The 72,089-nt window shown below is 37.2% G+C and overlaps 1 protein-coding gene, 1 long non-coding RNA gene and 1 other non-coding gene across 3 annotated transcripts; all 3 read right to left on the bottom strand.

Annotated features, from left to right (window-relative positions):
• Positions 1 to 280: 280 nt before the first annotated feature.
• On the bottom strand, positions 281 to 436 carry LOC111445683. Its single transcript, XR_002710900.1, has one exon. It is a non-coding gene; the product is annotated as a 5.8S ribosomal RNA (ribosomal RNA).
• A 25,840-nt stretch (positions 437 to 26,276) lies between these two features.
• LOC111444840 lies at positions 26,277 to 48,502 on the bottom strand. Its single transcript, XR_002710750.1, has 3 exons — positions 48,492 to 48,502; positions 30,318 to 30,425; positions 26,277 to 26,291 (listed from the first exon to the last, which is right to left on the bottom strand). It is a non-coding gene; the product is annotated as an uncharacterized LOC111444840 (long non-coding RNA).
• Positions 48,503 to 63,970: 15,468 nt separating this feature from the next.
• LOC111445173 (S-protein homolog 1-like) lies at positions 63,971 to 64,420 on the bottom strand. Its single transcript, XM_023083410.1, has one exon. The coding sequence runs from the start codon at positions 64,418 to 64,420 to the stop codon at positions 63,971 to 63,973; it is 450 nt and encodes a 149-aa protein (XP_022939178.1).
• Positions 64,421 to 72,089: the final 7,669 nt, after the last annotated feature.

Here is a 72,089-nt window from a genome sequence, read left to right as displayed (position 1 = left end):
AGGTAGTCCTGCCTGACATGGGGTCGCTTCGAGAGCATCGTCCTTGGGGAGAATGTTCAAAGGGTCAACATAAAATTCCTCCCTCTCTCACAAAGTGGAGGCATGCAAGCTGAGGTTGAGACACGGTACCGAGGTTGAATCAACCACCGTAGTGTCACGACAATAGATGTCGAGGACTCAATTTTAAGCCATCTGTTCGATGGTGCGCACGGGAGGCCAACATGTGCCCCCGCTAGTGCAACAAACCTAAGTGGGTGTTGCATGTGGAGTCAGCGATGCGTGACGCCCAGGCAGACGTGCCCTCGGCCAAAAGGCTCTAGGTGCAACTTGCGTTCAAAGACTTAGTGGTTCGTGGGATCCTGCAATTCACACAAAGTATCACATTTTGCTAAATTCTTTATCGATGCGAGAGACGAGATATCCATTGCCGAGAGTCATTGTGAATAGTACAACAAGAATGCTTTGTCCCTCACACACTAAGACCAGGGCAGGGGGCAAGCTTATTCGTTTGAGCTCCTTGGCATGACTTGCAGCGGGTTTAGTTTAGACATCAGAGGGGGCACGAAAGCTCCCTCTGACACAAAAAATTTGTAAACACGTTCATGGGTCGTTTGATGTTTAGGCATCGACAATGATCCTTCAGCAGGTTCACGTATGGAAACCTTGTTATGACTTCTCCTTCCTCTCAATGATAAGGTTCAATGGACTTCTCGCGATGTCGCAGGCAGCAAACCGCTCACGTCTCCACGATCCGTACACTTCATCGGACCATTCAATCAGTAGGAGCGACGATCCATGTGTACAAAGGGCTGGGACATAGTCAATGTGAGCTAATGACTTGCGCTTACTAAGAATTATGCATTAAGGACCAACAATTGCAATGATCTATCCCGATCACAATGAAATTTCAAAGATTACTCGGGCCTATCGGCCAAGGCTATAGACTCGTTAAATACATCAGTGTAGCGCGCGTGCGGCCCAGAACATCTAGGACCATCACAGACCTATTATTGCCTCAAACTTCCTTGGCCTAAGCGGCCATAGTCCTTCTAAGAAGCTAGTCACAGAGGGATTCCTCCACATAGCTAGTTAGTAGGTTGAGGTCTCGGTCGTTAACGAAATTAACCAGACAAATTGCACCACCAACTAAGAACGACCACGCACCACCACCCATAAAATCAAGAAAGAGCTCTTAGTTTGTCAATCCTTACTATGTCTGGACCTGGTAAGTTTCTCCGTGTTGAGTAAAATTAAGCCGTAGGCTCCCTTCCTGGTGGTGACCTTCCGTCAATTTCTTTAAGTTTCAGCCTTTCAACCATACTCCCCCTGGAACCCGAAGACTTTGATATCTCATAAGCTGCTGGTGGAGTCCTTAAAGCAACATCCGTCAATCCCTGGTCGGCATCGTTTATGGTTGAGACTAGGACAGTATCTGATCGTCTTCGAGCCCCCAACTTTCGTTCTTGGTTAATGAAAACATCCTTGGCAAATGTTTTTGCAGTTGTTCATCTTTCATAAATCCAAGAATTTCACCTCTGACTATGAAATACGAATACTCCTGACTGTCCCTGTTAATCATTAATCTGATCCTGAAGGTCAACAGAATAGGATCGAAATCATATGATGTTATACCATGCTAATGTATACAGAGCTTAGGCTTGCTTTGAGCACTCTAATTTCTTCAAAGTAACAGCGCCAGAGGAACGACCCAACCAATTAAGGCCAGGAGTGCATCACAGACAGAAGGGAAGAACCAAACGGTGCTCACACCATAGGCAGACCGATTCACCCAACCCAAGGTCCAACTATGAGCTTTTTAACTGCAACAACTTAAATATACGCTATTGGAGCTGGAATGACCGCGGCTGCTGACACAAGACTTGCCCTCTAATTGATCCTCGTTAAGGGATTTAGATTGTACTCATTCCAATTACCAAACTCGAAGAGCCTGGTATTGTTATTTATTGTCACTACCTCCCCGTGTCAGGATTAGGTAATTTACGTGCATGTTGCCTTCCTTGGATGTGGTAGCTGTTTCTCAAGCTCCCTCTCCGGAATCGTACCCTAATTCTCCGTCAGCCGTCACCACCATAGTAGGCCACTATCCTACCATCGAAAGTTGATAGGGTAGAAGTTTGAATGATGCGTCGCCGGCACGATGGTCGTGTGATCCGTCAAGTTATCATGAATCATCAGAGCAATGGGCAGAGCCTGCGTCGACCTTTTATCTAATAAACCATCCCTTCCAGAAGTTGAGGTTTGTTGCATGTATTAGCTCTAGAATTACTACGGTTATCAGAGTAGCAAATACCATCAAACAAACTACAACTGATTTAATGAGACTTTTGCAGTTTCACAGTCTGAATTAGTTCATAATACACATGCATGGCTTAATCTTTGAGACAAGCATATGACTACTGGCAGGATCAACCAAATAGCATTCCGACACAATGTTGCCGACCACTTGCCACCACATTTTACAGTCACCACCTCCCAACAGAGTGTGAGAGAGGCAACAATGGGTGAAATGTGGGAGCAAGCGTCATTCATTCATGCTTCATTTAGCAATACATAGGCAACATGTTCGAGGGGTTTTCCAAGCACATCATGCCACCAAATATATGACATCCAAGAGTGCAAGCAACCGAGAAGCATTTCGCGACAAGCCATGCAAAGGTTGAAGCAATATGCAAAGCAGGCTTCTAAGCTCATCATGCACCCAACAAGGGGTGCTGATAGAAACGGACTAACAAGACTCAATGCTACCAATGCATGAGGTAATCTATGTAAGAACCAATGGACTACGGTCACTCAAAATACTTTGGGACACACCAATGAGGAGGACATGACGCCTACAATTTGATGCCCAAGCATTAAGCCTATAGACCCAAGCAACCAAATCACCACTCATGCGACGTACGCTAAAACGAGCTTGGACGATGATCGACTATTCACACTCACCGCAAGCAGGGGTGCAAAATCATTGTGCAAAGCCAAGCCCAAAACGTCGTGTGCGGTCAAGCCATCAACCATCCAAAAGTCACCCCAAGTTAGAAGGCAACATCGCAACAATCGGTGCTCAATGAGGCTCATGTCGCACACCCAAAGGCACTTGACACCGCCCCACCGTGCATGTTCTGCCACCGCACAACCTTCAAAATAAAGGGCTGGCCCAAGGAAGGGAGGAATACCACCACAACGTCCCACATTCAACAAGGTTCATGTCGCACGCCTAAAGGCACCCGGCTCAACCCACCTTGCATGTTTCATCGTCATACCAACCATCTAAAATCCTCACACTAGAGATTCCCAGTTAGAAGGAAACATTGCAACATTCCATGCTCAATGAGGCTCATGTCGCACACCCAAAGACACTTGATTCCAATCAGCCATACATTTCTGGCACCACGCTACCTTCAAAACACAGGGTTGGCCCAAGGTTGGCTTGCATCACCACAACGTCACACACTCAATGAGGTTCATGCCACATGTTCGAAGGCAGTTGACTCCACCACACCTTGCATGTTTCATCATCGTTCCAGCCATCAACCATCCTCATGCCAGCCCAAGTTAGAACATAACATCGCAACATTTCATGCTCAACGAGGCTCATGTCGCACGCCCAAAGGCACCTGACACCACCCGACCGTGAGCGTTCTGCCATCGCGTCGCCATCGTCAACCGCCCTCGACCTCTAACCACCTCCCCCACGCCCCAAGCATATGCCAATGTGTGGATCATAATGCTTGTGGCACGGGTCTGGCGCAAGATAGAAGGGTACCCTCGTGCCCAGCCTGCCCAGCCCATGTAGACTAGTCACCCCCCTATATAATACATTTTTGAGACATTTTTAGTCTATCAGACCTAGATACGATTTTTTCGAACAGTCATACGGTTAAATATCTAAAGTTTTAGATTAAATTTTTTTCCATGAACTTGATTGATTCATTAATGGGACATTCTAATGAGTCTAGAAATCAAGTTTCATAATTTTTCAACCAACCAATATTTTTTAATGAATAATATAAGTTGTTTTCTAGTTTTGCAGAACAAATATGAATACCTTTTTTGAAAATGAACACTTCATTGATTTCAAAAGATACTTTATACAATTGTTCTAATAAACAAGAGATAGATATTAGATTTCTTTTCATTCCAAGAACAAAAAGTACATTATTTAATATAATGAATCTATCTCCGAAAAACAACTTTAAATTTTCTACTGATCTTGCTGAGACAACTTTTCCTGTTCCAACCTTGAGTGTTATCTCGCCTTCCGCAAACATTCTCCAGGAACTAGTTTCTTGACAAAAAGAACAAATATGATTAGTGGCCCCTGAATCCAGTATCCAGGTTAAGTTATCATACTCTACTAAACATATTTCTACCACTAGTAAATCATATTTACCTTGTGCCTTTTCGACTTTCTTGTTTACAAGGTATTTTGGACAGTGATTTTCCCATGCCCATTTTCAAAATACTATTAACAAAATAGAAAAGAAAAATAAAAGAAAAATACATTATGAAAAGAAAGAAAATGGAGATGTTGTAAAGCGAAACCGTGGAAAAGAATAGAATAGAAAAGAAAAAAAAAGAAAGAAATACTGTAAGAAAATTTGAGGTAAGATGTGGGAGCAAAAATTGATTAAAAGAAAAAGGGGAAATTTAAAGAATTAAAATAAGTATGGTTAATTTTAAAAATACATAGAGGAAATTTAATAGAGTAAATGGTGAACATAATTAAAATTAATAAAAAGGGAAGTAGATGAAAAATAAGAAATTTAATAGAGAAAAAAATTAAGGATTTGGTGAACATTAAAAGATAAAACGAAAGAAATATCATGTCAAGAAACTCCATCAAATTCTTTCTAGTAATAATATTTTCCGTAAAACAGTAATAATAAAAAATAACATATTTAATGAAAATGGAAATATATATATATATATATATATATATATATATATATAACCCTCCAAGACTCTGCTCATGGAGTCTCTAATGCTCACATGAAGTCTAACACATGGACCATTCTAAAATTTAGAGAATTGAAATTTAAATTGATGTCATGGTTCATATAGGTTGACTTGAATATAAAGGACAAAATTGAACTTTCTCAATGATAAATTGGTGACACCAGCCTAAGCTAATCAGGTAAGTGGCCTTACTATCGGCATAGTTATATTTGATGTTGACACGTGACCTGTGATTCTACACGTGTCATATATATTGATGTGTGAATTGTTTATTGATCGATATGCTTATGATATGGTATTCATATGTCATTATAACGACCCTAAATTTTACCTATTTAATCTATGATCATTACTATACCTTGAAATGCAGAATATACATTAAATGGACCCTGTTCATAAATGCGACTTACACTCGCCTTTTACTACCTCGTGGAAGAGAGGATGATTACAAGGGAAAGAAGGGAAAAGAACATTATTCAAATAAAGAAAAAAGGAACAAAACCGAAATGAATGTCTTATACTACCCTATGGTTTATTATGCAAATACAATTCAACTTATACTAACCTATACTAATGATGCAAACCGAATTCAACCTAGACTACAAAATGGAAAAACAACTACCCTATGCATGTGCCACGGTCTCAGGGTGTACGATACCGCCGTCGATGTCACATGGGTGCCTTGCCCTTATTTGAAAAAGTAAAGTAGCACAAGGCTTGAGTATTTCTAGAATACTTAGTAAGTGACCCCTATCGGGGTTATGCAACAATCACATGCAATGAAATGATGGGACCTATTTTTCGTTTCGTTTCGTTTCGTTTTCCCTACGGTGCTATCCTAACGAGTAATCGTGGACGTGTACCATATACTCTACACACAGTCCATACGTGCGAGTATGGGCTCACCAGCTAGTTCGCACACCGCTGGGCCACTTTCCTTATCCAGTGGGCATACTCTGGGAGCCCCTTATACTGGGGCCCGTTAAAACTAGTAACCGTCACGGCAGCGCTATGCAAAACATAACGATTGTTGTCCTGCCATTGGATGTACGCGTCCGTACCCTCGTGATGAGATAGGGGTACCCCCTAGATGCATGAACACACATAATGCATGAGGTCCCCCCTACTTCTACATTTATTATTAATGAACATAACCCCCATGTCAGGTTCCATGCTTCATGTCATTCTCGTTTTCAATTTACATTTCATACATATTCCTATCGGGATTATGATTCCAGACAGTTTACCATGTTTCATGTCATACAATTCATGCTGTTTACATTCATATATTCCATACAATCATGCCATAATCATTCAGGAACTACATATCGTCACATGCATAACATATCACATCAAACTAAGCAGCATACATAACATACATTCACGTTCACATGAGTTCGTACTTAAGCACATTAAACTAGCATACAATTTAATGACACGTGCAAATCCACGGGCACGTGCCAACATACAACAAATAACGCGTTACCTACGACGGGTGAGTCATTAAACTAGCATACAATTTAAGGTTAGGTTAGGTTACGTATAGAAGTGCTATGGATATAAGAGATTGATAAAAACGATATGGTCACAATCGATTGATAAAAGTATATGGTTAGGTTATGGGTAGAAAGGGATGTGATTATGATAGATTGATAGAACGATAGCGTTAGGATACGTTCCTGTAACGATATGACTAAGGTACGTTCATGAAACAATATCACTATGATAGGTATAAGAACGTTAAGGCTGTGATAAATTAGGGAACAATATGACCATGAAGTGTTTACGATACGATATGATTATGATACAACACGTGAATGACATATATATATATATATATACACACACACATTGTGATATGATGTGAAATATGTTATGGTACGAGACAAGTGATAAGTGACATGTTTATGATATGATATATTGTGATGGTATATGTTATGGTATGATAGGTATGAAATGTTACATCTTTTCATGTAAAGTTATGTGATGGATTATGTGATGTTTATCCATGTATGCATGATACATACATGAAATATGTTATGAAATATGTTATGGAGGAAAGGAGAAAGGAAATGAAATAAATTTTCTTATAAATAAAAATCATGGGACCTCGTGCATGTATGTATGTCATGTGTATCGAGATACTTCCCCGTTATGTTATGCTAGTACGGATGCATACCTTCGATATTTGTGTTCAACAGGTTATCATGAAGACCTTTTCTATTATGAGGTCAAATGACGTGTATTGTGTTGTGCCCGACAAAGTCCGGCCTAAGGGGCACGTATACCAATCCGTCTGATGGGTCCATGTATGCGTACGTGGGCCGTGTGTAGAAAAGTACCATGCATCAAACTCTGCCAAGAATTGAAAAAAGCCTAAGGTCATGGTATGGTTTAAACGATAGGTCACAATCATATATTGTATGTGATTGCACTACTACCAGAATAATATAACTTTACACGATATAAGGTGTTTGCCTCACTAGTTGTGTTTGTATATCCCAACACCATTTTTGCCTTTATAAAAAAATTTAATAGCACCCTCTTGTAATTAAATATTATTTTGTATTTAATTTTGGTGTTGTTTATCTTCATTTAAATTTATATTTTATCGAGTTTTCATGTTTTATTTTATTTTAGTTTTCATTTTTTTGTTTGAATTTTCATATTTTTAGTATTGGTGGGAGATCCAAATTCTTGAAAATCGGACATCAAGGATATTATGGAAATACAATATAATATGTGAAACTTTTAATAAGATATATGGAAATTTCAAGAATGACAGAAAGATGAGGGTTTAATACCTATTTTAGATTTTATTATTCTAAATTTTTTCAAAGATTGGTCAGTAAAAATTATTATTTTTTTTAGTTTTAATATAAAAACGATTTTACAATTTTGAAAACTTGTATTCATATACAAATTAAATTTTTTTTTTTCCTTTCATAATTTAAAATTTTGGAGAACAATACACTTCATTATCAAATACATTTCATACAAAAAAATAAAAGTAAAAAAAAAAAAAAAAACCCTTTTTGTGTTATCTCATTATTTTTCATTTGTTCCTTAAGGATAATTCCACCAATAGGAGATAAGAAAGTTTCTCTATCTTTTATAGATACACTTGTGAATCAATTCATCAACATTAGCAAGAAAGTTTCTCAAGTAAATTCCATCATCTTTAGCCGTCCAAATACAAGTTCCTACAGTTCCATGTTTGCACCTATCACGGAGCCATAAGTGTTGTGTTTCAGGCCAAAAGCTTTCAAAAGAGACATATGCATGTGGCGTCTCCAATTTGCACCAATAGAGGGTTGTTCCCCAAAAGTTAACCTTGAAGTTCCATTGGTAATCATCTCCATGATTAAGCAAATGATGATACCCCAAGTCATCGTCTTTAGACTGACAATGCACAAACAACCCAAGTTTGCTTAGCCCGTTAACCACATGAATGTAATATCTAGAAGGTCCTGGTGGTGGTAACGCGACCCTTGGAACCTGAGCCCCAACTAAAGCCACCGTGAAAAGAAAGAAAACGACAATATTCTTTATCATTTCCTAATCAACCTTTAGCTTAACTACCAATTTGTGTTGGACATGTGAATAAATATACATACTTATATAGTACACGCAAAAAACTATGTAAACGCCTGCTATGGTTGTAAAAAACTTAATCATTTAACTAATTTAGGTTATGTGTGTTAATTTTTGGATAATTTTAGAGATTTATTAGATTTTCAATAACAAAATTCCTTGAATAGATAATATTTATTAGCCAAAGAATAATAAATATTTCATTGATTTTTAAAACACTTTCATAAAATGGATAACAAAATATGAATACTTTCCCTAGAAAATATAAAATAGAGAAAGCAATTCATAGATTACATATGGTATAGTACCCAAGTCCAATAAGGTATTAAATTTCCGATTTATTTTTTTAGGTTGAACTTTCAAACTTTTTATGAGGGCCTTAGAAATTTTAAAGTGAGGTATAATAGATAAGTTCAAAAAATTCTAGAACTATAGTCTTAAATAGGAATTGCGCAAGACTTCTTTCGCAAGAATTACTCAATGTCCGTTGAAAGAACCATGGTGGGGTTTTGATTTCATCATGTCACACCATAAATTTCTAGGAAAAATTCATGTAAGGAGGGAAATAAAAATGTGTATTAATATATGCCAAATTCATGTAACAAGGGAAGGGGGAACGAGATACATGATTCCCTAGGTCCATAATTCCTGTATTACTTCTAAACTCTAGAGTACCCCCTCGTCACGAGTAAGCAACCTACTTGTAGTCTCTCATCACATCCTTAACCTAGCAGTGAACCAATTGTTTACTTTTGTCCCTACAGTTTCCACACTCTTGATACAAAGACCTGGGCAGAAAACTTAACTTCGCTATGGTACAAGGTGGGGAAGAACATGGTGAGTGTTGGTCTGCTTGCATCCATGGGAGTGTTAACTAGTGAACTTGTCCCACAAGCTATGAAGTAACCTATGGTGAGGGGGTGCTACCCCTCGGTACATGCCACCTAAACAAGTTACTCACATGATCAACGGCCACTCATAGGACGGATCCTACGTTCAGGGTAACTACTACCTAGCCTCATGATTAATGTCCTAAAACACGATGTGTCTATAATGCAATGTAGTCGATCTACCACTGAGTAACAAGCCTTGGACAAAAGGTTGTCAGGTGTATGGCTAGTGCCGTAAATCCTAGGAGGAGTGTTTTGGAGAATAAATTGATAACAGAATAAATACCTAGAAAGTACCATGAACAAGAGAAAGATCTAGGTCTAGAACATGGATCAAGACCCTAGTTCTAAGTACAAGAACCATGGTTCTAAGGCCCTTAAAGGATGACCAAGGTTTTAGAATCCAAGGACCAAGGTCCTTAGAATAAATCCCAATAAGAAGCCCAGTCAAGAACAAGTGGGCCTAAGTACTTACAATAAGAAACAAGAACAAGACAAGAAAGAGTGTGGTATCCTAGCATATCAACGACACGATTTAGAGCCTACAAGCAGGCTGCATCCTAAGTCTTTGTACTCATTCCTTATTCTCCATTTTTTTTCAGGTAAGGAGCTGGTCGAAGTCGAGAGTGGACTCTTGGGCAAGTGCCATAGAATAACCTCACTCGTCGTCCTCAACTCTTTTGTTTTAAAATGTTTTGAGTTCGTTTCTTATTTTGTGTTTTAAATAGTGTCGTGCTGTAAAGTACTTATGTGCGCACACTATTTTGTTATAATATTGTCTCACCCTCTGATCGCCCTTCAAGATTCCATTGGTCTTATACCTCTAAAGGTGTTCAATCAAGTCTCGACCCACCAATCTATCTGCTTACCCTAGACTTAACTCGATTCTGTTGCTCATTCTCAAAAGGGAGGGATCACACAATCATTCACAAGGAGTCACACATGCTCAATGGGGCGATAACATCCATCCATTACCCATACTGCTGATAAATAAACATCTCATCCACTGTCATAACAAGATTACTTATAGTAGTAGTAAAGTATATCAAAACAGTATACTGGGTAAGACAAGAAATTTCAACAACTAGCAAGTCTGTTTTCGCTCTTAGTAAGTTTTCTAGGTAGTTGTTAATCAAGACTAGCTACCTAAGATTAATTTTACTAGCATGCGTTCATAAGCAAGCGAATTGTACAAGTACTGCTTCATAGATTTTCATGTTGTTACTTACAGATTTGTCGTGTGCCTTCTCAAGCAGGATTACAGACAAAAATAAAGAACATACACGCAGTCACGTGCTTTTCTAGCACCAAAGAAGTTTTCTACGTGCGCATACCATTGGGATATTCAAGCACAAAAGATGTTCTCTACGTGCGTTTACCACACGTCTGGCGGAGGTACAGTCGCGGGATGCGTGTCGTTGGTTAGAGAATAGGTCGTGTAGAATTTTGAGCACGCGGATCGAACTAAAGTTCTTTGGTACTGTTTGAGTTACAGAGGGTAGACTCGGTCGTTTGCAGTTTAGCGAGTAAAATGGTGTCTCACAATGTGGCAAGATCCTACAACAAAAACTGACACTCATCGATCCTCTTACTAGGACTAGAGATAAATCTTTTGCCAAATTTTTCATTAAAGTGTCAGATTGGCGTCCTCTTTACTTTCTTCTTTTTCCTCCTACCACAAAAACAGAAATTCTCCCTTCCTCTCTCTTCTTTGTTTTCTATACATGCCATCCGAGACCCCTCCAATTATAAGGTAGAAAAAATTACCTTTTTGTCCCCATAGATTTTTATCTAAATTTTTCTTAATTTGATAAATATTGAATTTTTTTCCCAAGGTTCCGTAAGGCTTCTCAAGCATTTTTTTTCCTTCTACACTTGAGATTCACCCTCTTTGTCAATAATAAAATCCAAAAATTTCCAAATTTAAGGTATTAAAGTAAGAGTTACCATTCAAATCCGTCAAGAATGAATGAAGCGTAGGCAAGCATTTCACTTTTTCTAATTTCGTTTCTTGAAATTAAGTTCTAAACTTTTAGTAGGTTGATATTGGGGGAATTTCACCCAAGATTCATATAGGAAGCTAGAGTTCATTAAGTTCTTAACTTTTTTATGAGGGTCCAGTGACATGTATTGTGTTGTGCCCGACAAAGTCTGGCCTAAGGAGGACGTATATCAATCTGTCTGATGGGTCCATGTATACGTACATGGGCCGTGTGTAGAAAAGTACCATGCATCCAACTCTGCCAAGAATTGAAAAAAGACACTAATGGTGGTTTGAAACCGGTTCGTGAGGAAAAAGGAATTTGAACTACAAAAGGTTAGTACTTAAAGACCTTTAGTTTTAATACCTATGAACATGCTAGTTATTTACTATAATTGATGTTCTAAGAGTGCCTAAGATCCAAATTGATTCCGCATGTGTTATATAAACTCCATCAGTTGGTATCAGAGCAAGTTTTAGGCCCTTTATTTACATTAATTTGAGCATGGTGGGTACCATTTCATGAATGAAATTTTGTGGTTGCTAAAGTGGATGTTTTTGGTTTTGACATTTTTTTTATGCTTCCATTTGATACAATTATTGTAATTGGCCTAATGTGTATAGGCTTTAATGAGTGAAGAAAGGTCTGTAATTTTTATGGAATCATTAGAGTCCATTTTAGGTTGTAATTGATCGAAAATGGAAGAGAAAGCAAGCTGAACCGAAGAAGAAGATGGAAGAGGCGGTTCGAGTGTTTTTTCTGCTTTTGAGGTACGGTTCAACGTTTTTAGGAGTTGGTTCGCCGAGTTCGTGATCCTCGGGAGCGGTTCAAGTTATTTTTAATTATTAATGTAATAATTTAGTTAATTTCTTGTTTTAAAATGCCAAAACCAATCCTCTTTAGTGTGTTTAATTAATTATGTATTATGAATGTATGTTTTAATTAAATAGAAAATGTATATTCATAAAGTATGTCATATAGATTTAAAATCCCACCATAGGCTAAGCATGTTTCATGCATTCCAAGTATGTTATAAGTGTTATAATGTATAGTATGCATGTTGAGGGTTCCATGAGTGATAGATATAAATTGTTATATTATTGCATGGAATGGATGATTATATAATTGTTATATAAAGCATGTTAAATGCATGTTATAGGTTATTTTCAACGTCATAAAACGAGATAGACGTTAAAATCTATAATAAAGATAAGTGCATGCTCACTTAGGGTAAAGAACCAAGCAGGATCAATTTTAATAGTTAAAATAGGTCGATGTCTTATAAAATCGCGGTTACAAGAAAGCTCACCTGACACGATCTTGTCTAAGGCGGTAGGTACTTAAGTTGACAGTTTACGGAACACCTACTACCTGGAGATCGGACCAGTACTTGAGCTTAGTTAGCCCAGTTTTATGAGCATGCTTGAGTGATATAAGTTTTAGAAATCACATAGACTTAAGTTATATTTAATTAGCCGGAATATACCTAAGTAATGAGTATACCCAACCGTAAAAAATACTTAGTGTGAGAAAAAAGGTATATGAGATACATCGTTTTCCTTTCACGCTCTTTGAAAAAAATCACATCGTGAGATTCATGCTCGACCTCGTGTCGCCCTGGGAGCGTTCTCCAGTCGGAAGGTATTTGCATGAGTCAATAATGAGGTGAATAGAGAAAGTATTTATAGTAAGTGGGAGAAGGAAGTATATCAACATGTCCTATGGTCTCCAGCACTAGGTTGCACCGTGAGATTCCCATGTTCCGCCTACATGTTACCCTAGAGCAACTACCCATTCGAAGGGTTGTAACATGGGAGTCAAAACAACGCAAACTCAAGAAATGGATAGGATTTCTTAGGTCCATTCCCAACTTTGGCATTTTTATTCGATAGCGTTGTTGGGACTGATCTCTGAGGTCTGAAATTGATGGGTCACATTTACGAAGAATTACTAAGAGTTAGTATATTCTTGACCAAAATAGCGATAAGTAAAACACTATAAGAACAAGAGTTATTCTGGGATTAGTGTTTAAGTCAAGAATGTCTTGGTTTAGTGAAGAAGTGATCGACTGCCCCTCGGTAGAGTTGCTCTAACTCACTAAAATATCGTTGCAAATTAATAATTTTTGGGTACATTATTACATTTGCTAAACCTGATTGGATTAAACAGGATTAAATCAAATCACTAATAGAATTTTCTTTATATCACAACACGACAAACTCAATAGTACAATTACTCACTTCTGAGAAATTAAACGGCGACAATTACGCAACTTGGAAATCAAACCTAAACACAATACTTGTATGAGGGTCCAGTGACGTGTATTGTGTTGTGCCCGACAAAGTCCGGCCTAAGGGGCAGGTATACCATTTTGTCTGATGGGTTCATGTATGCGTACGTGGGCCGTGTGTAGAAAAGTACCATGCATCCAACTCTGCCAAGAATTGAAAAAAGCCTAAGGTCATGGTATGGTTTAAACGATAGGTCATAGTCATATGTTGTGTGTGATTGCATTACTAACCAAATAATATAACTTTACACCATATAAGGTGTTTGCCTCACTAGTTGTGTTTGTATATCCCAACACCATATTCGCCTTTATAAAATTTTTTTTACAGCACCATCTTGTAATTAAATATTATTTTGTATTTAATTTTGGTGTTGTTTATCTTCGTTTAAATTTATATTTTATCGAATTTTCATGTTTTATTATATTTTAGTTTTCATTTTTTGTTTACTTTTTCATATTTTTAGTTTTGGTCCGAGATCCAAATTCTAGAAAATCGGATATCAAAAAAGATTTTGGAACTACAATATAATATGTGAAACTTTTAATAAGATATATGGAAATTCAAGGATTGTGCCTACCATCCTATTTTAAAATCCATATGAAGATGGCAGAAACATGAGCGTTTAATACCTATTTTAGATTTTATTATTCCAAACTTTCTTTAAGATTGGTGAGTAAAAATCATTATTTCTTTTAGTTTTAATATAAAAACGATATTACAATTTTGAAAACTTGTATTCATATACAAATTTAATTTTTTTTTTCCTTTCATAATTTAAAATTTTGGAGAACAACAATACACTTCATTATCAAATACATTTCATACAAAATAATAATAATAATAATAAAAAATAAATAAATAAACCCAACAACCATTTTGTGTTATCCCATTATTTTTCATTTGTTCCTTAAGGATAATATCACAAATAGGAGATAAGAAAGCTTCTCTATCTTTTATAGATCCACTTGTGAATCAATTCATCAACATTAGCAAGAAAGTTTCTCAAGTAAATTCCATCATCTTTAGCCGTCCAAATACAAGTTCCTACAGTTCCATGTTTGCACCTATCACGGAGCCATAAGTGCTACGTTTCAGGCCAAAAGCTTTCAAAAGAGACATATGCATGTGACGTCTCCAATTTGCACCAATAGAGGGTTGTTCCCCAAAAGTTAACCTTGAAGTTCCATTGGTAATCATTTCCATGATTAAGCAAACGATGATACCCCAAGTCATCGTCTTTAGAATGACAATGCACAAGCAACCCAAGTTTGCTTAGCCCCTTAACCTGAGCCCCAACTAGAAGGTCCTGGTGGTGGTAACGCGACCCTTGGAACCTGAGCCCCAACTAAAGCTACCGTGAAAAGAAAGAAAACGACAATATTCTTTATTATTTCCTAATCAACCTTTAGCTTAACTACCAATTTGTGTTGAACATGTGAATAAATATACATACTTATAGTACATGCAAGAAACTATGTAAATGCATGCTATGGTTGTAAAAAACTTAATCATTTAACTATTTCGGATATGCAACACAATTTAAGGGCAATACATAGATTACATATGGTATAGCACCCAAGTCCAACAAGGTATTAAATTCCCGATTTTTTTAGAGGACCTTAGAAATTTTAAAGTGAGGTAGAACACATAAGTTCAAAAAATTCTAGTGCTATAGTTTCAAATAGGTATTGCGCAAGACTTCTTTCGCAAGAATTACTCAATGCCGGTTGGGAGAACCATTATGGAGTTTTGATTTCATCATGTCACACCCTGAATCTCTAGGAAAATTTTTGCCAATCAATGTGTATAAAATAAGAGGGAAATCAAAATGTGTATTAGTATATGCCAAATTCATCTAACGAGGGAAGGGGGAACGAGATACATGATTCCCTAGGTCCATAATTCCTCTATTACTTCTAAACTCTAGAGTATCCTCTCGTCACGATTAAGCAACCTACTTGTAGTCTCTCATCACATCCTTAACCTAGCAGGGAACCAATTGTTTTCTTTTGTCCCTAGAGTTTCCACACTCTTGATACAAAGACCTGGGCAGAAAACTTAGCCTTCGCAATGGTACAAGGTGGGGAAGAACATGGTGAGTGTTGGTCTGCTTGCATCCATGTGATCATCCATGGGAGTGTTAACTGGTGAACCTGTCCCACAGACCATGAAGTAACCTATGGTGAGGGGGTGCTACCCCTCGATACATGCCATCTAAACAAGTTACTCACATGATCAAAAACCTCTCATAGGACGGATCCTACGTGCAAGGTAACTACTACCTAGCCTCGTGATTAATGTCCTAAAACACGACGTGTCCACAATGCAGTGTAGTTGATCTACCACTGAGTAACAAGCCTTGGACACAGGATTGTCAGGTGTATGGTAAGTGTCGTAAATCCTAGGGCGAGTGTCTTAGAGAATAAATCAATAACAAAATAAATACCTAGAAAGTACCAAGTACAAGAGAAAGATCTAGGTCTAGAACATGGATCAAGACCCGAGTTCTAAGTACAAGAACCAAGAACCAAGAACCATGGTACTAAGGCCCTTAAAGGATGACCAAGGTTTTAGAATCCAAGGACCAAGGTCCTTAGAATATAAATCACAATAAGAACCCCAAGTCAAGAACAAGTGGGCCTAAGTACTTACAATAAGAAACAAGAACAAGACAAGAAAGAGTGTGGTATCCTAGTATATCAATGACACAATTAAGAGCCTACAAGCAAGCTGCATACTAAGTCTTTGTACTCATTCCTTATTCTCCATTTTTTTCAGATAAGGAGCTGGTCGAAGTCGGGAGTGGACTCTTGGGCAAGTGTCGTAGAATAACCTCACCCGTTGTCCTCAACTCTTTTGTTTTAAAATGTTTTGAGTTCGTTTCTTATTTTGTGCTTTAAATATTGTCGTGCTTTAAATATTGTCGTGCTGTAAATTACTTATGTGCACACACTATTTTGTTATAATATTGTCTCACCCTCTGATCACCCTTCATGATTCCATTGGTCTCAGACCTCTAAAGGTGTTTGATCCTAAGTCTCGACCCACCAATCTACGTGCTTACCCCAGACTTAACTCGATTATGTTGCTTATTCTCAAAAGCGAGGGATCACACAATCATTCACCAGGAGTCACACATGCTCACTGGGGCGATAACATCCATCGAACACCCAGAGTGCTGATAAATAAACATCTCATCCACTGTCATAGCATGATTACTTACCGCAGTAGTAAAGTATATCAAGACAGTATAGTGGGTAAGACAAGAATTTTCAACTACTAGCAAGTCTGTTTTCACTCTTATAAGTTTCCTAGGTAGTTGTTAATCAAGAATAGCTACCTAGGATTAATTGCACTAGCATGCATTCATAAGCAAGCGAATTATACAAGTACTGCTTCGTAGATTTTCATGTTGTTACTTACAGATTTGTCGTGTGCCTTCTCGAGCAGGATTATAGGACAAAAAGAAAGTCTATACACGCGCTCACGTGCTTTTCTAGAACCAAAGAAGTTTTCTACATGCGCATACCATGCGATATTCAAGCACACGTCTGGCGGAGCTACAGTCGCCGGACGCATGCCGTTGGTTAATGAACAGGTCTGGTAGGATTTTAGGCACGCGGATTGAACTCCAGTTCTTTGGTACTGTTTGAGTTACAGAGGGTAGACTGGGTCGTGTGCGGTTTAGCGAGTAAAGTGGTGTCTCACAACACGTCCTCGTTGACTGGTTGACCCGTCATTCCTGTCACGTTGTGATACATTTCAACTTTTTGCTAATACGCTTCTCTCTCATCGCCAGTAGCTGTGTATCCATGGTCGATTCTTCCAATGTTCAATTTTTCTAGATTTCGCTGAGCATTTAAATCTATTTTTTTGGATTTCCTTTTATCTTCCAATTGTTAATTAGAAATGACTTAGTTTTTCACGAAAAATAAATATCTCGAATCAACCAATTCGATGCCATTTTTTTTAATTTTTAGGAAGATAGAGACCATAATAATTGAGTTCAAATTTTGGAAAAAATTTATTTTCTTATCGAAATTATAAATCTCTCGAATCTAATTCTGAGACAAATCATGGTCAAGTTTCAACACCAAACTTGTAAGAATCCTTTCCTGGAACATCGTAGACAAATCGAATGATCCTACAACAAAAACTGACACTCATCGATCCTCTTACTTGGACTAGAGATAAATCTTTTGCCAAAATTTTCATTAAAGTATTCGATTGGCGTCCTCTTTACTTTCTTGTTTTTCCTCCTACCACAAAAATCGAAATTCTCCCTTCCTCTCTCTTCTTTGTTTTCTATACACGCCATCCCAGACCCCTCAAATTATAACTAGCATGATCATAAGTATTAAGACCTTGAGTTTTAATACTTATGATCATGCTAGTTATTTACTATAATTGATGTTCCAAGAGTGCCTAAGATCCAAATTGCTTCCGCATGTGTTATATTAACTCCATCAATTGGTATCAGAGCAAGTTTTAAGCACTTTATTTACATTAATTTGAGCATGGTGGGTACCATTTCATGAATGAAATTTTGTGGTTGCTAAAGTGGATATTTTTGGTTTTGGCATTTTTTTATGCTTCCATTTGATACAATTATTGTAATTGGCCTAATGTGTATGGGCTTTAATGAGTGAAGGAAGGTATGTAATTGGCCTAATGTGTATGGGCATTTTTTTTATGCTTCCATTTTGATCGAAAATGGAAGAGAAAGCAAGCTGAATCGAAGAAGAAGATGGAAGAGGCGGTTCGAGTGTTTTTTCTGCCGTTGGGGTACGGGTCGATGTTTTTAGAGGTTGGTTCGCCAGTTTGTGATCCTCGGCAGCGGTTCAAGTTATTTTTAATTATTAATGTAATAATTTAGTTAATTGCTTGTTTCATGCATTCCAAGTATGTTATAAGTGTTATAATGTATAGTATGCATGTTGAGGGTTCCATGAGTGATAGATATAAATTGTTATATTATTGCATGGAATGGATGATTATATAATTGTTATATAAAGTATGTTAAATGCATGTTATAGGTTATTTTCAGTGTCATCAAACGAGAAATAAAGATAAGTGCATGCTCACTTAGGGTTAAGAACCAAGCACGATCAATTTTAATAGTTAAAATAGGTCGATGTCTTATAAAATCGCGGTTACAAGAAACCTCACCTGGCACGATCTTGTCTAAGGCTGAAGGTACTTAAGTTGACGGTTTATGAAACACCTACTACCTGGAGATCGGACCAGTACTTGAGCTTAGTTAGCCCAGTTTTATGAGCATGCTTGAGTGATATAAGTTTTAGAAAAATCACCTAGACTTAAGTTATATTTAATTAGCCGGAATATACCTAAGTAATGAGTATACCAAACCGTAAAAAATATTTAGTGTGAGGATAAAGGTATATGAGATACATCGTTTTCCTTTCACGCTCTCTGAAAAATTCACACCGTGAGATTCATGCTCGGCCTCGTGTCGCCCTGGGAGCGTCCTCCATTCGGAAGGTATTTGCATGAGTCAATAACGAGGTGAATAGAGAAAGTAGTTATAGTAAGTAGGAGAAGGAAGTATATTAACACGTCCTATGGTCTCCAGCACTAGGTTGCACCGTGAGATTCCCTTGTTCCGCCTGCACGTTGCCCTAGAGCAACTACCAATTCGGAGGGTCGTAACATGAGAGTCGAAACAATGCAAACTCTAGAAATGGATAGGATTTCTTAGGTCCATTCCCAACTTTGGCTTTTTTATTCGATAGCGTTGTTGGAGCCGATCTCTGAGGTCTGAAATTGATGGGTCATATTTACGAAGAATTACTGAGTTAGTATATTCTTGACCAAAATAATGATAACTAAAACACTATAGGAACATGAGTTATTCTGGGATTAGTGTTTAAGTCAAGAATGTCTTGGTTTAGTGAAGGAGTGATTGACTGCCCCTCGGTAGCAGGTCTTCTAACTCACCAAAGTATCGTTGCAAATTAATAATTTTTGGGTACACTATTACATTTGCTAAACCTGATTGGATTAAACAAGATTAAATCAAATCGATAATAGAGTTTTCTTTATATCACAGCATGACAAATTTAATAGTACAATTACTCACTTCTGAGAAATTAAACGGCGACAATTACGCAACTTGGAAATCAAACCTAAACACAATACTTGTAATTGATGATTTAAGGTTTGTTTTAACTGAGGAATGTCCTCCAAACCCCAGCTCAAATGCAAACAGAACAGTTTGGGATGCATATGACAGATGGACAAAGGCAAATGACAAAGCCCGAGTGTACATTTTAGCCAGCATATCTGATGTTTTGGCTAAGAAACACAATGTCATGGGTACTGCTAAAGAGATTAGGGAATCTCTGAAAGGGATGTTTGGGCAACCGTCCTTCTCCCTTAGACATGACGCCATAAAATACATTTACAACTACCGTATGAAAGAAGGGACCTCAGTTACAGAACATGTCCTGGACATCATGTTCCATTTCAATGTGGTAGAAGAAAATGGAGATGTTATTGATGAGAAGAGTCAAGTCAGTTTTATCATTGAGTCTCTTCTGAAGAGCTTCTTCAAGTTCCGCACAAATATGATGATGAACAAGATAGAATATAACTTGACTGCTCTTCTCAATGAGCTACAAACTTATCAGTTCCTCTTGACGAACAAGGGACAAAGAGGAGAAGCAAATGTTGCTATCTCTAAGAAATTACTACGAGGATCGTCCTCCAAACATAAGTTCGGACCTTCAACTTCTAAACGTGTTTTAATAAAGAAGAAGGGTAAGGGGAAAAATAAGATTCCTACTGACTGCAAACACAAGGTTCAAAAAGCAGATAAAGGAAAATGTTTCCATTGCAACGAAAACGGGCACTGGAAGAGAAATTGCCCAAAATACCTTGTAGAGAAAAAAGTCGAAAAGACACAACAAGGTAAATATGATTTACTCGTTGTAGAAATATGTTTAGTAGAGTATGATAACTCAACTTGGATACTAGATTCAGGGGCCACTAATCATATTTGTTCTTATTTCCAGGAAACTAGCTCTTGGAGAATGCTTGCGGACGGTGAGATAACGCTCAGGGTTGGAACAGGAGAGGTTGTCTCAGCAAGATCAATAGGAAATTTAAAATTCTTTTTTGGAGATAGATTAATTATATTAGATAATGTACCTATCTTTGGTACTTAAGACTAGGCCACATTAATCTCAATAGGATTTAGAGATTGGTTAAAAGAGGACTTCTAAATGAGTTAGAAGACAACTCTTTACCTCCATGCGAGTCTTGTCTTGAGGGTAAAATGACTAAACGATCGTTTTCTGAAAAAGGTTATAGAGCCAAAGAAACCTTAGAACTCGTGCATACAGATCTCTGTGGTCCAATGAATGTCAAAGCACGAGGAGGGTATGAATATTTCATCAGTTTTATTTATGATTATTCAAGGTATGGCTATCTTTACTTAATGCTTCACAAGTCCGAAGCTCTTGAAAAATTCAGAGAGTATAAGACTTAGGTTTAGAATCTATCAGGTAAAACTATTAAAACACTTCGATCAGATCGAGGTGGAGAGTATATGGACTTAAGATTTCAGGACTATATGATAGAACATGGAATAACGTCTCAACTCTCAGCCCTGGTATGCCTCAACAGAATGGTGTATCAGAAAGGAGAAATAGAACTCTGTTAGACATGGTTCGGTCTATGATGAGTTTCGCTCAATTACCTGATCTGTTTTGGGGATATGCAGTGGAGACTGCTACATACATTTTGAACATGGTTCTTCCTAAGAGTGTTTCAGAAACACATTATGAATTATGGAAAGGGCGTAAAGGTAGTTTACGTCACTTCAGGATTTGGGGATGCCAGCACATGTGTTGTTGTAAAACTCCAAGAAATTAGAACGTCATTCAAAATCATGTATATTAGGATACCCCAAAGAGATGAAAGGTGGTTTGTTTTATGACCCTCAATAAAATAGAGTGTTTGTATCAACAAACGCTACATTCTTAAAGGAAGACCACGTAAGAAATCATCAACCTCGCAGCAAACTAATATTAAGTGAGATTTCTAAAGAAGCTACTGATAAAACAACAAGAGTTGTTGATCAGGCTGGTCCTTCAACAAGAAATGTTGATGGAGCTGGCATTTCTGGTCAATCACATCCTTCTTAAGAGTTGAGAATGCCTCGACGTAGTGGGAGGGTTATAACTCAACCTGATCGTTACATGGGTTTGGCAGAAACTCAAGTCATCATACCTGATGATGGAGTTGAGGATCCATTGACCTATAAACTGTCACTACCCGATTTTCGAGGCTTCGATAAACTAAATCGTGACTAAAAAAGACGACAGCGAAAACAAATGAAATTAAAAAGAAGATAAAATAGGAGATAAAAATTTGATAAAATTTAAAACAAGAAAAAGGAGTCAACGACACCAAAATTAAATACAAAATTAAAATCAAATATTTCGAACGAGAAATACAATTATGAAGAAAATACAAAAGACTCTAAAAAAATGGACAAAGGAGAGAAGTATTGCTTCGAAGTTTCTTGCCTTGAATTTGATCTCCAACCGCTGTTTGTCTTCTCTGTTCTTCCTCTCTCCCAAACCCTAACTTCTTCTCCTTTCTCTCTCTCTCTCTTTCTTTTCTTTCTCTCTCTTCTTGGAGCCTAAACAATTAGACCCCTTAGATAAGGGAGTGGGCAAAATTGTTGGGTTTTATGTCCTAAAACTCATAGTTTGTAAACAAAAGCATATTCTATGTTCAATAAAGTTATTACTGTTGTTTATTCAATAAAAATTGTTATTGAATAAAGTGAACTTTATGATCATTAATCTAAATCCAATAAAATAAGAACACTCTGGCTATAGTATGATTACTTGAACTATATGTAGAGATATAAGAGTGGATCAAGTTCAAGTATATAGTCAAAATGATCTATAGTATAAGGATAAGGCTGAGTACCTTATTCTGGGGACACTATGGATGCGGCCAACTTTTTTATATGATATAAACAATGTGATCACTAAATTGTACATGTGGAGACATGTGAGTGAGGGCGTCCTATGCAATGAGTATTGCATAAAATCGAACCATGAAGAAAACCACTCTCACTTTATAATGTTGTTTACTGTTAAGACTGATTTTCTTTTCATTCGATGACCTAGGTAACTCGATCTTAATCCGGAGCTAACCATGAACACCTGTTTATTCGGATATATCCTTAGATTTGCATGGGTGAGAGTGGCTCAAGTTTGCCGACTCAATAGGCCTTCCATTTTTTCAAGTCAAATATCATCTTTTCCTTTATATCAATAAGGTCCAAAGCATTCTATATCCCTACTTCAGAATTCATAATCCATTATATAATGGCACAAGAAACATTCCCCAGTAATTAAAATGCAATATCATAGGAACAATGACCTTTGTTTAAATTTGAAGCCAAAGCGGCTTTTTCCTTCTTGCAAGTCTGATTTTGAGGACAAAAGACCCAACATTTCAGAGCACCCATGAACGCTAAGCGAGCGTGCCATGGAGGGCTTGTTTGTCCATGAAAGGTCCCTTCATGCCCACTGGAATGAATCCTCAAGCCATTTGTTGATATCACTCCAGCTGAGAATGGTGACCCTGTAATGAAATTCCCAAAAGTCCCTCCTTTATAGGCCGGAACAGTCGACGAATATAGTGAATAGCGTGCAATACCATTTAAGGGTTGTAGTAATCATGTTGAGCGATGTCTTAGGACCTTCACTTGCTGGCGGGTCAAACATCGACCTACAAAAAATCGTTATGTCATTCTCCATCCCTAGTAGAATCTTTTCAAATTCTAATACATTTTCGTACTTCCTTTGCGGAACATGTAAGATATATCGTGAGGTCATAATCTTTTTCAAGATTTTCTCGTCTCGAGGAACTCAGAGAAGGACTTACCATAGCAAACCCCCGTTAGAAGAGTTTGTATGCTCCACTGGTCTCTATTTCTATTTGATTTCACATGCCGAGTTGCTCGATTAGACTACTAAGCCATGTCTAACCTGATAATCATTCCCAAATTCTTCTTTAAAGGCTACCTTTGATTTTCTTCAACAGAAGCTCGATGACCGTCACCAGTATGTTAGGTTATGGAGTCTGCTCCCTGTATTTATAGCTTTGTCAACGGCTATATCCGATAAAGCTATATTTGGTAAAGCTATATATGGTAAAGCTATATATGGTAAAGTTATATCTGGTAAAGCTATATATGGTAAATAGCTATATATAGTAGATGGTTAAATCTGGTAAAGCTATATATAGTAAATTGAACCATATATATATATCCCGTCCGGTAGAGATTTGAAAATGTACTTTCTATTCTCTGTAATTCTCTCTTACTATACATACGTGAAGTCATCAATAAAAAAATTCTTTTAGCCAGAGTTCTCCTTGCACTTTTCTCTATCTTGTTCTTTGAGTTCATCTAGATCGAGCGTGTGCATTGTTGTGCGATCCTAACAACTGGTATCAGAGCTAGGCGAAAGTCACCATAATCTGTGAAGATGGAAAGTTCAAAGATTGGAATTGAGAAGTTCGATGGATTCGATTTCAGTTTTTGGAAGATACAGATTGAAGATTATCTGTACCAGAAAGATCTTCACGAACCTCCGTTGGGGGTGTAGCCGAATACCATGACCACGGAACAGTGGAAGCTCAAGGATCAACAAGCCTTGGGGCTGATTTGGTTGACGCTATCTAGAAACGTGGCGTTCAACATTATCAAGGAGAAGACAACGTCAGACCTATTGAAGGTGCTGTCAAATATGTATGAAAAACCATCGGCTATGAACAAGGTGTATTTGATGCGGAGATTGTTCAATCTACAGATGTCTGAAGGTGGACCTGTTGCTGATCATATAAATGAATTCAATATGATCATAAGTCAACTGAGTTCGGTGGAAATTAATTTCGAAGATGAAATTAAAGCGTTGATTTTGATGTCATCCTTACTCGAGTCATGGGATACGTTTGTTGCCGCAATCAGCAGTTCCCGAGGATCTGATAAACTGAAGTTTGGTGAAATTCGAGATGTAGTTCTCAGCGAAAGTATTCGCAAACGAGAAACTGGAGATTCATCAGGTAATGCTCTTAGTGTTGATCAAAGGGAAAGAAGTAAATCAAAGAGCTCAGACAAACATGGGCGATCAAAATCAAAGAACCGAGAAAAATCTCCAAATAGACCAAACATAATGTGTTGGAATTGTGGAGAAAAATGTCACTTTCGGACAGGTTGTACAAGACCAAAGAGGAAGCAGAATCACAAATCTAGAGATGACGATGATTCTATAAATTCAGCAGAAGACATTGGGGATGCTCTAATCCTCAGCGTGGACAGTGGAACGCCACCTAACGAAGCGAACCCAAGTGAGGGTTTGTCACAGTGGAACCTTATAACACTACTGAACTCGTTTAGAAATCTCTTTAGTCTCGAGCCACCTTTTGAACTCAAGCTCAACAAAACTCCAGACCTAAATTGTCCTTTTGGCAAAATGATAATCCTCAAACCTGTTCAAGTTAGAAAACCTATTAGAAATCAAGCTAAGAAACTTCCAACTGAACTCAAAATAACCGAATTTAGAAACAAAATCGAAAATAGAGCCATTTTCTTGGACTATGGCCGATGGATTACGCATGTTTTTGCAACTAAGTGAAATTCATAGATATCAACGAGATGAGTGTTCTGTAAAATAAAAATTGGAAGGATTCCACACAAAAGGTAGGTGAAAGATTTGCAAGAGAGTATGTCATAGATATCAAAGATTTGCAAGAATTAGAATGAAGAAATTAAAAGAAGGATGTTGAAGTTCATTGAGAGGGACCTTCTGCCTCTACTTCGCAGCCACAAGTAGAAGGTGGAGCGAAATGTGGCGCTTGTGGATGCATCCTTTGATTGCGCCAAGTTTATGCCTTTCTACGTTGGGCATCAAAATGGCGCCTAGTTTTCGTAGCTCTGCACTCTGCAATTTCGTATATTCCATTGGAATGGAAATTGATACTTAAACGTTATCGGATGAGGGCTACGAAACTAACTGTAGTCGCCAAGTCCACCGCGCAATGCCCATTGCCATTCTCTTTTAGAAATCAACAGAATGAAAGAACTTTTTGGGGCATTCTTAATTTCTCCTTACACCCCCATAAACTACATGACTCAGTGACCGTGGTCAGTCTTGGCCACCTCGTAACTGCATCAAACTTAGCGGAATTTACTGTGATCTTTCTGCTTGACTCCACATGACCTCAATTGTCATCTCAAACAGCCAAAATTTGCTCTTGGGAAACTTTGCGTACAATTGGTGTGTTCATAACATCATCATAACTTTCCCCCAAGTGTTCCTTGTCAACTCTATCTTGGTGTACAACGACACATTGTCATTGAAGTCGTCTTTGACGATAACAAGAAAATCCCTTAAACATTCGATTAGTCTAAACCTAAACCTTAGCAAGACATTGATCAGGTCGAAAGACTTATCAATAAACTTTCCTTCCTCGTGATTTCTCCTAGTCGTTGTCTTCGATATATCTCTCTCCTTGATCCTCATAATAGGTATCCTAAACTTGTCGAGACCCTTACAATCCTTACTACTTCACCAAGAATGGTCTCGTAGCGACCTCCCAATTGGCCAACATAGGTCTTTCTCACAACGAGATAACTTGTCATGTAGCTCGCTTGAGTACTAATACTCATCTGAGCTAAATGCAGGCTCTTTTGAAAGTAAAGGTTCCTTGTATAAGTCCTCTACATTCACTTAGGCCAACTTCGGTAGTGTCTTATGGTTGATCAAGTCACATTTCCTTTCGTACTGATATCTTATATTGGCTCGTGTGTGTGCATCTCTCAAGTTCTTATAAAGGATCCTATGGAACTCTCTAAAAACTCTTGTTTGGTAACTAGTCTTCCTTGAGGTCTGAGGATACTTTTATCTATGTCCAAGGTTTACCCTAAGACACATTATGTCTTCTGCTTCCCTTACTAGTGTACTATCACCATCTCACTACTCTTCAGGTAGTTTCCAAACTCACGTTATCTAGCTTCTCTACTTCTTTCTGAGCATGCTTCACAAGTATGGTGTTACACTCATGTGTGAAAATAGAGTTCTACTCTTTGTAATCCAAATAACCTAATCAAGGGTTGGTTCTTACTAACATGCATCTGAACTTTCTCCCTCCAGACGATAAAGGCATGGTCATAGCTTGACTGCTTTTTCCTGCTATTCTCGACCCTAAGGTTCACTGGACTACCTTAACAGTTTTCACGTTTATAAGCATGCTTGTTCTGACCTAAGAATAGGTTAGAACACGTTTATATGATCCTGATAACCACGTGCTGCTATTGGACTCGATCCTCTACACCAAGGTCCAAAATGACTTGTCATCCATTAGGTGATCCATCAATAGGAATATCCTACACCCCATATCTCATTAGTGGCATAAAGGGCACATCACACTTTTGGAAGTCCATAAACTTGAACTTAGCTCGTGGAGACTCCAACCAAACCTTGAAGTCATGACTTCCATCGCTTCATTCTCATTATTGGTGGATTTATCTCGCAACTTCCCAACTTAACCAAAACTCAGTTGAGGTAATGGTTTGCTTGAGGGGTGTTTAATTCTTATAGTGATCGTCTTTGGTTGTATGAACAATATTGCTTGGGTCTACTTATGTGGTTTGTACCAAGGAATTCTCTATACTGTCTAGGCCTACTACGTGCTCTCCACGGAGACATGCTTGCCATCTAGAATTATGGTCATAGGAGGCTAGGTCCAAGGTATTTCACCTCGTACTAGGCCTTAGAAAGTCTCATGTACATCTTTGGACGTCTCGCACTTTGCGGCGTCACCTCTCTATCTTCCTAAGGCTAGTAAGCTATAAAATGACCTCTCTCGACCTCCTCACAATAACTCGCAGCATCGACGTATAGAGTGATCATTCATTATTTATCGTCCTGAGGCATAATCATAGTTACCACGTAACCCAAGACAAACATAATATTCACATGTTTTACATCATATCATAACCTACTAAATAGGGTTAGACTGAATACCTAGTCGCGGCGAGGCGTGTCGTCGAGCTGAGTCACAGAGGCGTACGACTCTCTATCCTAAAAGTAAAGTCTAAAGAATCTAAAACCTGACTGCTCTGATACCAATCTGTCACGACCCGATTTTCGAGGCTTCGATAAATCGGATCGTGACTAAAAAGACGAAAGCGAAAACAAATGAAATTAAAAAGAAGATAAAATAGGAGATGAAAATTTGATAAAATTTAAAACAAGAAAAAGGAGTCAACGACACCAAATTAAATACGAAATTAAAATCAAATATTTCGAACGGGAAATACAATTGTGAAGAAAATACAAAAGACTCTAAAAAAAATGGACAAAGGACTTTAAAAGACCGACAAGGGACTGACGCTCCGGAACAACACCCCTCTGTGACAGTGCAGCTCTCGAGCACCTCCCCATATCGACTGGTACCTGAAAAAAAAAAAAAAAAGAGAAAGGAGTGAGTATAAAAATATACTCAGTAAGCAACCTACTTGTAGGCTCTTTTCACATCCTTATCTTAGTAGGTATCCACGGTCTTATCTCTAGGTTCTAGTGAGTACGAATCACGCTACAACTCTCTTTTCTGTATCTTAGGAGGCTTGCCCATTTTATGCTATGAAATGATCAGTGTCCTGAGGTGAGGCGCGACCTCATAAGTAAATCTGAGGGGATCGTATGGTTGGATCTGAATACGTGACTCTCTCTGAACATCATCCGTGGAGGTTAGCTGACAACCCTCACACGAGACCATACATCCACTAAATTCGGGGTGCGACCCCCTGTGTGCCGGTTAGCTACTGAGTCATCCTACGTGGCTCCACGTCCCCCCACTAAGGGACGGGTTTCTACGGCCCAGGAGTCCTGTTCAGAAGATCCCTTATCTATCACCACTAGATCTGGGCACCTGTCACACTTCCCTATCCAAATCTTCCAAGCTCAACGATCTTTGTACCAGAGCTCTGTCTCGACGGTATGGTATCGGAGAAGAGAGGAAAGTGGAGGTTCTGATGACACTACCTACACTGCTAAACTCTAGCGGGCTACCTACAGTTACCGTGGTGTCCTACTATCCTTTCTAGAGTGGAACTTGGTGGCTTAGACTTGGATTCATGCATCTCTAGGATTCTCGTGCCTGGTCTCACAAACCTATCGGGTTTAGAATTCTGGGCTCTAGATCTGCCAATAATTATTTTGCGGGTCTATATGCACGGTGTTCTAGAGGTCTCCCAATCTAGGATCTCGTTTAGCCTACTTAGTCACAAGCACCCTAATCTACGCTCATAATTCCTTCATATTCAACAAGAAAGATAACACAAGCAATCATCATGCATAGGAGTTAACACGTAGCAGTTCATGCAAATTAACAAACATGCTCAACGGGAAGATAACGTCCATCTTTACCCAGAGTGCAGATTTCACAAGTTTCCCATCCTCCTCATGCATACATACTTTATCAGAATCTCAATCAAAACAGATTTAATAAACATTTCATATCTAGCTTTCCTTAATCATTTCATTTTTGCAGTTTCCATACTAATATGGTAGGTCCGGCTAGCTAAGTTTATATGTGGTAGCATGCATGCTTTTTCCTAGCGGTTCCTACAAGTACTGCTCGTGGGAATCCAAATGGCTACTTATTTGGTTGACGTGTGCCTTCCCAAGCTCGAATTTATTTGCCGAAAAAGGTTCCAAAAATTCTGGAATTTCCTTGATAGGTCTAATTCACATAAAAATAGGATTAGAGTTGAAATCGGGGCAAAAAACAAGCAAACGAAGGCCAAACGGGTGAGAGAATGGGGCCCCACGTGCCGTGCACGCGTCGGCACACACCCACACACGCAGCCTCCACGCGTAGGGCACATGCGCGAGCAGTGCTGCGTTTCGAACCCAAGCGGCTGCGGACTTACCTTTAAATTTTCTGAGCGCGACACATGGAGCACAGTGTTTGGCGGAAAATGTCGGGTTGGACTGCGGGTTTCCAGACTGGTTCGGCAGGCGTACGGGTCAACCCGACTCAGCGCACCAGTGGAACGCTGCCACGTGACGCACGTCGGCTCCAGCGTGCTCTTCCGTTCAATGAACGACGCGTGGCGATCTCTTTCTCTCTCTTGCGTGTGTTTCAAATTTCCAGATGTTAGCATTTTCGCGTTTTCGATCTATTTTCTTCTAATTTTCTTATCTTTCAATCCGTAATCCATATTAACTAAGTTTCTTCACGAAAATTGTAAATCTCATATTTTACTTCTACAATATATTTTTCCTTTAGTTTTTCCTTGAACACAGGATGAGTTAAGGCCGTCCAAAGATACGAAAAAACTCACATTTTCTGTTTTCGTTCGGTTTACCCGAAGTCCAACTAAACTCCGATTTTCGTCCAATTCTCGTCCAAGAACTTCAAGAAACCTGTGTGAATCTTATTTTAGTTACATACCTCAAAAACTCCAGATCTAACCCTCAAGAAACTCCTCAAATCTAGATAAAATCGAAACAAGAAGTTCGGAACCTTACTTTGTCCGTTCTCGGATCTTCTTGCCAGAATGAGTGAATCCACCACCCAAACTCCTTTTCCAGCACCGAGAGAAGTATTGCTTTGAAGTTTCTTGCCTTGGATTCAATCTGCAATGGTGGTTTGTCTTCTCTGTTCTTCCTCTCTCCCTAACCCTAACTTCTTCTCCTTTCTCCTTTCTCCTTTCTCCTTTCTCCTTTCTCCTTTCTCCTTCTCTCTCTCTCTCTTTTTTTTTCTTCTTTTCTTTCTCTTTATTCTTGAAGCCCAAACAACTGGACCCCTTAGGTAAGGGAGGGGCAAAATGACTCTTTTGCTCCTATGTTGTTATTTTTATTTTTTATTTATTTATCTAAAAATTCGGGTATTTAATGAACAGGCAATAAATGATAAAGATAAAGACCAGTGGATCAAAGCCATGAATCTTGAAATGGAGTCAATGTACTAGGACTCCAAGAATGGATTATTACCTTTCGGGCACGAAATTCATTTGTCGAAGGAACAAAGTCCTAAGACACCTCAAGAAGTTGAGAATATGAGACACATTCCCTATGCGTCAACAGTCGGTAGTCTGATGTATATAATGCTATGTTCCTGACCCAACATATGCTATGCTGTGGGAATTGTCAGCAGATATCAGTCCAATCCGGGACGTGATCATTGGACTGTCGTTAAGAATATTCTCAAGTATCTTAGGAGAACGAGAGACTATATGCTAATGTACAGTGCTAAGGATCTGATCCTTACAGGGTACACTGACTCATATTTTCAGACCGATGTAGATTCGAGGAAATCGACATCAGGATCTGTCTTCACTCTAAACGGAGGAGAAATAATATCAAGAAGCATAAAGCAAGGTCGCATTGCTGATTCCACAATGGAGGCTGAGTATGTTGCTACTTGTGAAGCAATAAAAGAATCTGTATGGCTTAGGAAGTTCTTAACTTATTCGGAAGTCGTTCCAAATATGCATCTTTCCGTCACTCTTTATTGTGATAACAGTGGAGCAGTTGCAAATTCAAAAGAACCAAGAAGCCATAAGTGAGGAAAACATATTGAGCGCAAATATCATCTCATAAGGGAGATTGTGCAACGAGGAGATGTGATCGTCATACAGATAGCTTCAGAGCACAACATTGTTGATCCATTTACAAAGCCCCTCATGGCTAAAGTGTTTGAAGGGCACCTAGTGAGTCTAGTACTACGAATTATGTAATCTAGGGCAAGTGGGAGAAAAGACATGAGTATGTTATGCCCTATCTTATTGTATTTATGTCTTTCTCTCTATTCAACGTTATAAAACCCCACTAGAGTTTTAGTCCAAGTGGGAGTTTGTTGGGTTTTATGTCCTAAAACTCATAGTTTGTAAACAAAAACATATTCTATGGGGGCGTCCTATGCAATGAGTATTGCATAAGATCAGACCATGAAGAAAATCACTCTCACTTTATAATGCGAGTAAAGTGGTGTCTCACAACACGTCCTCGTTGACTAGTTGACCCGTCATTCCTGCCACGTTGTGATACATTTCAACTTTTTGCTAATACGCTTCTCTCTCATCTCCAGCAGCTGTGTATCCACGATCGATTATGATGGTGTTAATATAACACACGCAGAAGCAATTTGAATCTTAGGCACTTTTAGAACATCAATTATAGTAAATAACTAGCATGTCTTCTCCACTATCCTCCGGCCTTAGAACGGGATTGTGGAATCCGGTGAGTGACTTAACTTGGGATGGATTTTATATATACGAAGAGAGTGTTTGTGAGAGGTTTTTCTCAAGGTTTTCCACCAAGAAGACCTTTCATGCACCATGATCACTCTATTTATAGAGTCATGTTTACATGTTCATGCAAATTTGAGATCACCAAATTTTGATGCTCAAAATTCCGTTAAATGTTTGGGATTATGTGGTAAGCATGGATGTTTTTGTTAACCAAATTTTGACACTCAAAATTCCACTCAAACTTGTGGGTTTATTTGGCAAGCAAGTTTGGTTAAACCAAATATTGACACCTCAAAAGTACAGATTTTTCCATTAAATGAAGTCAACATTTTGACTTTCTTCATTCTAATTTAAAAATTAATTTGAATAATTAATTTCAAACTAAAGTAATATTAAATGATTAATTAAACTATTTAATTAATATATAATATTAACTCAAAAGTCAATCCCAATTAATTCCAACAAATATTTGATTAAAATATTTAAAACTTATTTAAATATCTCAAATTCTCTCTTTTTGTTTAATTCGTAACTAAAACAAAAATGCAGTTAAATATATCGTATATATGTAGTGCATATTCCCTAATTTGAATTCGAACACTTCGAACTCACTCGTCACACTGTTCTATTGTTTAGTTCGATATGAGCTAGCAGAGGGACCTAATGGACCTATAGATCATGGGCTCCAACGATCCAAGATTAACCGGTTAAACTCATTAACCTTGTTAATAAACAACACTCGTTAACTACTAGGACACTCCAGTATAGCCTAGTAGTTGCACTCCCCTCACTATAGATATATTTCTGTCCATTTGATATAACCATGATTAGTAAGCCGATCCTTCACAGGTTGTTCGTAGCTAAAGTTGGGTCAATTAGCCGTTTTACCCCTGAAGTTGCTTCTTGTTCCTTATGTCCCACTGATCCTCTTATGAACAATTGGTTTGTGGTCCAACCAGTAAACCGAATCCCTCTCACGCCAATGAGTGGGTGGGGCCCCTTGTTCAAGACCTAGAGTCAATACTTAAGGGAACTACTTGTCTTCTATCCCTAAAAGTGGGTAGGAGCGAATTCCATCTTGCACTCCACGCCCCAGCTATTCATACAGTCTTACCCCTGAAATGGGAGGCCAATTGAGTCGGCAAACTCGATCCACTCTCACCCATGCATATCTAAGGATAATTCCGAATAAACAGGAGTTCATGGTTAGCTAAGGATTAAGATCGAGTTACGACATTATAAAGTAAGAGTGGTTTTCTTCATGGTCCAATCTTATGCAATACTCATTGCATAGGACGCCTCTACTTACATGCCTCCACATGTACAATTTAGTGATCACATTGTTTTTATCATATACAAAAGTGGGCCGCATTCATAGTGTCCCCAGAATAAGGTACTCAGCCTAATCCTTATGCTATAGATCATTTTGACTATATACCTGAACTTGATCCACTCTTATGTCTCTACATATAGTTCAAGTAATCATACTATAGCCAGAGTGTTCTTAGTTTATTGGATTTAGATTAATGATCGTAAAGTTCACTTTATTCAATAACAATCTTTACTGAATAAACAACAATAATAACTTTATTGAAAATAGAATATGTTTTTGTTTACAAACTATGAGTTTTAGGACATAAAAACCCAACAGATTCTTCCAACGTTCAATTTTTCTAGATTTTGCTGAGCGATGCATTTCAATCTAATTTTTTGGATTGTTTTTTAATCTTCCATCGTTAACTAGAAATGACTTGGTTTCTTCACGAAAAATTAAGATATCAAATCAACCAATTCGATGCCATTTTTTTTTTAATTCTTAGGAAAATAAAGACCATAATAATTGAGTTCAAATTTTGGAAAAAATGTATTTTTTTATTGAAATAATAAATCTCTCGAATCTAATTCTCAAACAAATCATGGTCAAGTTTCAACACGAAACTTGTAAGAATCCTTTCCTGGAACATCGTAGTCAAATCGAACGATCCTACAACCAAAACTGACACTCATCGATCCTCTTACTAGGACTAGAGATCCCATATATATTGATATGTGGTTCGATATGACTAAGGTACGTTCATGAAACGATATCACTGTGATAGATATAAGAATATTTAGGCTGTGATAAATTAGGGAACAATATGACCATGAAGTGTTTAGGATACGATATGATTATGATACGACACCTGAATGACAAATATATATATATATATATATATATATATATATGTATGTATGTATGTATGTATGTATGTATGTATGTATGTATGTATGTATGTATGTATGTATGTATGTATGTATGTATGTATGTATGTATGTACACACACATTGTGATATAATATGAAAATGATATGAAATATTTTATGGTACGAGACAAGTGATAAGTGACATGTTTATGATATGATATATTGTGATGGTATATGTTATGGTATGATAGATATGAAATGTTACATCTTTCCATGTAAAGTTATGTGATGGATTATGTGATGTTTATCCATGTATGCGTGATACATACATGAAATATGTTATGGAGGGAAGGAGAAAGGAAATGAAATAAATGTTATCTTATGAATAAAAATCATGGGACCTCATGCATGTATGTATGTCATGTGTATCGGGATACTTCCCCGTTATGTTCGTAGGGATGCATACCTTCGATATTTATGTTCGACATGTTATCATGAAGACCTTTTCTGTTATGAGAGTCTAATGACGTGTATTGTGTTGTGCCCGACAAAGTCCGGCCTAAAGGGCACGTATAGATGTCTGATGGGTCCATGTATGCGTACGTGGGCCGTGTGTAGAAAAGTACCATGCATCAAACTCTGCCAAGAATTGAAAAAAAGCCGAAGGTCATGGTATGGTTTAAACGATAGGTCACAGTCATATATTGGGTGTGATTGTATTACTAACCGAATAAAATAACTTTACACGATATAAGGTGTTTACCAAACTAGTTGTGTTTGTATATCCCAACACCTTTTTCGCCTTTATAAAAAAATTTAACAGCACCCTCTAGTAATTAAATATTATTTTGTATTTAATTTTGGTGTCGTTTATATTCATTTAAATTTATATTTTTATCGAATTTTCCTGTTTTATTTTATTTTAGTTTTCATTTTTTGTTTGTTTTTTAATATGTGAAACTTTTAATAAGATGTATGAAAATTCAAGGATTGTGCCTACCATCCTATTTTAAAATCCATGTGAAGATGGCAGAAATATGAGGGTTTAATACCTATTTTAGATTTTATTATTCTAAACTTTCTCTAAGATTGGTTAGTAGAAATCATTATTTTATTTAGTTTTAATATAAAAACGATATTGCAATTTTGAAAACTTGTATTCATATACAAATTTAATTTTTTTTTCTTCATAATTTAAAATTTTGGAGAACAACAATAAGCTTCATTATCAANTACATTTCAAAAAAAAAAAAAAAAAAAAAAAAAAAAAAAAAACCTTTCTGTGTTATCCCATTATTTTTCATTTGTTCCTCAAGGATAATTCCACCGGTAGGAGATAAGAAAGCTTCTCTATCTTTTATAGATCCACTTGTGAATCAATTCATCAACATTAGCAAGAAAGTTTCTCAAATAAATTCCATCATCTTTAGCCGTCCAAATACAAGTTCCTACAGTTCCATGTTTGCACCTATCACGAAGCCATAAGTGCTGTGTTTCAGGCCAAAAGCTTTCAAAAGAGACGTATTCATGTGGCGTCTCCAATTTGCACCAATAGAGGGTTGTTCCCCAAAAGTTAACCTTGAAGTTCCATTGGTAATCATCTCCATGATTAAGCAAACGATGATACCCCAAGTCATCGTTTTTAGACTGACAATGCACAAGCAACCCAAGTTTGCTTAGCCCGTTAACAACATGAATGTAATATCTAGAAGGTCCTGGTGGTGGTAAAGCGACCCTTGGAACCTGAGCCCCAACTAAAGCCATCGTGAAAAGAAAGAAAACGACAATATTCTTTATCATTTCCTAATCAACCTTTAGCTTAACTACCAATTTGTGTTGGACATGTGAATAAATATACATACTTATAGTACATGCAAGAAACTATGTAAATGCATGCTATGGATGTAAAAAACTTAATCATTTAACTAATCTCGGTTATGCAACAGAATTTAAGGTTAATTTTGGGACAATTTTAAAGATTTATTAGATTTTCAATAACAAAATTTCTTGAATAGATAATAGTTATTAGCCCAAGAATAATAAATATTTCATTGATTTTTAAAACACTTTCATAAAATGGACAACAAAATATGAATACTTATACGGTGGAAAATATAAAAAGAGAAAGAAATACATAGATTACATAAGGTATAGCACCCAAGTCCAACAAGGTATTAAATTTCTGATTTATTTTTTTAACTTGAACTTTCAAACTTTTTAGGAGGACCTTAGAAATTTTAAGGTGAGGTAGAACAGATAAGTTCAAAAAATTCTAGAACTATAGTTTCAAATAGGAATTGCGCAAGACTTCTTTCGCAAGAATTACTCAATGCCTGTTGGGAGAACCATTATGGGGTTTTGATTTTATCATGTCACACCCTAAATCTCTAGGAAATTTTTTTTCTAATCAATGTGTATAAAATAAGAGGGAAATCAAAATATGTATTAGTATATGCCAAATTCATCTAACGAGGGAAGAGGGAACGAGATACATGATTCCCTAGGTCCATAATTCCTGTATTACTTCTAAACTCTAGAGTACCCTCTCGTCACGAGTAAGCAACCTACTTGTAGTCTCTCATCACATCCTTAACCTAGCAGTGAACCAATTGTTTACTTTTGTCCCTACAGTTTCCACACTTTTGATACAAAGACCTGGGTAGAAAACTTAGCCTTCGCAATGGTACAAGGTGGGGAAGAACATGGTGAGTGTTGGTCTGCTTGCATCCATGAGAGTGTTAACTGGTGAACCCGTCCCACAGGCTATGAAGTAACCTATGGTGAGGGGGTGCTACCCCTCGGTACATGCCACTTAAACAAGTTACTCACATGATCAACGGCCTCTCATAGGACGGATCCTACGTTCAGGGTAACTACTACCTAGCCTCGTGATTAATGTCTTAAAACATGACGTGTCTACAATGCAATGTAGTCGATCTACCACTGAGTAACAAGCCTTGGACACAAGATTGCCAGGTGTATGGCTAGTGCCGTAAATCCTAGGGAGAGTGTTTTGGAGAATAAATCAATAACTGAATAAATACCTAGAAAGTACCAAGAACAAGAGAAAGATCTAGGTCTAGAACATGGATCAAGACCCTAGTTCTAAGTACAAGAACCATGGTACTAAGGCCTTTAAAGGATGACCAAGGTTTTAGAATCCAAGGACCAAGGTCCTTAGAATAAATCAGGATAAGAACCCCAAGTCAAGAACAAGTGGGCCTAAGTACTTACAATAAGAAACAAGAACAAGACAAGAAAGAGTGTGGTATCCTAGCATATCAACGACACGATTGAGAGCCTACAAGCAGGCTGCATACTAAGTCTTTGTACTCATTCTTTATTCTCCATTTTTTTCAGGTAAGGAGCTAGTCGAAGTCGAGAGTGGACTCTTGGGCAGGTGCAATAGAATAACCTCACCCGTTGTCCTCAACTCTTTTGTTTTAAAATGTTTTGAGTTCGTTTTTTATTTTGTGTTTTAAATAGTGTCGTGCTGTAAATTCTTATGTGCGCACACTATTTTGTTATAATATTGTCTCACCCTCTGATCGCCCTTCATGATTCCATTGGTCTTAGACCTTTAAAGGTGTTCAATCCTAAGTCTCGACCCACCAATCTATCTGCTTACCCTAGACTTAACTCGATTCTGTTGCTTATTCTCAAAAGGGAGGGATCACACAATCATTCACTAGGAGTCACACATGCTCAATGGGGCGATAACATCCATCCATTACCCAGAGTGCTGATAAATAAACATCTCATCCACTGTCATAGCATGATTACTTACCGTAGTAGTAAAGTATATCAAAATAGTATATTGGGTAAGACAAGAAATTTCAACAACTAGCAAGTCTGGGACGCGTGTCGTTGGTTAGTGAATAGGTCGTGTATAATTTTGAGCACGCGGATCGAACTAAAGTTCTTTGGTACTGTTTGAGTTATAGAGGGTAGACTCAGTCGTTTGCGGTTTAGCGAGTAAAGTGGTGTCTCACAACACGTCCTCGTTGACTAGTTGACCCGTCATTCTTGCGACGTTGTGATACATTTCAACTTTTTGCTAATACGCTTCTCTCTCGTCGCCAGCAGCTGTGTATCCACGGTTGATTCTTCCAACGTTCAATTTTTCTAGATTTCGTTGAGCGATGCATTTTAATTTAATTTTTTGGATTGCTTTTTATCTTCCATTAACTAGAAATGAATTGGTTTCTACATGAAAAATAAAGATCTCAAATCAACCAATTAGATGCCATTTTTTTTTAATTTTAAGGAAGATAGAGACCATAATAATTGAGTTCAAATTTTGGAAAAAATATATTTTCTTATGGAAATTATAAATCTCTCGAATCTAGTTCTAAAACAAATCATGGTCGAGTTTCAACACAAAACTTGTAAGAATCATTTCCTTGAACATCGTAGTCAAATCGAACGATCCTACAACAAAAACTGACACTCATCGATCCTCTTACTAGGACTAGAGATAAATCTTTTACCAAATTTTTCATTAAAGTGTAGGATTGGCATCCTCTTTACTTTCTTCTTTTTCCTCCTCCCACAAAAACAAAAATTCTCCCTTCCTCTCTCTTCTTTGTTTTCTATACATGCCATCCTAGACCCCTCCAATTATAAGATAGAAAAAATTACCTTTTTGTCCCTGTAGATTTATCTAAATTTTTCTTAATTTGATAAATATTGAATATTTTTCAAAGGTTCCCTAAGGCTTCTCAAGCATTTTTTTTTCCTTCTACACTTGAGATTCACCCACTATGTCAATAATAAAATCCAAAAATTTCCAAATTTAAGGTATTACAGTAAGAGTTACCATTCAAATCCGTCAAGAATGAATGAAGCGTAGGCAAGCATTTCATTTTTTCTAATTTCGTTTCTTGAAATAAGTTCTAAACTTTTAGTAGGTTGATATTGGGGGAATTTCACCCAAGATTCATATAGGAAGCTAGAGTTCATTAAGATCTAAAGGCAGTATTTGATTGAATTTAAAGAAATGGTAAATTTATTTCATTGAATTTAAAGAAATGGTAAATTTCTTAAGTTTTAAATTCTTGACGGACTTTGCACTTTATTATTTCTTTTTGGGGCTAAAATAAACTTAAGAGAAAATACCTATGTGTACCCGTAAGAAGTTACAAAATTTAGAAGAAATTAGATAGGTAATAGAAACCTCATTGTATATCTAAAATATTGAATGTTGGCAAAAAGGGAGAAAGCACACGTTAGACGACGTTGGCAGTAGTGAGTCTGAAGCTAAGTAGGACAAGTGGCAAATGCTGAGCGGAGAGAATCGTTCAGATACTAATTGTGACATGCATGTAGGTTAACCCGATCCCTGAACCTGGATTCAATCAAAAGCTTGCGTGTGCAACTCGTTAACCTTCGATCCTAACAAAAAATGCAATCTGAACCCGATCCAATGACTCAATGAGTAACCGAGATCTACAAAAAACCTCCATGCGTGAAAAGCCTTTCCCGATGTGTATAAGCACATGTTAGTCTCATTTTGTTCGTTCGACCTCCGTTTGTTAGTTTTTTGTCTTGACTTTGATATTAACATAATTATGCTTGAATTAGGATCTACGAGAGAAATTCCATAAATTCTTCAGCTCCAAACACGTGAAATAGCTGGCTCAAGAAGGTAAACATCATTCAAGTAAGTAACTACATAGACTTTAGGAAAGTAATACTTGTAGATATCGCTAGGACCTGATAGCATTCGAGCATTCCTTAACTTAGGTGGTAAAAAATACATGTTAAGGACATCAGAAAAGTTTTTTTTTTTTTTTTGTTTTGAATTAGTATGTATTTTTCGTATGTCTTTTATGTACTATATGCATGATTAAAATACAAATTAAGCAATATGGATGAGTATGTTATGCATGATGAAAGAAATTACCAAAATGCCCCTATGATAAAATTTCTTATGAATGTCGTTTTCTATGCTTTCCATTGCGTAGGAAATTAGAATTGGTAAGAGCGACTTGTGCTTCACAAGCACTAGAGAATCTTGATAAGATTAGGACGCGATAGCGTGTGCAAAATATTGATAAGGTCAATAGATTTCTAGTGGACTAAATATGATAAAAAAATGTCTGTCTCCTCAGCCACTTAAACATATCAAAGTTGGGTGGAAAACTTTATTATTTTTAGTTTCATAATGTTTGGAATTGTCAAAGGGTAAAATTGACTTCGTCTTTCATGGAGATTTAAGGGGATCAGGATTAAATCATGGCCACAAACGTCATTTGTTGGGAGTATAAATACCAATAAATTTTATGTAAAAATCAAATTTGTGGATGAATGAAATTGAAATCTCAAATTTAGACGTTTCCTTAGAAATCAGAACATCATCTTTGTCATTTCTAAGTTTCAAGCAATTCTTGGGGTAGAATTGGATTTTAGCCATTCAATCAAGCCTTCATTAAATTTGATTGGGGACGGACTCGATTTAGAACAAGGTTTCCAAATCTTGCTTCTAGATCTTCGATCATAAGAGGTAATCTAATTCTAGCCTTATCTCTTAGTTGATCCGAATTTTGTATAAGGAGGTGTTAATTACTTTGATTCAAGTGTTCTTGCTTCAACAAAAGCATTATTCGTTGGATTGAGAATTAAGGTTGCCTTATCAAAATACCATAGGATAGTGAGCGGTGGTAAAAAATCTAGACCTGTGTTTACCCAAAGATGTGATTAGAGGGCCCTAATAAAATAGTAGATCTCCACGACTCCAAAGAATAACCAAGGTAACTATCTAGGCTATGAGATGCGTGAATGCTACGCTATCTTTAGACCCTCCAATCCCCTTCCACTACAATATTAGTACTATATAGCTATGCACATGCTAGTTAGGGTAGTTGAGCTTCTGTTCCGCTGAAGAGCTAGTGGCCTCTTGAATATGGCCACTATGTTGTTAACCTGTTTCTTAAAAAGGGAGCGTGGGATAACATGAGATAGCCTAGTAGTTGGCAAATGCAGAAGGATCACATCCCACAAATATAGGTGACTCTGTGGCCGTAAGGAAGAAACCAACCAACCTCTTTCCAAGATGTTCATACTAGAAATCACCCTATTGTCTTATTAGAATTTTATAAGGACGTGCCTCAACCTAGGTATTCGATCGCTCAACCTAGGTACGAGACATGTGATAATTGACATGTTTATGATATGATATATTGTGATGGTATATGTTATGGTATGATAGGTATGAAATGTTACATCTTTCCATGTAAAGTTATGTGATGGATTATGTGATGTTTATCCATGTATGCGTGATACATACATGAAATATGTTATGGAGGGAAGGAGAAAAGAAATGAAATAAATGTTATCTAATGGATAAAAATCATGGGACCTCGTGCATGTATGTATGTCTTGTGTATCGGGATACTTCTCCGTTATGTTATGCTAGTACGGATGCATACCTTCGATATTTATGTTCGACATGTTATCATGAAGACCTTTTTTTTATTTTTTTTTATGAGGGTCCAGTGACATGTATTGTGTTGTGCCCGACAAAGTTCGGCCTAAGGGGTACATACACCAATCCGTCTGATGGGTCCATATATGCATACGTGGGTCGTGTGTTGAAAAGTACCATGCATCCAACTATACCAAGAATTGAAAAAAAGACACTAGTGGTGGTTTGAAACAGGTTCGTGAGGAAAAAGGAATTTGAACTACAAAAGGTTAGTACTTAAAGACCTTGAATTTTAATACTTATGATCATGCTAATTATTTACTATAATTGATGTTCCAAGAGTGCCTAAGATCCAAATTGCTTCCGCATGTGTTATATTAACTCCATCAATTGGTATTGGTATCAGAGCAAGTTATAAGCAGTTTATTTACATTAATTTGAGCATGGTGGGTACCATTTCATGAATGAAATTTTGTGGTTGCTAAAGTGGATGTTTTTGGTTTTGGCATTTTTTTTATGCTTCCATTTGATACAATTATTGTAATTGGCCTAATGTGTATGGGCTTTAACGAGTGAAGAAAGGTCTGTAATTTTTATGGAATCATAGAGTCCATTTCAGGTTGTAATTTTTCGAAAATGGAAGAGAAAGCAAGCTGAACCGAAGAAGAAGATGGAAGAGGCAGTTCGGGTGTTTTTTCTTGCCGTTGGGGTATGGTTCAATGTTTTTAGGGGTTGGTTCGCCCAGTTCGTGATCCTCGGGAGCGGTTCAAGTTATTTTTAATTATTAATGTAATAATTTAGTTAATTGCTTACTTTAAAATGTCATAACCAATCCACTTTAGTGTGTTTAATTAATTATGCATTATGAATGTATGTTTTAATTAAATTGAAAATGTATATGCATAAAGTATGTCATATAGATTTAAAATCCCACCATAGGCTAAGCATGTTTCATGCATTCCAAGTATGTTATAAGTGTTATAATGTATAGTATGCATGTTGAGGGTTCCATGAGTGATAGATATAATTGTTATATTATTGCATGGAATGGATTATTATAGAATTGTTATATAAAGCATAGATGCATGTTATAGATTATTTTCAACGTCATAAAACGAGATAGACGTTAAAATCTATAATAAAGATAAGAGCATGCTCACTTAGGGTAAAGAACCAAGCATGATCAATTTTAATAGTTAAAATAGGTCGATGTCTTATAAAATCGCGGTTACAAGAAAGCTCACCTGACACGATATTGTCTAAGGCTGGAGGTACTTAAGTTGACGGTTTACGGAACACCTACTACCTGGAGATCGGACCAGTACTTGAGCATAGTTAGCTCAGTTTTATGAGCATGCTTGAGTGATATAAGTTTTAGAAAAATCACCTAGACTTAAGTTATATTTAATTAGCCGGAATATACCTAAGTAATGTGTAACGACCCAAAATTTTCTACTTAATTTAAGGTCGCTACTGTATACATACCATAAACATTGAATGCAGAAAACTTCATTTAAATTCCATAAAACATAACCTTTATCTTAAAATACAGCCATGGACTTACGTGTTTTGAAAACATCTTTAAAATGACACAACAAAAGACTCGAAATAAAATAAATAAATGTTTAAGTTTAAAACATCCTATTTTATCCTAAATCTAAGAAAATAAATGCCACTATCCTATGCATGTGCCATGATCTCGAGTTGCGATGTCGTCGTCAGCCGTACAGGAATGCCTTGCCTTAACCTGAAAAATGTAGTAGCACATGGCTTGAGTATTTAAAGAAATACTCAGTAAGTGACCCCACTATTGGGTTAAATGCAACAATCACATGCAATGAAATGATGGGACCTATCTTTCGTTTAGTTTCGTTTCGTTTCTTTTTCGTTTCGTTTCGTTTTATTTCGTTTTCCCAACGGTGTAATCCTAGTAGGTAATCGTGGACGTGTACCATATACTCTACACGCAGCCCATACGTGCGAGTATGGGCTCACCAACTAGTTCGCACACCGCTGGGCCACTGTCCCTAGCCGGTGGGCATGCTCTGGGGCCCACTGGGACCCGTTAAAACTAGAACCGTCACGGTAGCGCTATGCGGAGCATAACGATCGTTGTCCTGCCATTTGGATGTACGCGTCCGTACCCTCGTGATAGGATAGGGGTATCCCCCAAATGCATGATCACACAATATGCATGAGGTCCCACTAGTCCTACAGTCATCATTTAACGAACATAACCCCGTGTCATATTTTCATGCTTACATGTCATTCTCATTCTCATTTCGTTACATATCATACATATTCCTAGCGGGGTTATGTATCATGCAATTTACCATATTTCATGTCATACAATTCATTCAGTTACATTCCAATACTCATATAACAAGCCATAATCGTACAAGGGCCACACATCGTCATATGCATTCATATCACAACAACTAAGCAGCATGCATAACATACATTCACGTTCACATGATTTCGTACTTAAGCACAATAATCTAGCATACAATGTACCATATCATAAACAGGTCATAACGTAAACCCTTCTATCGTTCTCTAACTTACCACAACACTATCGTTCTATCAATCTATCACAAACCTATCTCTTTCTACCCATAACCTAACCGTGTTCTTTCATCAATCTATCCTATCCATAGCACTCCGGTATGTAGCCTGACCTTAACGTTTCATGAACGTAACTTACTTCTATCGTTACATTTTGTTTTGTGCATCCTTCTCATATCCTATCTCAAACATATCCTTGAACACATCGTACCATAATTATTATCATACAAATCACATATAATAACATAACATAACATAACATATAGGAAGCATATCGATCCACAGACAATTCACATATCAATATATATGACACGTGCAGAACCATAGGGCACGTGTCAACATCAAATATAACCATGTCGATAGTAAGGTCACTTACCTGGCCAGCTTAAGTCGTGGTCACGAATATATCTTTAATTCAAGTTCGATTCCGTCCTTTGAAATCCGAGTCAACCTATATGAGCCCATGACATTAGTTTCAGGTTTGAACTCTATAAAATTATTTCTCTAATTTATGTTGACCCATGTGTTATACTTCATGCGAACGTTAGAGTCTTGAACGTTAGAGTCTTTGCTTGAATTAGGTATTGAAATATTTATATATGTTTGTTATAGTATTATTTTCATACAACCCATTTAATACTCATTAAAATTTACCATATATTCTATTTTCTCTGATGGTGTTTAATACCCTTTCAACATTTTCCAGATAATTTTCAATTATATTCACGGTCTTCTCTCTATCTCTTACTGTGTTTTCTCTCTTTTAATTATCTCTCACTCTATTTACACTCGGTGTTTACCTTTTTCCCTCTATATTTAGTTTGTGATTTTTAATTCCCTAATCTTCTTTTTTTTTTTATCTGTTTGTTTTAATTCTGTTGTCATGCCTTCCAAATTTCCAGTGAACCCCTGTTTCCAAATCCTTAAATCCTTCTTTATCTCAGTGTTTCCTATTCAGAAGTTTTTTGGGCCATTCTATCTTTAATCTATTCACTTCGCTACTGATAAAAATTTAATCTAACATTACTAATCTGACGTGATTGACTAGAATCATTGACATTTAGTTTCTAACTCAGATCATTCTAATAATACAATGAAGATCTAGGTGTGATTTCAAAAAAAATAGGATAAAAGAAAATAAAGATTTAATATATACCTTGTTGATCAGATCTATCTTCACGTAAATCTACGGTGAATCTCAATTGGGTAAAGGTCATTCTCATTTTTTTTCTCAAGTAAATCTTACAATTATTGATCTTCTCTTTCTTTTTTGCAGTAACTTGCTGGCGTAAGGATAGGTTGAGGAGAGATAATTGTGGGAAGGGATGAGAGGTTAGTGGAGAGAAGTGGGGAAAGTTTTTTTTTTTTTTTTTAAATTAATTAATTAATTAATTAATTATTATAATTTTAACTATTTTTATTCGGTTATTTCTTTATTTAATTTTGGGCTATTACATAATGAGTATACCCAACCGTAAAAAATACTTAGTGTGAGGAAAAAGGTATATGAGATACATCGTTTTCCTTTCACGCTCTCTGAAAAAATTCACATCGTGAGATTCATGCTCGGCCTCGTGTCGCCCTTGGAGAGTCCTCCATTCGAAAGGTATTTGCATGAGTCAATAACGAGGTGAATAGAGAAAGTATTTATAGTAAGTGGGAGAAGGAAGTATATCAACACGTCCTATGGTCTCCACCAATAGGTTGCACCGTGAGATTCCCATGTTCGGCCTGAATGTTACCCTAGAGCAACTACCCATTCAAAGGGTCGTAACATGGGAGTCAAAACAATGCAAACTCAAGAAATGGATAGGATTTCTTAGGTCTGTTCCCAACTTTGGCTTTTTTATTCGATAGCGTTGTTGGGATCGATCTCTGAGGTCTGAAATTGATGGATCACATTTACGAAGAATTACTAAGAGTTAGTATATTCTTGACCAAAATAGCGATGACTAAAACACTACAGGAACAAGAGTTATTCTGGGATTAGTGTTTAAGTCAAGAATGCCTTGGTTTAGTGAAGGAGTGATTTACTGCCCCTCGGTAGCAGTTGCTCTAACTCACTAAAGTATCGTTGCAAATTAATAATTTTTGGGTACATTATTACATTTCTAAACCTGATTGGATTAAACAAGATTCAATCAAATCACTAATAGAATTTTTTTTATATCACAACATGACAAACTCAATAGTACAATTACTCGCTTCTGAGAAATTAAACGGTGACAATTACGCAACTTGAAAATCAAACCTAAACACAATACTTGTAATTGATGATTTAAGGTTTGTTTTAACTGAGGAATGTCCTCCAAACCCCAGCTCAAATGCAAATAGAACAGTTCAGGATGCTATGACAGATGGACAAAGGCAAATGACAAAGCCCGAATGTACATTTTAGCTAGCCTATCTGTTGTTTAGCTTAGAAACACGATGTCATGGGTACTACTAAAGAGATTAGGGAATCTCTGAAATGGATGTTTGGACAACCGTCCTTCTCCCTTAGACATGACGCCATAAAATACATTTACAACTGTCGTGAGAAAGAAGGGACTTCAATTAGAGAACATGTCCTTGACATCATGGTCCATTTCAATGTGGCAGAAGAAAATGGAGATGTCATTGATGAGAAGAGTCAAGTCAGTTTTACCATGGAGTCTCTTCCGAAGAGCTTCTTCCAGTTCCGCACAAATGTGACGATGAACAAGATAGAATATAACTTGACTGCTCTTCTCAATGAGCTACAGACTTATCAGTCCCTCTTAACGAACAAGGGACAAAGAGGAGAAGCAAATGTTGCTATCTCTAAGAAATTACTACGAGGATCGTCCTCCAAAAATAAGTCCGGACCTTCAACTTCTAAAAGTGTTTTGATAAAGAAGAATGGTAAGGGGAAAAATAAGATTCCTACTGACCGCAAACACAAGGTTCAAAAAGCAGATAAAGAAAAATATTTCCACTGCAACGAAAACGGGCACTAGAAGATAAATTGCCCAAAATACCTTGCAGAGAAAAATGCCGAAAAGATACAACAAGGTAAATATTATTTACTCATAGAAAATATGTTTAGTAGAGTATGATAACTCAACTTGGATACTAGATTCAGGGGCCACTAATCATATTTGTTATTTTTTCGAGGAAACTAGCTCCTAGAGAATGCTTGCGGACGGCCAGATAACACTCAAGGTTGGAACAGGAGAGGTTGTCTCAGCAAGATCAATAGGAAATTTAAAATTGTTTTTTGGAGATAGATTTATTATATTAGATAATATACTTTTTGTTTCTGGAATGAAAAGAAATCTAATATCTATCTATTGTTTATTTGAACAATTGTATAAAGTATCTTTTGAAATCGTGGAAGTGTTCATTTGCAAAAGAGGTATTCATATTTGTTCTGCAAAACTAGAAAACAACTTATATATGTTAAAACCGAGCGAAACAAAAGATATTTTAAATACCGAGATGTTTAAAACAGCTGAAACTCAAAATAAACGACAAAAGATTTCTCCTAATACCTATCTTTGGCACTTAAGACTAGGCCACATTAATCTCAATAGGATTGAGATATTGGTTAAAGGAGGACTTCTAAATGAGTTAGAAGACAACTATTTAACTCCATGTAAGTCTTGTCTTGATGGTAAAATGACTAAACGATCGTTTTCTGAAAAAGGTTATAGAGCCAAAGAAACCTTAGAACTCATGCATACAGATCTCTGTGGTCCAATGAATGTCAAAGCACGAGGAGGGTATGACTATTTCATAAGTTTTATTTATGATTATTCAAGGTAGTGGCTATCTTTAACTAATGCATCACAAGTCCAAAGCTCTTGAAAAAATCAGAGAGTATAAGACTGAGGTTGAGAATCTATCAGGTAAAACTATTAAAACAGTTCAATCAGATCGAGGTGGAGAGTATATGGACTTAAGATTTTAGGACTATATGATAGAACATGGAATAACGTCTCAACTCTCAGCCCCTGGTATGCCTCAATAGAGTGGTTTATCAGAAAGGAGAAATAGAACTCTGTTAGACATGGTTAGGTCTATGATGAGTTTCGCTCAATTACCTGATCCGTTTTGGGGATATGTAGTGGAGACTGCTACATACATTTTGAACATGGTTCCTTCTAAGAGTGTTTCAGAAACACCTTATGAGTTATGGAAAGGGCGTAAAGGTAGTTTACGTCACTTCAGGATTTGGGGATGCCCAGCACATGTGTTGTTGCAAAATCCCAAGAAATTAGAACGTCGTTTAAAATTATGTATATTCGTAGGATACCCCAAAGAGATGAGAGGTAGTTTGTTTTATGACCCTCAAGAAAATAGAGTGTTTGTATCAAAAAATGCTACATTCTTAGAGGAAGACCAGGAAAGAAATAATCAACCTCGCAGCAAACTAGTATTAAGTGAGATTTCTAAAGAAGCTACTGATAAAACAACAAGAGTTGTTGATCAAGTTGGTCCTTCAACAAGAATTGTTGATGGAGCTGGCACTTCTGGTCAATCACATCCTTCTCAAGGGTTGAGAATGCCTCAACGTAGTGGGAGGGTTATAACTCAACCCAATCATTACTTGGATTTGGCAGAAACTCAAGTCATCATATCTGATGATGGCGTTGAGGATTCATTGATCTATAAATAGGCAATGAATGATGAAGATAAAGATCAGTGGATCAAAGCCATGAATCTTGAAATGGAGTCAATGTACTTCAATTCAGTCTTGGAACTTGTAGATCAACCAGATGGGGTAAAACCTATTGGTTGTAAATGGATCTATAAGAGGAAAGAAGACTAAATCGGTAAGGTACAGACCTTTAAAGCTCGACTTGTAGCAAAGAGTTATACCTAAAGAGAGGGGGTAGACTATGAAGAAACCTTCTTTCCTGTTGCTATGCTTAAATCGATTAGAATACTCTTGTCCATTGCCACATTTTGTGATTATAAAATTTGGCAAATGGATATTAAGACAGCCGTTCTAAACGGAAATCTTGAAAAGAGTATCTATACGGCTCAACCAGAGGGGTTCATTCAATCGGATCACGAGCAAAGGGTTTTCAAGCTTAAAAGATCCACTTATGGGTTGAATTCAGCATATCGATCTTGGAATATAAAGTTTTACTGCAATCAAATCTGATGACTTTAAACAGAATGTTGACGAACCTTGTGTTTATAAAAGGATAATCAACTCTACAGTAGCTTTCCTGATGTTGTACGTTGACGATATTCTAGTCATTGAGAATGATGTGGGATTTCTGACTGACATTAAGCATTGGCTAGCGACACAATGTCAGACACACTCATACAAGAAAGAGACAACACTCATAAAAAATAAGCAAAAACAAACTTCATTGTCCTCTTCAACTTGATGCACTGTACATATTTAGACAGAAAAAAATCTAAATAACTGCTAATAACCTACACTAACTTCCCAGCAACAATTGCTAATAACTTCCCTTGCTGTTATCCACAGATACTAAAACTGTAATACAAGATTAAACAAACTAACAAATCATCCCCTTAATCTTGTATTTCGATCTTCACATTTTTACATTCTTCAAACCAATTCTTTCAGTAAACGTCCTAACCATATTCCTTGACAAGCAGCTAACGTCACCACAATATACTCCCCTTCACGGGATGAAAGTGCCACCATCTTTTGTTTCTTTGAAGTCCATGTAATTGGATTCCCATGCAATTGTTTCTTTCTACTTGCTTTGCCTTCACATAATGACATCCAATATCAATAGTTCCTTTCATCAGTTTGATTACTTGTTTAACGCTGCCGCTACCGCCATTATCACCGCTTTCCTTCTTCTCTGTCTTCGTTTCAATGGGCAGCTGTTTTTCACTGATAGTTTTAATTACCTGTTCTACTTGTCCGGCCAACAACTTCTCTTCAATAGGTTTAATTACTTGTGCTACTTCAATTGCACTGTCGAAAACAATGGCCTCCTTCTCCTTCTCCTTCTCTGCTTTTGTTTCTCTGGCGACCTATTTTTCAATAGCACTGCCATAGTTTCCGTCCTCCTTTTCCTTCTTCTCGCCGTCACAGTCCTTCTCTTTAATCTCCTTTGCTTTTGCTACCTCCATTGCCACATTCTGGACCTCCGCCACAGCGCCATCGCTCTTCTTCTCTTCTCGCTTGTCTGTTTTTTTCTCTGATTCAATCTTCACACCTCCACGTCCTTTTATCTCTACAAGTGATCAATCTCCAAACTTCACCATGCCGGTCACTAACTCGTTCAATTTCGAGAACCAACTTTGACAACCAGTCATATGATTGCTGCCTCCCGTATCTAGGAACCAAGTGTTGCTTTTCTTCTCAATTTCTTCTGGGACAACCTTCTCTTCATAAAGAGTCATCTCCGTCAACTCTGGTGAATCGAGAGTTCGGACTTCACAAACTTGTGCTGTAAGTAAGGTTGGCTCATCCTCATCACTTTGCGTCTCAATTAAGTGCGCCTGATTCTCCCTTTTCTTCGATCTACATTGGGATGCATAATGACCCTCCCTTTTCTTTGATCTACAGCCGGATGCATAATGGCCAATTTTTTGACAATTATAATGTTAAATAAAAGCTATGTTCCTGGGAGATTCTGGGGAGAGGCGGCCGTCTATCTACTCAATCGGTCACCAACCCGAAGCCTCAACGGGAAGACGCCATATGAGGCCTGGTACAACAAAAAGCCAGCGATACATCATTTCCACGTGTTCGGCTGCGTCGTATACATGAAGGTAACACGTCCCCACCTCGCCAAGCTCAATCCAATGATCCTGTAGGGGGCAAGCTCACGTGTCTCACGACGTCGTCTTCGGCGAAAGCACCTTCTTGCAGTGGAATGACGAGATCGAAGCAGACCATAATCCAAATAAATTCACGGTGGAGTACCTCGTCACCGAGCCGGAAGAAGGAGGAGCCCAGAATCAGGAGCCATCACCTCCGCCAGCAGGTGCACCCTCTGAACTAGTGGAATTCGCAACACCACGGACTGCGAATTCGACGCTGGATGTCGATCACAATGCTGATCTGGAGGCCAAGTACCGAAGGATGGACGACCTAGTGGGAGGAGGTGAACCACTTGGACTGGCAACACGCGAGCTCGAAGAAGTGGCCGAACTACATGCCATCAGTGTAGATGAACCGAACACCTTCGCCGAAGCAGAAAAGAACCCATGCTGGCTGAAGGCAATGCAGGAGGAGATGACATCCATCACCGAGAACTAGACATGGAGTCTAGAGAATATGCCGCCGGGACACCGAGCCATAGGGCTCAAATGGGTCTTTAAACTGAAGCGCAACAAAAAAGGAGAAGTTGTGAAACACAAGGCCCGTTTGGTGGCGAAGGGCTACGTCCAGAAGCAAGGAGTGGACTTCAAAGAGGTATTTGCACCAGTGGCAAGGTTAGAATCCGTTCGTCTCTTGCTGGCAATTCCGGCACATTACTCTTGGGAGGTTCACCTTATGGACGTAAAGTCTGCTTTCCTTAACGGAGAGCTGAAGAAGACCGTCTATGTCCGACAACCACCTGGATTCCTGGACAACGACAACCCCGATAAGGTACTGCGCCTGCACAAGGCACTCTACGGGCTTCGACAAGCCCCACGAGCCTGGAACGCGAAGCTCGACAGTACCCTACTGTCACTGAAATTCAAATGTTGTGCCTCTGAGCATGGCATGTACACACACGGCCATGGCAAGCAGCGACTGATCGTGGGCGTGTATATCGACGACCTCAAAATCACTGGAGCCGACGTGGAAGTTCTCGGAAGGTTCAAGAAGGAGATGTCAAAGAACTTCAAGATAAGCGATCTCGGTGTGCTTAGCTACTACCTCGGCATCGAAGTGCAATAGAATTCTACCGGCATCTCCATCTGCCAAAGTGCATACGTGAAGAAGCTATTGGACACAACTGGCCTTTTGGACAGTAATCCGACAAGGACGCCAATGGAGGCCCGACTCTAACTAAGGAAGGCCGGCACTACGACGATAGTCGACTCCACCAATTACCGCAGCATTGTCGGGAGTCTGCGCTATCTGGTAAACTCTCGTCCTGATCTTGCTTATTCTGTTGGATATGTGAGCTGGTTTATGGAAGCACCTAGGGAGGAGCATCTAGTGGCTGTCAAGCGCATCCTGCGCTATGTAGCCGAAACCAGAGGCTGGGGTGTAAGATACTGCGCAGGAAGAGGAAAGGAGAAACTCAAGCTGGTCGGCTACAGTGATAGTGACATGGCCGGTGACGTTGATGATTGGAAGAGCACCAGTGGAATGATCTACTTCCTCTCAAGCGGCGCGATCTGCTGGCAATCAACAAAACAGAAGGTAGTTGCTTTGTCTTCCTGTGAAGTAGAATACATCGCCGCTTCAATGGCAGCAACACAAGGAGTCTGGCTTGCGCGACTAATGGTAGAACTCATCGGGAGAGAAAGCGATCCACCAATGTTATACGTAGACAACAAAGCTACGATCTCCCTGATAAAAAATCCAATTCTGCAAGACCGGAGCAAGCACATAGAAATCAGATTCCACTACATTCGAGAATGTGCAGATCGAGGACTCATCAAGATTGATTTGATCCGAATAGAGGAACAACTTGGAGACATTTTCACCAAGTCCCTGGCGCGGGTAAAATTTGAAAAACTACGCTAAAAAATCGGAGTTCAAATAATAAGGTAGATATAGCACAGCTTTTAGGAGGAGATTGTTAAATAAAAGCTATGTTTCTTATTTAGTTAGATTGTTTTTACATCTGAAAACTTCTGAATTCACGCCAATGGAAGAGCGTAATTCTAGCTGCCCATTTTTGCCCAAATTGGGCAAAATCTTCACCCACTTTTCTATTTTTGTGTAATTAGTTTTTCTATTTTTGTAATTAGATTTGTTATTTAAACAATTCAACTGAAGAGAAATAAAACATCGAGTCTTCAGCAAATCTCAGCGAATCTCTCTCCCTCTCTCCTTTTACTTCGCTATTTTTTCTTTCCAAGAAACCTTCGGCCAGTTTTTCGTCGACATTTTCCTACGAATTGACAGAGTCAACATATAACACTTCACCTTCCGACATTCTGAGGCATAGTGGCCTAGGCCTTGACAATTGTAGCATCTTACCTTGCTCTTGTCAGTCTTCTTCTCTTGATGAAATGAGTCATTTCCACGTCCATGACCTCTTCCTCTCTAGCGACCACTGCGACCTCGCCCTCGGCTATGGCCTCCATTGTCGCTACATTTTTTTCTCTTTCCATTCTCCTTGAGTCAATAAGACATGCTCAGCATTCTCTTTGTTGCCACCGATCCGTTCCTCGTATGCTTTAAGACGACCGATGACTTCCTCCATGGTCATCACCTTTAAATCGATAAATTGCTCTATTGCCGATGCGATATGAAGAAACTTAGGAGGTACTGAGCGGAGAATTTTTTTTACCAAGTATGCCTCTTCAGTGTCTCTAAAAGTACGTATTTTATTAACAACTTCTGTCAACCTTGCTGCATAATCATCAATAGTCTCGGACTCCTTCATATTCATAATTTCGAACTCAATCTTCAGAGTTTGGATCTTTGCCCCCTTTATACGTTCAGCACCGACATGAATAGTTTTTAACGTCTGCCATTCTCTTGCTGTCTCTTTCTCTGTGAACAAAAACAACATCTCCTCAGGGATTGCTTGATAAATAGCTGCTATGGCCATTTGATCCTTCCTTTCATCAAGACTATCCAGAGTCTCAGTTGATTCAATTGCGTCCCACACCCCTTGAGCACGCAAATAGACCTTCATCTTCATAGCCCATGCTGAGTAGTTGGTTCTTGATAACGTCGGGTATTAGAGTGATACCAGACCTTCCTTTGTTGATGAATTTGACGACTCTCCTCTCTCTCCAGTGTTGTTATTATTTCTCGGCATGATTTTTGGCATGTAACCAAGCTCTGATACCAAATGTTAGACACACTCATACAAGAGAGAGACAACACTCAGAAAAAATAAGCAAAAACAAACTTCATTGTCCTCTTCAACTTGCAGCACTATACATATGTAGACAGAAAAAAACTAAATAACTGCTAATAACCTACACTAACTTCCCAGCAACAACTGCTAATAACTTCCCTTGCTATTATCCACAAATACTAAAACTGTAATACAAGATTAAACAAACTAACACACAATTCCAAATGAAAGATTTGAGAGAGGCTCAGTTTGTTCTTGGAATCTAAATTGTTCGGAATCACAAGAACAAAACACTAGCATTGGCTCAGGCATCATACATCGACAAAATGTTGATTCGATATAAGATGTAGGATTCCAAGAAAGGATTATTATTTTTCAAGCACGGAGTTCATTTGTCGAAGGAACAAAGAACTAAGACACCTCAAGAAGTTGAGGATATAAGACACATTCCCTATGTGTCAGCAGTCGGTAGTCTGATGTATGCCATGCTATGTTCCCGACCCGACATATGCTATGCTGTGGGAATTGTCAGCAGATATCAGTTCAATCCGGGACGTGATCATTGGACTGCCGTTAAGAATATCTTCAAGTATCTTAGGAGAGCAAGGGACTATATGCTAATGTACGGTGCTAAGGATCTAATCCTTACAGGGTACACTGACTCAAATTTTCAGACCGATGTAGATTTGAGGAAATCGACATCAGGATCTGTCTTCACTCTGAATGGAGGAGCAATAATATGGAGAAGCATAAAGCAAGGTTGCATTGTTGATTCCACCATGGAGGCTGAGTATGTTGCTACTTGTGAAGCAGCAAAAGAATCTGTATGGCTTAGGAAGTTCTTAACTTATTCGGAAGTCGTTCCAAATATGCATCTTCCTGTCACTCTTTATTGTGATTATAGTGGAGCAGTTGCGAATTCAAAGAACCATGAAGCCATAAGCAAGGAAAATATATTGAGCGCAAATATCATCTCATAAGGGAGATTGTGCAACGAGGAGATGTGATCGTCACACAGATAGCTTTAGAGCACAACATTGCTGATCCATTTACCAAGCCCCTCACGACTAAAGTGTTTGAAGGGCACCTAATGAGTCTAGGACTACAAGTTATATAATCTAGGGAAGGTGGAAGAAAAGGCATGAGTATGTGATGCCCTAGTTTATGGTATTTATGTCTTTCTCTCTATTCAACATTATAAAACCCCACTAGAGTTTTAGTCCAAGTGAGAGTTTGTTGGGTTTTATGTCCTAAAACTCATAGTTTGTAAACAAAAACATATTCTATGGGGGCGTCCTATGCAATGAGCATTGCATTAAATCGGACCATGAAGAAAATCACTCTCACTTTATAATGTCATTTACTATTGAGATTGATTTTCTTTTCATTCGATGACCTAGGTAACTTGATCTTAATCCTGAGCTAACCATGAACTCCTGTTTATTCAGAATTATCCTTAGATTTGCATGGGTGAGAGTGGCTCGAGTTCGCCGACTCAATAAGCCTCCCATTTTAGGGGAAAGACTAGGTGAATGGCTGGGGACGTGGGGTGCAAGATGGAATTCACTCCTACCCACTTTTATGGATAGAAGAGAGGTAATTCCCTTAAGCACTGACTCCAGGTCTTGAACAAGGGGCCCCACCCTCTCATTGGCCTGAGAGGGATTCGGTTTACTTGTTGGACCACAAACCAATTGTTCATAAGAGGATTAGTGGGACATAAGGAACAAGAAGTAACTTCAGGGGTAAAACGGTAAATTGACCAAGCTCCAGTTATGAACAACCTGTGAAGGATCGAATTACTAATCATGGTTATATCAAATGGACAGAAATATATCTATAGTGAGGGGAGTGCAACTACTAGGCCATAGTGGAGTGTCCTAGTAGTTAACGAATGTTGGTTAACAAGGTTAATGAGTTTAACCAGTTAATCTTGGATCGTTGGAGCCCATGAAATATAAGTGATGGTATTAATATAACACATGCGGAAGCAATTTGGATCTTAGGCACTCTAAGTACATCAATTATAGTAAATTAACTAGCATGTTCAAAAGCATTAAAACTTAATGAGTTTGAATACTAACCTTTTGTAGTTCAAATTCCTTTTTCCTCACGAACCAGTTTTGAACCACCACTAGTGTCTTCCCTACTATTCTCCGGCCTTAGAATGGGATTGTGGAATCCGGTGAGTGACTAAACTTGATAGGAATTTAATATATGAAAAGGGAGAGTTTTGAGAGAATTTCTCAAAGTTTTTCAAGCATTCTTTCCATGTACCTTGATCACTCTATTTATAGTCATATTTGCATTTCATGCAAATTTGAGATTACTAAATGTTGACACTCAAAATTCCACTCAAATTTGTGGGATTATGTGGCAAGCATGCAAGTTTGAATTAACCAAATTTTGACACTCAAAATTCCACTCAAATATGTGAGGTTTATTTGGCAAACATGCAAGTTTGGTCCAACCAAAATTTGACAATCAAAATTCCACCTAAATTTGTGGGGTTTATTTGACAAACATACAAGTTTGGTCAAACCAATTTTTGACACTCAAATTTGTGGAATTGTGGGCAAACATGCAAGTTTGTTAAACCATATATTGACATTCAATATTCCACTAACTCAAACATGGATTTTTCCATTAAAGTCAACATTTTGACTTCCTCTATTTTAATTCAACAATTAATTTCAAATCAAAATAATATTAAATGATTAATTAAACAATTTAATTAATATTTAACATTAAATGAAATGTCATTCCCAATCAATTCGGGAACATATTGATTATGAATCCTTATTCATAATTAAAATATTTAATTCTTATTTAAATATCTTAAATTCTCTCATTTTGTTTAATTCGTAATTAAATCAAAATGCGGTTAAATATATCGTATATATTTAGCGCATATTCTCTAATTTGAGTTCGAACACTTCAAACTCATTGGCCACACTTTTCTAAGGTTTAGTCCAATATGAGCTAGCAAGGGGCTTAATGGACCTACAGATCATGGGCTCCAACGATCCGAGATTAACTGGCTAAACTCATTAACCTTTTAACCAACTTTCGTTAACTACGAGGACACTCCACTATAGACTAGTAGTTGCACTCCCCTCACTATAGATATATTTCTGTCCATTTGATAGAACCATGATTAGTAAGTCGATCCTTCACATGTTGTTCGTAACTAGAGCTAGGTCAATTTACCATTTTTACCCCTAAAGTTACTCCTTGTTACTTAAGTCCCACTGATCCTCTAATGAACAATTGGTTTGTGGTCCAACCACCAAACCGAATCCCTCTCCAGCCAATGAGAGGGTGGGGCCCTTGTTCAAGACCTAGAGTCAGTACTTAAGGGAACAACCTCTTTACTATCCCTAAAAGCGGGTAGGAGTGAATTCTATCTTGCACCCTATGTCCCAAGCTATTCACCCAGTCTTACCCTTGAAATGGAAGGCTTATTGAGTCGGCGAACTCAGGCCACCCTCACCAATGCAAATCTAAGGATAATTTCGAATAAACAGGAGTTCATGGTTAGCTCCAGATTAAGATCGAGTTACCTAGGTCATCAAATGAAAAAAAAATCAGTCTCAACAATAAACGACATTATAAAGTGAGAGTGGTTTTATTCATGGTCTGATCTTATGCAACACTCATTGCATAGGATGCCCCCACTCACATGTCTCGACATGTACAATTTAGTGATCACATTGTTTATATCATATACAAAAGTGGGCCGCATCCATAGTGTGCCTAGGATAAGGTACTCAGCCTTATCCATGTACTATAGATCATTTTGACTATATACTTGAACTTGATCCACTCTTATGTCTCTACCTATAGTTCAAGTAATCATACTATAGCCAGAGTATTCTTAATTTATTGGATTTAGATTAATGATAGTAAAGTTCACTTTATTCAATAACGATCTTTACTAAATAAACATCAATAATAACTTTATAGAATATGTTTTTGTTACCAACTATGAGTTTTAGGACATAAAACCCAACAATAGGTCCATTAGGTCCCTCTCCTAGCTCATATCGGACTAAACCATACAACAAAAAGTGAGAATCTGAGATATTTAAATAAGATTTAAATATTTTAATCAAATATGTGTCGGAATTGATTGGGATAGGCATTTGAATTAATATTAAATATTAATTAAATAGTTTAATTAATCATTTAATATTACTTTAATTTGAAATTAATGGTTGAATTAAAATGAAGAAAGTTAAAATGTTGACTTCATTTAATAGAAAAATCAATGCTTGAGTTAGTGGAATTTTGAGGTGTCAAAACTTGGTTTAACCAAACTTGCATGTTGGTTAAATAAACCCCCCACAAAATTGAGTGGAATTTTGAGTGTCAAAATTTGGTTAACTCAAACTTGGATGCTTGAGTGTCAAAATTTGGTGATCTCAAATGTGTATGAACATGCAAACATGACTTTATAAATAGAGTGATCAAGATACATGGAACTTCTCCCTAAAAACCTTGAGAAAAATTCTCACAAACTCTCTCTTCATACATACTAAATCTCTCCCAAGTTTAGTCACTCACCTGATTCCACAATCCCGTTCTAAGGCCGGAGAATAGTGGAGAAGACACTAGTGGTGGTTCGAAACCGGTTCATGAAGAAAGAGGAATTTGAACTACAAAAGGTTAGTACTTAAAGAACTTGAGTTTTTATACTCATGAACATGCTAGCTATTTACTATAATTGATGTTCTAAGAGTGCCTAAGATCCAAATTACTTCCGCATGTGTTATATTAACTCCATCATTTCGTTGGTTAGTGAACATGTCGGGTAGGATTTTTCTTAATTTGATAAATATTGAATTTTTGTTCCAAGGTTCCCTAAGGCTTCTCAAGCATTTTTTTTCCCCTTCTCCACTTGAGATTCAACCTCTATGTCAATAATAAAATCCAAAAATTTCCAAATTGAAGGTATTAAAGTAAGAGTTATGTATCTGTTGCGGCTCGGGTGTTACCATTCAAATCCGTTAAGAATGAATGAAGCGTAGGCAAGCATTTCATTTTTTCTAATTTCATTTCTTGAAATTAAGTTCTGAAATTTTAGTAGGTTCATATTGGGGGATTCACCCAAGATTCATACAGGGAGCTAGAGTTCATTACAATATAAAGGTAATATTTCATTGAATTTAAAGAAATGGTAAATTTCCTAAGTTTTAAATTCTGGACCGACTTTGCACTTTATTTATTCTTTTTGTGGCTAAAATAAACTTAAGAGAAAATACCTATGTGTACCCGTAAGAAGTTACAAAATTTAGAAGAAATTAGATAGGTAATAGAAACCTCATCGTATTTCTAAAATAATGAATGTTGGCAAAAAGGGAGAAGGCATGTGTTAGACGACATTGGCAGTAGTGAGTCTGAAGCTCAGTAGGACAAGTGGCAAATGCTGAGCGGAGAGAATCGTTCAGCTACTAATTGTGACATGCATGTAGGTTAACCCGATCCCTAAACCTAGATTCGATCAAAAGCTTGCGTGTGCAACTCGTTAACCTTCAACCCTAACAAAAAATGCAACCTGAACTCGATCCAATGACTCAATGAGTAACCGAGATCTACAAAAAACCTCCATGCGTGAAATTGCACGTGAAAAGCCTTTCACGACGTGTGTAAGCGCATGTGAGTCTCATTTTGTTCGTTCGACCTCCCTTTGTCAGTTTTTTGTCTTGACTTCGATATTAACATAATTATTCTTGAATTAGGATCTACGAGAAAAATTCCATAAATTCTTGAGCTCCAAACACGTGGAATAGCTGGCTCAAGAAGATAAACGTCATTCAAGTAAGTAATCACATAGACTTTAGGCAAGTAATACTTGTAGAGATCGCTAGGACATGATAGGATACGAGCATTCCTTAACTTAGGTGGTAAAAAATACATGTTAAGGACATCAGAAAAGCTTTTTTTTTTTATGAGTATGTATTGTATGTATGTCTTTTATGTATTATATGCATGATTAAAATACAAATGGAGCAATATGGATGAGTATGTTATGCATGATGGAAGAAATTACCAAAATGCCCCTATGATAAAATTTCGTATGAGTATCGTTTTCTATGCTTTCCATTGTGTAGGAAATTAGAATTGGTATGATAAAATTTCGTATGAATATCGTTTTCTATGCTTTCAATTTCGTATGAAAAGATATGGTCACAATCGATTGATAAAAGTATATGGTTAGATTACAGGTAGGAAGGGATAGGATTATGATAGATTGATAGAACGATAGCGTTAGGATACGTTCCTGTAACGATATGACTAAGGTACGTTCATGAAACGATATCACTGTGATAAGTATAATAATGTTAAGGCTATGATAAATTAGGGAACGATATGACCATGAAGTGTTTACGATACGATATGATTATGTTACGACACTTGAATGACAGATATATATATATATATATATATATATACACACACATTGTGATAGGAGACAAGTGATAAGTGACATGTTTATGATATGATATATTGTGATGGTATATGTTATGGTATGATAGGTATGAAATGTTACATCTTTCCTTGTAAAGTTATGTGATGGATTATGTGATGTTTATCCATGTATGCGTGATACATACATGAAATATGTTATGGAGGGAAGGAGAAAGGAAATGAAATAATGTTATCTTATGAATAAAAATCATGGGACCTCGTGCATGTATGTATGTCATGTGTATCGGGATACTTCCCCGTTATGTTATGTTAGTACGGATGCATACCTTCGATATTTATGTTCGACATGTTATCATGAAGACCTTTTCTTTTATGAGGGTCTAGTGACGTGTATTGTGTTGTGCTCGACAAAGTCCGGCCTAAGGGGCACGTATACCAATTTGTCTGATGGGTTCATGTATGCGTATGTGAGCCGTGTGTAGAAAAGTACCATGCATCCAACTCTGCCAAGAATTGAAAAAAGCCTAAGGTTATGGTATGGTTTAAAACTTTACACAATATAAGGTGTTTGCCTCACTAGTTGTGTTTGTATATCCAAACACCATTTTTGCCTTTACAAAAAAATTTAATAGCACCCTCTTGTAATTAAATATTATTTTGTATTTAATTTGGGTGTTGTTTATCTTCATTTAAATTTATATTTTATCGAGTTTTCATGTTTTATTTTATTTTAGTTTTCATTTTTTTGTTTGAATTTTCATATTTTTAGTATTGGTGGGAGATCCAAATTCTTGAAAATCGGACATCAAGGAAGATTGTGGAAATACAATATAATATGTGAAACTTTTAATAAGATATATGGAAATTTCAAGGATGGCAGAAAGATGAGGGTTTAATAGCTATTTTAGATTTTATTATTCTAAATTTTCTCAAAGATTGGTCAGTAAATTTTTTTTTTTTTTTAGTTTTAATATAAAAACGATATTACAATTTACTTGTATTNCTTAAGAGAAAATACCTATGTGTACCCGTAAGAAGTTACAAAATTTAGAAGAAATTAGATAGGTAATAGAAACCTCATCGTATTTCTAAAATAATGAATGTTGGCAAAAAGGGAGAAGGCATGTGTTAGACGACATTGGCAGTAGTGAGTCTGAAGCTCAGTAGGACAAGTGGCAAATGCTGAGCGGAGAGAATCGTTCAGCTACTAATTGTGACATGCATGTAGGTTAACCCGATCCCTAAACCTAGATTCGATCAAAAGCTTGCGTGTGCAACTCGTTAACCTTCAACCCTAACAAAAAATGCAACCTGAACTCGATCCAATGACTCAATGAGTAACCGAGATCTACAAAAAACCTCCATGCGTGAAATTGCACGTGAAAAGCCTTTCACGACGTGTGTAAGCGCATGTGAGTCTCATTTTGTTCGTTCGACCTCCCTTTGTCAGTTTTTTGTCTTGACTTCGATATTAACATAATTATTCTTGAATTAGGATCTACGAGAAAAATTCCATAAATTCTTGAGCTCCAAACACGTGGAATAGCTGGCTCAAGAAGATAAACGTCATTCAAGTAAGTAATCACATAGACTTTAGGCAAGTAATACTTGTAGAGATCGCTAGGACATGATAGGATACGAGCATTCCTTAACTTAGGTGGTAAAAAATACATGTTAAGGACATCAGAAAAGCTTTTTTTTTTTATGAGTATGTATTGTATGTATGTCTTTTATGTATTATATGCATGATTAAAATACAAATGGAGCAATATGGATGAGTATGTTATGCATGATGGAAGAAATTACCAAAATGCCCCTATGATAAAATTTCGTATGAGTATCGTTTTCTATGCTTTCCATTGTGTAGGAAATTAGAATTGGTATGATAAAATTTCGTATGAATATCGTTTTCTATGCTTTCAATTTCGTATGAAAAGATATGGTCACAATCGATTGATAAAAGTATATGGTTAGATTACAGGTAGGAAGGGATAGGATTATGATAGATTGATAGAACGATAGCGTTAGGATACGTTCCTGTAACGATATGACTAAGGTACGTTCATGAAACGATATCACTGTGATAAGTATAATAATGTTAAGGCTATGATAAATTAGGGAACGATATGACCATGAAGTGTTTACGATACGATATGATTATGTTACGACACTTGAATGACAGATATATATATATATATATATATATATACACACACATTGTGATAGGAGACAAGTGATAAGTGACATGTTTATGATATGATATATTGTGATGGTATATGTTATGGTATGATAGGTATGAAATGTTACATCTTTCCTTGTAAAGTTATGTGATGGATTATGTGATGTTTATCCATGTATGCGTGATACATACATGAAATATGTTATGGAGGGAAGGAGAAAGGAAATGAAATAATGTTATCTTATGAATAAAAATCATGGGACCTCGTGCATGTATGTATGTCATGTGTATCGGGATACTTCCCCGTTATGTTATGTTAGTACGGATGCATACCTTCGATATTTATGTTCGACATGTTATCATGAAGACCTTTTCTTTTATGAGGGTCTAGTGACGTGTATTGTGTTGTGCTCGACAAAGTCCGGCCTAAGGGGCACGTATACCAATTTGTCTGATGGGTTCATGTATGCGTATGTGAGCCGTGTGTAGAAAAGTACCATGCATCCAACTCTGCCAAGAATTGAAAAAAGCCTAAGGTTATGGTATGGTTTAAAACTTTACACAATATAAGGTGTTTGCCTCACTAGTTGTGTTTGTATATCCAAACACCATTTTTGCCTTTACAAAAAAATTTAATAGCACCCTCTTGTAATTAAATATTATTTTGTATTTAATTTGGGTGTTGTTTATCTTCATTTAAATTTATATTTTATCGAGTTTTCATGTTTTATTTTATTTTAGTTTTCATTTTTTTGTTTGAATTTTCATATTTTTAGTATTGGTGGGAGATCCAAATTCTTGAAAATCGGACATCAAGGAAGATTGTGGAAATACAATATAATATGTGAAACTTTTAATAAGATATATGGAAATTTCAAGGATGGCAGAAAGATGAGGGTTTAATAGCTATTTTAGATTTTATTATTCTAAATTTTCTCAAAGATTGGTCAGTAAATTTTTTTTTTTTTTTAGTTTTAATATAAAAACGATATTACAATTTACTTGTATTCATATACAAATTTAATTTTTTTTTTCTTCATAATTTAAAATTTTGGAGAATAACAATACACTTCATTATCAAATACATTTCATACAAAAAAAAAAAGTAAAAAGAAAAAAAAAAAACAACAACCTTTTAGTGTTATCCCATTATTTTTCATTTGTTCCTTAAGGATAATATCACAAATAGGAGATAAGAAAGCTTCTCTATCTTTTATAGATCCACTTGTGAATCAATTCATCAACATTAGCAAGAAAGTTTCTCAAGTAAATTTCATCATCTTTAGCCGTCCAAATACAAGTTCCTATAGTTCCATGTTTGCACCTATCACGGAGCCATAAGTGCTGTGTTTCAGGCCAAAAGCTTTCAAAAGAGACATATGCATGTGGCGTCTCCAATTTGCACCAATAGAGGGTTGTTCCCCAAAAGTTAACCTTGAAGTTCCATTGGTAATCATCTCCATGATTAAGCAAACGATGATACCCCAAGTCATCGTCTTTAGACTGACAATGCACAAGCAACCCAAGTTTGCTTAGCCTGTTAACCACATGAATGTAATATCTAGAAGGTCCTGGTGGTGGTAACGCGACCCTTGGAACCTGAGCCCCAACTAAAGCTACCGTGAAAAGAAAGAAAACGACAATATTCTTTATCATTTTCTAGAACTATAGTTTCAAATAGGAATTGCGCAAGACTTCTTTCGCAAGAATTACTCAATGCCGGTTGGGAGAGCCATTATGGAGTTTTGATTTCATCATGTCACACCCTGAATCTCTACGAAAAATTTTCCCAATCAATGTGTATAAAATAAGAGGGAAATAAAAATGTGTATTAGTATATGCCAAATTCATCTAACGAGGGGAGGGGGAACGAGATACATGATTCCCTAGGTCCATAATTCCTCTATTACTTCTAAACTCTAGAGTACCCTCTCCTCACGATTAAGCAACCTACTTGTAGTCTCTCATCACATCCTTAACCTAGCAGGGAACCAATTGTTTACTTTTGTCCCTAGAGTTTCCACACTCTTGATACAAAGACCTGGGCAGAAAACTTAGCCATCGCAATGGTACAAGGTGGGGAAGAACATGGTGAGTGTTGGTCTGCTTGCATCCATGTGATCATCCATGGGAGTGTTAACTGGTGAAACCGTCCCACAGGCCATGAAGTAACCTATGGTGAGGGGGTGTGAGGGGGTGCTACCCCTCGGTACATGCCATCTAAACAAGTTACTCATATGATCAACAGCCTCTCATAGGACGGATCCTACGTGCAGGGTAACTACTACCTAGCCTCGTGATTAATGTCCTAAAACACGACGTGTCCACAATGCAGTGTAGTTTATCTACCACTGAGTAACAAGCCTTGACATAGGATTGTCAGGTGTATGAAAAGTGCCGTAAATCCTAGGGGGAGTGTCTTGGAGAATAAATCAATAACAGAATAAATACCTAGAAAGTACCAAGTACAAGAGAAGGATCTAAGTCTAGAACATGGATCAAGACCCGAGTTCTAAGTACAAGAACCAAGAACCAAGAACCATGGTACTAAGGCCCTTAAAGTATGACCAAGGTTTTAGAATCCAAGGACCAAGGTCCTTAGAATAAATCACAATAAGAACCCTAAGTCAAGAACAGGTGGGCCTAAGTACTTACAATAAGAAACAAGAACAGGACAAGAAATCGTGTGGTATCCTAGTATATCAACGACACAATTAAGAGCCTACAAGCAGGCTGCATACTAAGTCTTTGTACTCATTCCTTATTCTCCATTTTTTTCAGATAAGGAGCTGGTCGAAGTCGGGAGTGGACTCTTGGGCAAGTGCCTTAGAATAACCTCACCCGTCGTCCTCAACTCTTTTGTTTTAAAATGTTTTGAGTTCGTTTCTTATTTTGTGCTTTAAATATTGTCGTGCTGTAAAATTACTTATGTGCGCACACTATTTTGTTATAATATTGTCTCACCCTCTGATCGCTCTTCATGATTTCATTGGTCTCAGACCTCTAAAGGTGTTCGATCCTAAGTCTCGACCCACCAATCTACGTTCTTACCCCAGACTTAACTCGATTGTGTTGCTTATTCTCAAAAGCGAGGGATCACACAATCATTCACCAGGAGTCACACATGCTCACTAGGGCGATAACATCCATCGAACACCCAGAGTGCGGATAAATAAACATCTCATCCACTGTCATAGCATAATTACTTACCGCAGTAGTAAAGTATATCAAGACAGTATACTGGGTAAGACAAGAATTTTCAACTACTAGCAAGTCTGTTTTCACTTTTAGTAAGTTTCCTAGGTAGTTGTTAATCAAGAATAGCTACCTAGGATTAATTTCACTAGCATGCATTCATAATCAAGCGAATTATACAAGTACTGCTTCGTAGATTTTCATGTTGTTACTTACAGATTTATCGTGTGCCTTCTCGAGCAGGATTACAGGACAAAAAGAAAGTCCATACACCCGCTCACGTGCTTTTCTAGAACCAAAGAAGTTTTCTACGTTCGCATACCATGCAATATTCAAGCATAAAAGATTTTCTCTACGTGCGTTTACCACACGTCTGGCGGAGCTACAGTCGTCGGACGCATGTCGTTGGTTAATGAACAGGTCTGGTAGGAGTTTGGGCACGCGGATCGAACTCCAGTTCTTTGGTATGGTTTGAGTTACAGAGGGTAGACTGGGTCGTGTAACGACCCGAAATTTTCCACTTAATTTAAGGTCGCTACTGTATACATACCATAAACATTGAATGCGGAAGACTTCATTTAAATTCCATAAAACATAACCTTTAACTTAAAAACACAGGCATGGACTTACGTGTTTCGAAAACATCTTTAAAACGACACAACAAAAGACCCGAAATAAAATAAATAAGCGTTTAAGTTTAAAACATCCTATTCTATCCTAAGTCTAGGAAAACAAATACCACTAGCCTATGCATGTGCCATGATCTCGAGTTGCGATGCCGTCGTTAGCCGTACAGGAATGCCTTGCCTTAACCTGAAAAATGTAGTAGCACATGGCCTGAGTATTTAAAGAAATACTCAGTAAGTGACCCCACTATTGGGGTTAAATGCAACAATCACATGCAATGAAATGATGTGACCTATCCTTCGTTTCATTTCGTTTCGTTTTGTTCCGTTTCTTTTTCGTTTCGTTTCGTTTCATTTCGTTTTCCCAACGGTGTAATCCTAACAAGTAATCGTGGACGTGTACCATATACTCTACACGCAGCCCATACGTGCGAGTATGGGCTCACCAGCTAGTTCGCACACCGCTGGGCCACTGTCCCTAGCCAGTGGGCATGCTCTGGGGGCCCACCGGGACCCGTTAAAACTAAAACCGTCACGGCAGCACTATGCGGAGCATAACGATCGTTGTTCTGCCATTTGGATGTACGCGTCCGTACCCTCGTGATGGGATAGGGGTATCCCCCCAAATGCATGAACACACAATATGCATGAGGTCCACTAGTCCTACAGTCATCATTTAATGAGCATAACCCCGTGTCATGTTTTCATGCTTACGTGTCATTCTCATTCTCATTTCGTTACATATCATACATATTCCTAGCGGGGTTATGTATCATGCAATTTACCGCATTTGATGTCATACAATTCATTCAGTTGCATTTCAATACTCATACAACAAGCCAAAATCGTACAAGGGTCACACATCGTCACATGCATTCATATCACATCAACTAAGCAGCATAAATAACATAACATATAGAAAGCATATCGATTCACAGACAATTCACACATATCAATATATATGACACGTGCCGAACCACAGGGCACGTGTCAACATCAAATATAACCATGCCGATAGTAAGGCCACTTACCTGGCTAGCTTAAATCGTTGTCACAAATATATCTTTAATAAAAGTTCGATTCCGTCCTTTGAAATCCGAGTCAACCTATATGAGTTCATGAAATCAGTTTCAAGTTTGAACTCTATAAAATTATTTCTCTAATTTAGATTGGCCATCGTAAAATTATGATATTTAGTGTTAGACAAAATTTAAAGGAGCTCACTGTACTCTGATATTTTCTGTTTTACTTTTAAATCGTGTTCAACAAATCTTTCCTTTTTAAGAAGGTATTATTCAATTTTGTTAATCTATTTCTACTTCTCAATCCTTCCTTTTTATTTTTATTATTATTTTTCTTTTCAGTTAACAGTGTTCTGTATTTCTATCTCTATCTCTTTTTTTCTTATTTCTTTTGTCTTCTTTTTGATTTAGTTAACAATTATATTCTTAGCTTTTAATTTAATCGTTCATTTGGTTATATTCTTTTCCTATAATTCATATCAAATTACAACCTAAATCATTGCAACAATTCATTAGATTTAAATCATTGAAACAATTTAATAGATCTAAAATATAATTGGTTTTGATTTCCTAAACTCATACAGAATTTTTTTCATTTAATCTCTCATTCAAAACTAAATAATTGTAACCAAATTAATATTATTTAATAAAATAAAAGGAAGATTTAACATACTGAACTCTTCAAATGACATATCTCCTCAGGCGGACCTAGTCTGCTTCAACCTTTTGTTTTCTTTTTCTATTTGTTTTTGTAGAAATGAAGAATTCTGGGTAAATCTGCATTTGTTTTTAGAGAGAAGAGATTAGTGATTTGTTGCCAGATTTATTTTTAGGGGAGGAGTGGTGAGAGATTGGAGGGAGCAGGAGGGATGTTACCTAATGTTTTTTTCTTTTAATTTTTATTTATTTATTTATTATTTTATTATTTTAACTATTTTTTTTATAATTATTTTTATTTCTTTATTTCTTTATTTATTTTTGGGCTATTACAGGTCGTGTGCGGTTTAGCGAGTAAAGTGGTGTCTCACAACACGTCCTCCTTGAATGGTTGACCCGTCATTCCTGTCACGTTGTGATACATTTCAACTTTTTGCTAATACGCTTCTCTCTCATCGCCAGCAACTGTGTATCCATGGTCGATTCTTCCAATGTTCAATTTTTCTAAATTTCGCTGAGCGACGCATTTCAATCTATTTTTTTGGATTGCTTTTTATCTTCCAATTGTTAATTAGAAATGACTTAGTTTTTCACGAAAAATAAATATCTCGAATCAACCAATTCGATGCCATCTTTTTTAATTTTTAGGAAGATAGAGACCATAATAATTGAGTTCAAATTTTGGAAAAAATTTATTTTCTTATCGAAATTATAAATCTCTCGAATCTAATTATGAGACAAATCATGGTCAAGTTTCAACACCAAACTTGTAAGAATCCTTTCCTGGAACATCGTAGTCAAATTGAACGATCCTACAACAAAAACTGACACTCATCGATCCTCTTACTAGGACTAGAGAGAAATCTTTTGCCAAAATTTTCATTAAAGTATTTGATTGGCGTCCTCTTTACTTTCTTGTTTTTCCTCCTACCACAAAAACCAAAATTCTCCCTTCCTCTCTCTTCTTTGTTTTCTATACATGCCATCCCAGACCCCTCAAATTATAACTAGCATGATCATAAGTATTAAGACCTTGAGTTTTAATACTTATGATCATGCTAGTTATTTACTATAATTGATGTTCCAATAGTGCCTAAGATCCAAATTGCTTCCGCATGTGTTATATTAACTCCATCAATTGGTATGAGAGCAAGTTTTAAGCACTTTATTTTACATTAATTTGAGCATGGTGGGTACAATTTCATGAATGAAATTTTGTGGTTGCTAAAGTGGATATTTTTGGTTTTGACATTTTTTTTATGCTTCCATTTGATACAATTATTGTAATTGGCCTAATGTGTATGGACTTTAATGAGTGAAGAAAGGTCTGTAATTGGCCTAATGTGTATGGGAATTTTTTTTATGCTTCCATTTTGATCGAAAATGGAAGAGAAAGCAAGCTGAACCGAAGAAGAAGATGGAAGAGGCGGTTCGGGTGTTTTTTCTGACGTTGGAGTACGGGTCAATGTTTTTAGGGGTTGGTTCGCCCAGTTCGTGATCCTCGGCAGTGGTTCAAGTGATTTTTAATTATTGATGTTATAATTTAGTTAATTGCTTGTTTCATGCATTCCAAGTATGTTATAAGTGTTATAATGTATAGTATGCATGTTGAGGGTTCCATGAGTGATAGACATAAATTGTTATATTATTACATGGAATGGATGATTATATAATTGTTATATAAAGTATGTTAAATGCATGTTATAGGTTATTTTCAACGTCATGAAACGAGAAATAAAGATAAGTGCATGCTCACTTAGGGTTAAGAACCAACAACGATCAATTTTAATAGTTAAAATAGGTCGATGTCTTATAAAATTGCGGTTACAAGAAAGCTCACCTGACACGATCTTGTCTAAGGCTGGAGGTACTTAAGTTGACGGTTTATGAAACACCTACTACCTGGAGATCGGACCAGTACTTGAGCTTAGTTAGCCCAGTTTTATGAGCATGCTTGAGTGATATAAGTTTTAGAAAAATCACCTAGACTTAAGTTATATTTAATTAGCCGGAATATACCTAAGTAATGAGTATACCAAACCGTAAAAAATATTTAGTGTGAGGAGAAAGGTATATGAGATACATCGTTTTCCTTTCACGCTCTCTGAAATATTCACACCGTGAGATTCATGCTCGGCCTCGTGTCGCCCTGGGAGCGTCCTCCATTCGGAAGGTATTTACATGAGTCAATAACGGGTGAATAGAGAAAGTATTTATAGTAAGTGGGAGAAGGAAGTATATCAACACGTCCTATGCTCTCCACAACTAGGTTGCACCGTGAGATTCCCATGTTCCGCCTGCATATTGCCCTAGAGAAACTACCCATTCGGAGGGTCGTAACATGAGAGTCGAAACAACGCAAACTCCAGAAATGGATAGGATTTCTTAGGTCCATTCCCAACTTTGGCTTTTTTATTCGATAACATTGTTAGGACCGATCTCTGAGGTCTGAAATTGATGGGTCACATTTACGAAGAATTACTAAGAGTTAGTATATTCTTGACCAAAATAACGATAACTAAAACACTATAGGAACAAAAGTTATTCTGGGATTAGTGTTTAAGTCAAGAATGTCTTGGTTCAGTGAAGGAGTGATTGACTGCCCCTCGGTAGCAAGTCTTCTAACTCACCAAAGTATCGTTGCAAATTAATAATATTTGGGTACACTATTACATTTGCTAAACCTGATTGGATTAAACAAGATTAAATCAAATCACTAATAGAATTTTCTTTATATCACAGCATGACAAATTTAATAGTACAATTACTCGCTTCTGAGAAATTAAACGGCGACAATTACGCAACTTGGAAATCAAACCTAAACACAATACTTGTAATTGATGATTTAAGGTTTGTTTTAACTGAGGAATGTCTTCCAAACCCCAGCTCAAATGCAAACAGAATAGTTTGGGATGCATATGACAGATGGACAAAGGCAAATGACAAAGCTCGAGTGTACATTTTAGCCAGCCTATCTGATGTTTTGGCTAAGAAACACAACGTCATGTGTACTGCTAAAGAGATTAGGAAATCTCTGAAATGGATGTTTGGACAACCGTCCTTCTCCCTTAGACATGACGCCATAAAATACATTTACAACTACCGTTTGAAAGAAGGGACCTCAGTTAGAGAACATGTCCTGGACATCATGGTCCATTTCAATGTGGCAGAAGAAAATGGAGATGTCATTGATGAGAAGAGTCAAGTCAGTTTTATCATTGAGTCTCTTCTGAAGAGCTTCTTCCAGTTCTGCACAAATATGATGATGAACAAGATAGAATATAACTTGACTGCTCTTCTCAATGAGCTAAAAACTTATCAGTTCCTCTTGACGAACAAGGGACAAAGAGGAGAAGCAAATGTTGCTATCTCTAAGAAATTACTACGAGGATCGTCCTCCAAAAATAAGTTCGGACCTTCAACTTCTAAACGTGTTTTGATAAAGAAGAAGGGCAAGGGGAAAAATAAGATTCCTACTGACTGCAAACACAAGGTTCAAAGAGCAGATAAAGGAAAATGTTTCCATTGCAACGAAAACGGGCACTGGAAGAGAAATTTCCCAAAATACCTTGCAGAGAAAAAAGCCGAAAAGACACAACAAGGTAAATATGATTTACTCGTTGTAGAAATATGTTTAGTAGAGTATGATAACTCAACTTGGATACTAGATTCAGGGGCCACTAATCATATTTGTTCTTATTTCCAGGAAACTAGCTCTTGGAGAATGCTTGCGGACGGTGAGATAACACTCAGGGTTGGAACAGGAGAGGTTGTCTCAGCAAGATCAATAGGAAATTTAAAATTTTTTTTGGAGATAGATTCATT

The sequence above is a fragment of the Cucurbita moschata genome, unplaced genomic scaffold (genome assembly GCF_002738365.1).
Source record: "Cucurbita moschata cultivar Rifu unplaced genomic scaffold, Cmos_1.0 Cmo_Scf00007, whole genome shotgun sequence".
Lineage (NCBI taxonomy): Eukaryota > Viridiplantae > Streptophyta > Magnoliopsida > Cucurbitales > Cucurbitaceae > Cucurbita > Cucurbita moschata.
The sequence above is the reverse complement of the archived record's forward strand: the minus strand, read 5'-3'. Positions and strand labels throughout refer to the sequence as shown.

Bases quoted from the DNA above. Each gene is read 5' to 3' on its own strand.
- LOC111445173 (XM_023083410.1), bottom strand. From the start codon at position 64,420: ATGATAAAGAATATTGTCGTTTTCTTTCTTTTCACGGTAGCTTTAGTT.